A 72,089-nucleotide genomic window follows, 5' to 3' on the forward strand; every position below is an offset into this window, starting at 1 on the left:
AAGCCGAACGAGTTACTTTCCGACGTTGTTTTAGATGTGCAAGTGCCAGTCAAAACTCGCGGTGTCGGCACTCTGCCGACCATTTCGCTAGTTAACACCGGTCTTGCTGTGTGTGTTTCAAGCTCAAGAGCATCTCCAAGCAAAAAATGGTCAACAGCAACATTCAGACGGTTTCGTACTGCTCAATTGCTACATTAAAACGGTATGTTTCTTTTTCAGAACTGGAAAAACACGAGCGTGACAGCATTCGAACCTGTAATCTTCAGAGCCGAAGTCCGACGCCTTATCCATTAGGCCACACGGTCACTGACGACCAACATTTACATGTATACGACTCATCTCGAAACGCTCACACCCCTGAGGATTTGTGTTTTCGTTCTACACAGCCGCTGCCCCTTGCTCTTTCCCACCCATTCGTTACATTCAACCTCTGACGAGACCGACCAAATATAGACTGAGAAACAAGACCACACACTTTGTGCATTCGGAATCGAAGGCAGGGCGTCCCTCGCCGCATTTGCTACGATGGCCATTTGCTACTTCTGCAGAAGCGGCGGCGGCGGCGACGACGACGACGACGACGACGACGACGACGACGAAGATCGCGAGAGGCTCTGAGATATGTGACAAATACATCTATAAAATGTAATTCAGACTGCCTCGTCCCACCTTATGCTGTACCGCTTTGGCAAATGCTTTATCTGCGCCATTCGCCTTAATCACATCTGAGAGTAAATCTTAAAAAAACGCCTGTCGCTAATTGTTCGTCATCACAGGTACTGTTTGCTATACGGCCACGACGCGCAACTGATTTCCAAAATTCATCTTTCTCCTGTGAGGATGGAACTTACGACCCCCGGTTTATTAGACCAGTGCTCTACCACTGAGCTAAAGAGGCGCGGCCTAGCGGTACTCTTGGTTACTTCGTCTTTACGGTCGTCTGCATCATCAGACTTTAGCTGACAACAATTCATATTATCGGCTAATATTTGCAGCTATGGCGACAAATTACTGCTTGGCTACACATCTGACACGTAACCGATGTGCTCTCCAAACCACAACACTTGCATTTCAGAACATGTCTTTTACACATGTCTACAAAATCACCTTCACCTTCAAATACAGTTTCCTTGCGACTGACAGAGACGTAGGCAAAGTTTAAAGTTGCTATTTCCATTAAATCTCGTTAATAAGAAAAACGGTAATTTACACCTGCAGCGGAACAAAATTCCGCTTCGCCCAGCGTCTGGCTCGAACCCACAACCCTGGGATTAAGTGTCTGACGCTCTACCGACTGAGATAGCCGGCTACCTCGGTGAATACTTGCCGGGTAGCACGTCACACAGTACTCGTTTGGGTTGGGTGGTCCCATACAGCATCTCTCCATGCTGCCTAATGTTTTCCTAACGTCACACTCGTCACGTACTTCACTTTTATGTCATAATCATTTCTGAGAGGCAAAGAAATTGCATGACAACAAGCAGAGCTAGTGGCGTCAAAATTAACACACATACTTTATGTGACTCAAAAGCCGAACGAGTTACTTTCCGACGTTGTTTTAGATGTGCAAGTGCCAGTCAAAACTCGCGGTGTCGGCACTCTGCCGACCATTTCGCTAGTTAACACCGGTCTTGCTGTGTGTGTTTCAAGCTCAAGAGCATCTCCAAGCAAAAAATGGTCAACAGCAACATTCAGACGGTTTCGTACTGCTCAATTGCTACATTAAAACGGTATGTTTCTTTTTCAGAACTGGAAAAACACAAGCGTGACAGCATTCGAACCTGTAATCTTCAGAGCCGAAGTCCGACGCCTTATCCATTAGGCCACACGGTCACTGACGACCAACATTTACATGTATACGACTCATCTCGAAACGCTCACACCCCTGAGGATTTGTGTTTTCGTTCTACACAGCCGCTGCCCCTTGCTCTTTCCCACCCATTCGTTACATTCAACCTCTGACGTGACCGACCAAATATAGACTGAGAAACAAGACCACACACTTTGTGCATTCGGAATCGAAGGCAGGGCGTCCCTCGCCGCATTTGCTACGATGGCCATTTGCTACTTCTGCAGAAGCGGCGACGACGACGACGACGACGACGACGACGACGACGAAGATCGCGAGAGGCTCTGAGATATGTGAGAAATACATCTATAAAATGTAATTCAGACTGCCTCGTCCCACCTTATGCTGTACCGCTTTGGCAAATGCTTTATCTGCGCCATTCGCCTTAATCACATCTGAGAGTAAATCTTAAAAAAACGCCTGTCGCTAATTGTTCGTCATCACAGGTACTGTTTGCTATACGGCCACGACGCGCAACTGATTTCCAAAATTCATCTTTCTCCTGTGAGGATGGAACTTACGACCCCTGGTTTATTAGACCAGTGCTCTACCACTGAGCTAAAGAGGCGCGGCCTAGCGGTACTCTTGGTTACTTCGTCTTTACGGTCGTCTGCATCATCAGACTTTAGCTGACAACAATTCATATTATCGGCTAATATTTGCAGCTATGGCGACAAATTACTGCTTGGCTACACATCTGACACGTAACCGATGTGCTCTCCAAACCACAACACTTGCATTTCAGAACATGTCTTTTACACATGTCTACAAAATCACCTTCACCTTCAAATACAGTTTCCTTGCGACTGACAGAGACGTAGGCAAAGTTTAAAGTTGCTATTTCCATTAAATCTCGTTAATAAGAAAAACGGTAATTTACACCTGCAGCGGAACAAAATTCCGCTTCGCCCAGCGTCTGGCTCGAACCCACAACCCTGGGATTAAGTGTCTGACGCTCTACCGACTGAGATAGCCGGCTACCTCGGTGAATACTTGCCGGGTAGCACGTCACACAGTACTCGTTTGGGTTGGGTGGTCCCATACAGCATCTCTCCATGCTGCCTAATGTTTTCCTAACGTCACACTCGTCACGTACTTCACTTTTATGTCATAATCATTTCTGAGAGGCAAAGAAATTGCATGACAACAAGCAGAGCTAGTGGCGTCAAAATTAACACACATACTTTATGTGACTCAAAAGCCGAACGAGTTACTTTCCGACGTTGTTTTAGATGTGCAAGTGCCAGTCAAAACTCGCGGTGTCGGCACTCTGCCGACCATTTCGCTAGTTAACACCGGTCTTGCTGTGTGTGTTTCAAGCTCAAGAGCATCTCCAAGCAAAAAATGGTCAACAGCAACATTCAGACGGTTTCGTACTGCTCAATTGCTACATTAAAACGGTATGTTTCTTTTTCAGAACTGGAAAAACACAAGCGTGACAGCATTCGAACCTGTAATCTTCAGAGCCGAAGTCCGACGCCTTATCCATTAGGCCACACGGTCACTGACGACCAACATTTACATGTATACGACTCATCTCGAAACGCTCACACCCCTGAGGATTTGTGTTTTCGTTCTACACAGCCGCTGCCCCTTGCTCTTTCCCACCCATTCGTTACATTCAACCTCTGACGTGACCGACCAAATATAGACTGAGAAACAAGACCACACACTTTGTGCATTCGGAATCGAAGGCAGGGCGTCCCTCGCCGCATTTGCTACGATGGCCATTTGCTACTTCTGCAGAAGCGGCGACGACGACGACGACGACGACGACGACGACGACGAAGATCGCGAGAGGCTCTGAGATATGTGAGAAATACATCTATAAAATGTAATTCAGACTGCCTCGTCCCACCTTATGCTGTACCGCTTTGGCAAATGCTTTATCTGCGCCATTCGCCTTAATCACATCTGAGAGTAAATCTTAAAAAAACGCCTGTCGCTAATTGTTCGTCATCACAGGTACTGTTTGCTATACGGCCACGACGCGCAACTGATTTCCAAAATTCATCTTTCTCCTGTGAGGATGGAACTTACGACCCCCGGTTTATTAGACCAGTGCTTTACCACTGAGCTAAAGAGGCGCGGCCTAGCGGTGCTCTTGGGTACTTCGTCTTTACGGTCGTCTGCATCATCAGACTTTAGCTGACAACAATTCATATTATCGGCTAATATTTGCAGCTATGGCGACAAATTACTGCTTGGCTACACATCTGACACGTAACCGATGTGCTCTCCAAACCACAACACTTGCATTTCAGAACATGTCTTTTACACATGTCTACAAAATCACCTTCACCTTCAAATACAGTTTCCTTGCGACTGACAGAGACGTAGGCAAAGTTTAAAGTTGCTATTTCCATTAAATCTCGTTAATCAGAAAAACGGTAATTTACACCTGCAGCGGAACAAAATTCCGTTTCGCCTAGCGTCTGGCTCGAACCCACAACCCTGGGATTAAGTGTTGATGCTCTACCGACTGAGATAGCCGGCTACCTCGTTGAATACTTGCCGGGTAGCACGTCACACAGTACTCGTTTGGGTTGGGTGGTCCCATACAGCATCTCTCCATGCTGCCTAATGTTTTCCTAACGTCACACTCGTCACGTACTTCACTTTTATGTCATAATCATTTCTGAGAGGCAAAGAAATTGCATGACAACAAGCAGAGCTAGTGGCGTCAAAATTAACACACATACTTTATGTGACTCAAAAGCCGAACGAGTTACTTTCCGACGTTGTTTTAGATGTGCAAGTGCCAGTCAAAACTCGCGGTGTCGGCACTCTGCCGACCATTTCGCTAGTTAACACCGGTCTTGCTGTGTGTGTTTCAAGCTCAAGAGCATCTCCAAGCAAAAAATGGTCAACAGCAACATTCAGACGGTTTCGTACTGCTCAATTGCTACACTAAAACGGTATGTTTCTTTTTCAGAACTGGAAAAACACAAGCGTGACAGCATTCGAACCTGTAATCTTCAGAGCCGAAGTCCGACGCCTTATCCATTAGGCCACACGGTCACTGACGACCAACATTTACATGTATACGACTCATCTCGAAACGCTCACACCCCTGAGGATTTGTGTTTTCGTTCTACACAGCCGCTGCCCCTTGCTCTTTCCCACCCATTCGTTACATTCAACCTCTGACGTGACCGACCAAATATAGACTGAGAAACAAGACCACACACTTTGTGCATTCGGAATCGAAGACAGGGCGTCCCTCGCCGCATTTGCTACGATGGCCATTTGCTACTTCTGCAGAAGCGGCGGCGGCGACGACGACGACGACGACGACGACGACGACGAAGATCGCGAGAGGCTCTGAGATATGTGAGAAATACATCTATAAAATGTAATTCAGACTGCCTCGTCCCACCTTATGCTGTACCGCTTTGGCAAATGCTTTATCTGCGCCATTCGCCTTAATCACATCTGAGTAAATCTTAAAAAAACGCCTGTCGCTAATTGTTCGTCATCACAGGTACTGTTTGCTATACGGCCACGGCGCGCAACTGATTTCCAAAATTCATCTTTCTCCTGTGAGGATGGAACATACGACCCCCGGTTTATTAGACCAGTGCTCTACCACTGAGCTAAAGAGGCGCGGCCTAGCGGTACTCTAGGGTACTTCGTCTTTACGGTCGTCTGCATCATCAGACTTTAGCTGACAACAATTCATATTATCGGCTAATATTTGCAGCTATGGCGACAAATTACTGCTTGGCTACACATCTGACACGTAACCGATGTGCTCTCCAGACCACAACACTTGCATTTCAGAACATGTCTTTTACACATGTCTACAAAATCACCTTCACCTTCAAATACAGTTTCCTTGCGACTGACAGAGACGTAGGCAAAGTTTAAAGTTGCTATTTCCATTAAATCTCGTTAATCAGAAAAACGGTAATTTACACCTGCAGCGGAACAAAATTCCGTTTCGCCCAGCGTCTGGCTCGAACCCACAACCCTGGGATTAAGTGTTGACGCTCTACCGACTGAGATAGCCGGCTACCTCGGTGAATACTTGCCGGGTAGCACGTCACACAGTACTCGTTTGGGTTGGGTGGTCCCATACAGCATCTCTCCATGCTGCCTAATGTTTTCCTAACGTCACACTCGTCACGTACTTCACTTTTATGTCATAATCATTTCTGAGAGGCAAAGAAATTGCATGACAACAAGCAGAGCTAGTGGCGTCAAAATTAACACACATACTTTATGTGACTCAAAAGCCGAACGAGTTACTTTCCGACGTTGTTTTAGATGTGCAAGTGCCAGTCAAAACTAGCGGTGTCGGCACTTTGCCGACCATTTCGCTAGTTAACACCGGTCTTGCTGTGTGTGTTTCAAGCTCAAGAGCATCTCCAAGCAAAAAATGGTCAACAGCAACATTCAGACGGTTTCGTACTGCTCAATTGCTACATTAAAACGGTATATTTCTTTTTCAGAACTGGAAAAACACAAGCGTGACAGCATTCGAACCTGTAATCTTCAGAGCCGAAGTCCGACGCCTTATCCATTAGGCCACACGGTCACTGACGACCAACATTTACATGTATACGACTCATCTCGAAACGCTCACACCCCTGAGGATTTGTGTTTTCGTTCTACACAGCCGCTGCCCCTTGCTCTTTCCCACCCATTCGTTACATTCAACCTCTGACGTGACCGACCAAATATAGACTGAGAAACAAGACCACACACTTTGTGCATTCGGAATCGAAGGCAGGGCGTCCCTCGCCGCATTTGCTACGATGGCCATTTGCTACTTCTGCAGAAGCGGCGGCGGCGACGACGACGACGACGACGACGACGACGACGACGACGACGAAGATCGCGAGAGGCTCTGAGATATGTGAGAAATACATCTATAAAATGTAATTCAGACTGCCTCGTCCCACCTTATGCGGTACCGCTTTGGCAAATGCTTTATCTGCGCCATTCGCCTTAATCACATCTGAGAGTAAATCTTAAAAAAACGCCTGTCGCTAATTGTTCGTCATCACAGGTACTGTTTGCTATACGGCCACGACGCGCAACTGATTTCCAAAATTCATCTTTCTCCTGTGAGGATGGAACTTACGACCCCCGGTTTATTAGACCAGTGCTCTACCACTGAGCTAAAGAGGCGCGGCCTAGCGGTACTCTTGGTTACTTCGTCTTTACGGTCGTCTGCATCATCAGACTTTAGCTGACAACAATTCATATTATCGGCTAATATTTGCAGCTATGGCGACAAATTACTGCTTGGCTACACATCTGACACGTAACCGATGTGCTCTCCAAACCACAACACTTGCATTTCAGAACATGTCTTTTACACATGTCTACAAAATCACCTTCACCTTCAAATACAGTTTCCTTGCGACTGACAGAGACGTAGGCAAAGTTTAAAGTTGCTATTTCCATTAAATCTCGTTAATCAGAAAAACGGTAATTTACACCTGCAGCGGAACAAAATTCCGTTTCGCCCAGCGTCTGGCTCGAACCCACAACCCTGGGATTAAGTGTTGACGCTCTACCGACTGAGATAGCCGGCTACCTCGGTGAATACTTGCCGGGTAGCACGTCACACAGTACTCGTTTGGGTTGGGTGGTCCCATACAGCATCTCTCCATGCTGCCTAATGTTTTCCTAACGTCACACTCGTCACGTACTTCACTTTTATGTCATAATCATTTCTGAGAGGCAAAGAAATTGCATGACAACAAGCAGAGCTAGTGGCGTCAAAATTAACACACATACTTTATGTGACTCAAAAGCCGAACGAGTTACTTTCCGACGTTGTTTTAGATGTGCAAGTGCCAGTCAAAACTCGCGGTGTCGGCACTCTGCCGACCATTTCGCTAGTTAACACCGGTCTTGCTGTGTGTGTTTCAAGCTCAAGAGCATCTCCAAGCAAAAAATGGTCAACAGCAACATTCAGACGGTTTCGTACTGCTCAATTGCTACATTAAAACGGTATGTTTCTTTTTCAGAACTGGAAAAACACAAGCGTGACAGCATTCGAACCTGTAATCTTCAGATACGAAGTCCGACGCCTTATCCATTAGGCCACACGGTCACTGACGACCAACATTTACATGTATACGACTCATCTCGAAACGCTCACACCCCTGAGGATTTGTGTTTTCGTTCTACACAGCCGCTGCCCCTTGCTCTTTCCCACCCATTCGTTACATTCAACCTCTGACGTGACCGACCAAATATAGACTGAGAAACAAGACCACACACTTTGTGCATTCGGAATCGAAGACAGGGCGTCCCTCGCCGCATTTGCTACGATGGCCATTTGCTACTTCTGCAGAAGCGGCGGCGGCGACGACGACGACGACGACGAAGATCGCGAGAGGCTCTGAGATATGTGAGAAATACATCTATAAAATGTAATTCAGACTGCCTCGTCCCACCTTATGCTGTACCGCTTTGGCAAATGCTTTATCTGCGCCATTCGCCTTAATCACATCTGAGAGTAAATCTTAAAAAAACGCCTGTCGCTAATTGTTCGTCATCACAGGTACTGTTTGCTATACGGCCACGACGCGCAACTGATTTCCAAAATTCATCTTTCTCCTGTGAGGATGGAACTTACGACGCCCGGTTTATTAGACCAGTGCTTTACCACTGAGCTAAAGAGGCCCGGCCTAGCGGTACTCTTGGGTACTTCGTCTTTACGGTCGTCTGCATCATCAGACTTTAGCTGACAACAATTCATATTATCGGCTAATATTTGCAGCTATGGCGACAAATTACTGCTTGGCTACACATCTGACACGTAACCGATGTGCTCTCCAAACCACAACACTTGCATTTCAGAACATGTCTTTTACACATGTCTACAAAATCACCTTCACCTTCAAATACAGTTTCCTTGCGACTGACAGAGACGTAGGCAAAGTTTAAAGTTGCTATTTCCATTAAATCTCGTTAATCAGAAAAACGGTAATTTACACCTGCAGCGGAACAAAATTCCGTTTCGCCTAGTGTCTGGCTCGAACCCACAACCCTGGGATTAAGTGTTGACGCTCTACCGACTGAGATAGCCGGCTACCTCGTTGAATATTTGCCGGGTAGCACGTCACACAGTACTCGTTTGGGTTGGGTGGTCCCATACAGCATCTCTCCATGCTGCCTAATGTTTTCCTAACGTCACACTCGTCACGTACTTCACTTTTATGTCATAATCATTTCTGAGAGGCAAAGAAATTGTATGACAACAAGCAGAGCTAGTGGCGTCAAAATTAACACACATACTTTATGTGACTCAAAAGCCGAACGAGTTACTTTCCGACGTTGTTTTAGATGTGCAAGTGCCAGTCAAAACTCGCGGTGTCGGCACTCTGCCGACCATTTCGCTAGTTAACACCGGTCTTGCTGTGTGTGTTTCAAGCTCAAGAGCATCTCCAAGCACAAAATGGTCAACAGCAACATTCAGACGGTTTCGTACTGCTCAATTGCTACACTAAAACGGTATGTTTCTTTTTCAGAACTGGAAAAACACAAGCGTGACAGCATTCGAACCTGTAATCTTCAGAGCCGAAGTCCGACGCCTTATCCATTAGGCCACACGGTCACTGACGACCAACATTTACATGTATACGACTCATCTCGAAACGCTCACACCCCTGAGGATTTGTGTTTTCGTTCTACACAGCCGCTGCCCCTTGCTCTTTCCCACCCATTCGTTACATTCAACCTCTGACGTGACCGACCAAATATAGACTGAGAAACAAGACCACACACTTTGTGCATTCGGAATCGAAGACAGGGCGTCCCTCGCCGCATTTGCTACGATGGCCATTTGCTACTTCTGCAGAAGCGGCGGCGGCGACGACGACGACGACGACGAAGATCGCGAGAGGCTCTGAGATATGTGAGAAATACATCTATAAAATGTAATTCAGACTGCCTCGTCCCACCTTATGCTGTACCGCTTTGGCAAATGCTTTATCTGCGCCATTCGCCTTAATCACATCTGAGAGTAAATCTTAAAAAAACGCCTGTCGCTAATTGTTCGTCATCACAGGTACTGTTTGCTATACGGCCACGACGCGCAACTGATTTCCAAAATTCATCTTTCTCCTGTGAGGATGGAACATACGACCCCCGGTTTATTAGACCAGTGCTCTACCACTGAGCTAAAGAGGCGCGGCCTAGCGGTACTCTTGGGTACTTCGTCTTTACGGTCGTCTGCATCATCAGACTTTAGCTGACAACAATTCATATTATCGGCTAATATTTGCAGCTATGGCGACAAATTACTGCTTGGCTACACATCTGACACGTAACCGATGTGCTCTCCAAACCACAACACTTGCATTTCAGAACATGTCTTTTACACATGTCTACAAAATCACCTTCACCTTCAAATACAGTTTCCTTGCGACTGACAGAGACGTAGGCAAAGTTTAAAGTTGCTATTTCCATTAAATCTCGTTAATCAGAAAAACGGTAATTTACACCTGCAGCGGAACAAAATTCCGTTTCGCCCAGCGTCTGGCTCGAACCCACAACCCTGGGATTAAGTGTTGACGCTCTACCGACTGAGATAGCCGGCTACCTCGGTGAATACTTGCCGGGTAGCACGTCACACAGTACTCGTTTGGGTTGTGTGGTCCCATACAGCATCTCTCCATGCTGCCTAATGTTTTCCTAACGTCACACTCGTCACGTACTTCACTTTTATGTCATAATCATTTCTGAGAGGCAAAGAAATTGCATGACAACAAGCAGAGCTAGTGGCGTCAAAATTAACACACATACTTTATGTGACTCAAAAGCCGGACGAGTTACTTTCCGACGTTGTTTTAGATGTGCAAGTGCCAGTCAAAACTCGCGGTGTCGGCACTCTGCCGACCATTTCGCTAGTTAACACCGGTCTTGCTGTGTGTGTTTCAAGCTCAAGAGCATCTCCAAGCAAAAAATGGTCAACAGCAACATTCAGACGGTTTCGTACTGCTCAATTGCTACATTAAAACGGTATGTTTCTTTTTCAGAACTGGAAAAACACAAGCGTGACAGCATTCGAACCTGTAATCTTCAGATCCGAAGTAGGACGCCTTATCCATTAGGCCACACGGACACTGACGACCAACATTTACATGTATACGACTCATCTCGAAACGCTCACACCCCTGAGGATTTGTGTTTTCGTTCTACACAGCCGCTGCCCCTTGCTCTTTCCCACCCATTCGTTACATTCAACCTCTGACGAGACCGACCAAATATAGACTGAGAAACAAGACCACACACTTTGTGCATTCGGAATCGAAGGCAGGGCGTCCCTCGCCGCATTTGCTACGATGGCCATTTGCTACTTCTGCAGAAGCGGCGGCGGCGACGACGACGACGACGACGACGACGACGACGACGACGACGAAGATCGCGAGAGGCTCTGAGATATGTGAGAAATACATCTATAAAATGTAATTCAGACTGCCTCGTCCCACCTTATGCTGTACCGCTTTGGCAAATGCTTTATCTGCGCCATTCGCCTTAATCACATCTGAGAGTAAATCTTAAAAAAACGCCTGTCGCTAATTGTTCGTCATCACAGGTACTGTTTGCTATACGGCCACGACGCGCAACTGATTTCCAAAATTCATCTTTCTCCTGTGAGGATGGAACATACGACCCCCGGTTTATTAGACCAGTGCTCTACCACTGAGCTAAAGAGGCGCGGCCTAGCGGTACTCTTGGGTACTTCGTCTTTACGGTCGTCTGCATCATCAGACTTTAGCTGACAACAATTCATATTATCGGCTAATATTTGCAGCTATGGCGACAAATTACTGCTTGGCTACACATCTGACACGTAACCGATGTGCTCTCCAAACCACAACACTTGCATTTCAGAACATGTCTTTTACACATGTCTACAAAATCACCTTCACCTTCAAATACAGTTTCCTTGCGACTGACAGAGACGTAGGCAAAGTTTAAAGTTGCTATTTCCATTAAATCTCGTTAATCAGAAAAACGGTAATTTACACCTGCAGCGGAACAAAATTCCGTTTCGCCCAGCGTCTGGCTCGAACCCACAACCCTGGGATTAAGTGTTGACGCTCTACCGACTGAGATAGCCGGCTACCTCGGTGAATACTTGCCGGGTAGCACGTCACACAGTACTCGTTTGGGTTGTGTGGTCCCATACAGCATCTCTCCATGCTGCCTAATGTTTTCCTAACGTCACACTCGTCACGTACTTCACTTTTATGTCATAATCATTTCTGAGAGGCAAAGAAATTGCATGACAACAAGCAGAGCTAGTGGCGTCAAAATTAACACACATACTTTATGTGACTCAAAAGCCGGACGAGTTACTTTCCGACGTTGTTTTAGATGTGCAAGTGCCAGTCAAAACTCGCGGTGTCGGCACTCTGCCGACCATTTCGCTAGTTAACACCGGTCTTGCTGTGTGTGTTTCAAGCTCAAGAGCATCTCCAAGCAAAAAATGGTCAACAGCAACATTCAGACGGTTTCGTACTGCTCAATTGCTACATTAAAACGGTATGTTTCTTTTTCAGAACTGGAAAAACACAAGCGTGACAGCATTCGAACCTGTAATCTTCAGATCCGAAGTAGGACGCCTTATCCATTAGGCCACACGGACACTGACGACCAACATTTACATGTATACGACTCATCTCGAAACGCTCACACCCCTGAGGATTTGTGTTTTCGTTCTACACAGCCGCTGCCCCTTGCTCTTTCCCACCCATTCGTTACATTCAACCTCTGACGAGACCGACCAAATATAGACTGAGAAACAAGACCACACACTTTGTGCATTCGGAATCGAAGGCAGGGCGTCCCTCGCCGCATTTGCTACGATGGCCATTTGCTACTTCTGCAGAAGCGGCGGCGGCGACGACGACGACGACGACGACGACGACGACGACGACGACGACGACGACGACGACGACGACGACGAAGATCGCGAGAGGCTCTGAGATATGTGAGAAATACATCTATAAAATGTAATTCAGACTGCCTCGTCCCACCTTATGCTGTACCGCTTTGGCAAATGCTTTATCTGCGCCATTCGCCTTAATCACATCTGAGAGTAAATCTTAAAAAAACGCCTGTCGCTAATTGTTCGTCATCACAGGTACTGTTTGCTATACGGCCACGACGCGCAACTGATTTCCAAAATTCATCTTTCTCCTGTGAGGATGAAACTTACGACCCCTGGTTTATTAGACCAGTGCTCTACCACTGAGCTAAAGAGGCGCGGCCTAGCGGTACTCTTGGGTACTTCGTCTTTACGGTCGTCTGCATCATCAGTCTTTAGCTGACAACAATTCATATTATCGGCTAATATTTGCAGCTATGGCGACAAATTACTGCTTGGCTACACATCTGACACGTAACCGATGTGCTCCCCAAACCACAACACTTGCATTTCAGAACATGTCTTTTACACATGTCTACAAAATCACCTTCACCTTCAAATACAGTTTCCTTGCGACTGACAGAGACGTAGGCAAAGTTTAAAGTTGCTATTTCCATTAAATCTCGTTAATCAGAAAAACGGTAATTTACACCTGCAGCGGAACAAAATTCCGTTTCGCCCAGCGTCTGACTCGAACCCACAACCCTGGGATTAAGTGTCTGACGCTCTACCGACTGAGATAGCCGGCTACCTCGGTGAATACTTGCCGGGTAGCACGTCACACAGTACTCGTTTGGGTTGGGTGGTCCCATACAGCATCTCTCCATGCTGCCTAATGTTTTCCTAACGTCACACTCGTCACGTACTTCACTTTTATGTCATAATCATTTCTGAGAGGCAAAGAAATTGCATGACAACAAGCAGAGCTAGTGGCGTCAAAATTAACACACATACTTTATGTGACTCAAAAGCCGAACGAGTTACTTTCCGACGTTGTTTTAGATGTGCAAGTGCCAGTCAAAACTCGCGGTGTCGGCACTCTGCCGACCATTTCGCTAGTTAACACCGGTCTTGCTGTGTGTGTTTCAAGCTCAAGAGCATCTCCAAGCAAAAAATGGTCAACAGCAACATTCAGACGGTTTCGTACTGCTCAATTGCTACATTAAAACGGTATGTTTCTTTTTCAGAACTGGAAAAACACAAGCGTGACAGCATTCGAACCTGTAATCTTCAGAGCCGAAGTCCGACGCCTTATCCATTGGGCCACACGGTCACTGACGACCAACGTTTACATGTATACGACTCATCTCGAAACGCTCACACCCCTGAGGATTTGTGTTTTCGTTCTACACAGCCGCTGCCCCTTGCTCTTTCCCACCCATTCGTTACATTCAACCTCTGACGTGACCGACCAAATATAGACTGAGAAACAAGACCACACACTTTGTGCATTCGGAATCGAAGACAGGGCGTCCCTCGCCGCATTTGCTACGATGGCCATTTGCTACTTCTGCAGAAGCGGCGGCGGCGACGACGACGACGACGACGACGACGACGAAGATCGCGAGAGGCTCTGAGATATGTGATAAATACATCTATAAAATGTAATTCAGACTGCCTCGTCCCACCTTATGCGGTACCGCTTTGGCAAATGCTTTATCTGCGCCATTCGCCTTAATCACATCTGAGAGTAAATCTTAAAAAAACGCCTGTCGCTAATTGTTCGTCATCACAGGTACTGTTTGCTATACGGCCACGACGCGCAACTGATTTCCAAAATTCATCTTTCGCCTGTGAGGATAGAACTTACGACCCCCGGTTTATTAGACCAGTGCTCTACCACTGAGCTAAAGAGGCGCGGCCTAGCGGTACTCTTGGGTACTTCGTCTTTACGGTCGGCTGCATCATCAGACTTTAGCTGACAACAATTCATATTATCGGCTAATATTTGCAGCTATGGCGACAAATTACTGCTTGGCTACACATCTGACACGTAACCGATGTGCTCTCCAAACCACAACACTTGCATTTCAGAACATGTCTTTTACACATGTCTACAAAATCACCTTCACCTTCAAATACAGTTTCCTTGCGACTGACAGAGACGTAGGCAAAGTTTAAAGTTGCTATTTCCATTAAATCTCGTTAATCAGAAAAACGGTAATTTACACCTGCAGCGGAACAAAATTCCGTTTCGCCCAGCGTCTGGCTCGAACCAACAACCCTGGGATTAAGTGTTGACGCTCTACCGACTGAGATAGCCGGCTACCTCGGTGAATACTTGCCGGGTAGCACGTCACACAGTACTCGTTTGGGTTGGGTGGTCCCATACAGCATCTCTCCATGCTGCCTAATGTTTTCCTAACGTCACACTCGTCACGTACTTCACTTTTATGTCATAATCATTTCTGAGAGGCAAAGAAATTGCATGACAACAAGCAGAGCTATTGGCGTCAAAATTAACACACATACTTTATGTGACTCAAAAGCCGAACGAGTTACTTTCCGACGTTGTTTTAGATGTGCAAGTGCCAGTCAAAACTCGCGGTGTCGGCACTCTGCCGACCATTTCGCTAGTTAACACCGGTCTTGCTGTGTGTGTTTCAAGCTCAAGAGCATCTCCAAGCAAAAAATGGTCAACAGCAACATTCAGACGGTTTCGTACTGCTCAATTGCTACATTAAAACGGTATGTTTCTTTTTCAGAACTGGAAAAACACAAGCGTGACAGCATTCGAACCTGTAATCTTCAGATCCGAAGTAGGACGCCTTATCCATTAGGCCACACGGACACTGACGACCAACATTTACATGTATACGACTCATCTCGAAACGCTCACACCCCTGAGGATTTGTGTTTTCGTTCTACACAGCCGCTGCCCCTTGCTCTTTCCCACCCATTCGTTACATTCAACCTCTGACGAGACCGACCAAATATAGACTGAGAAACAAGACCACACACTTTGTGCATTCGGAATCGAAGGCAGGGCGTCCCTCGCCGCATTTGCTACGATGGCCATTTGCTACTTCTGCAGAAGCGGCGGCGGCGACGACGACGACGACGACGACGACGACGACGACGAAGATCGCGAGAGGCTCTGAGATATGTGAGAAATACATCTATAAAATGTAATTCAGACTGCCTCGTCCCACCTTATGCTGTACCGCTTTGGCAAATGCTTTATCTGCGCCATTCGCCTTAATCACATCTGAGAGTAAATCTTAAAAAAACGCCTGTCGCTAATTGTTCGTCATCACAGGTACTGTTTGCTATACGGCCACGACGCGCAACTGATTTCCAAAATTCATCTTTCTCCTGTGAGGATGGAACTTACGACCCCTGGTTTATTAGACCAGTGCTCTACCACTGAGCTAAAGAGGCGCGGCCTAGCGGTACTCTTGGGTACTTCGTCTTTACGGTCGTCTGCATCATCAGTCTTTAGCTGACAACAATTCATATTATCGGCTAATATTTGCAGCTATGGCGACAAATTACTGCTTGGCTACACATCTGACACGTAACCGATGTGCTCCCCAAACCACAACACTTGCATTTCAGAACATGTCTTTTACACATGTCTACAAAATCACCTTCACCTTCAAATACAGTTTCCTTGCGACTGACAGAGACGTAGGCAAAGTTTAAAGTTGCTATTTCCATTAAATCTCGTTAATCAGAAAAACGGTAATTTACACCTGCAGCGGAACAAAATTCCGTTTCGCCCAGCGTCTGACTCGAACCCACAACCCTGGGATTAAGTGTCTGACGCTCTACCGACTGAGATAGCCGGCTACCTCGGTGAATACTTGCCGGGTAGCACGTCACACAGTACTCGTTTGGGTTGGGTGGTCCCATACAGCATCTCTCCATGCTGCCTAATGTTTTCCTAACGTCACACTCGTCACGTACTTCACTTTTATGTCATAATCATTTCTGAGAGGCAAAGAAATTGCATGACAACAAGCAGAGCTAGTGGCGTCAAAATTAACACACATACTTTATGTGACTCAAAAGCCGAACGAGTTACTTTCCGACGTTGTTTTAGATGTGCAAGTGCCAGTCAAAACTCGCGGTGTCGGCACTCTGCCGACCATTTCGCTAGTTAACACCGGTCTTGCTGTGTGTGTTTCAAGCTCAAGAGCATCTCCAAGCAAAAAATGGTCAACAGCAACATTCAGACGGTTTCGTACTGCTCAATTGCTACATTAAAACGGTATGTTTCTTTTTCAGAACTGGAAAAACACAAGCGTGACATCATTCGAACCTGTAATCTTCTGAGCCGAAGTCCGACGCCTTATCCATTGGGCCACACGGTCACTGACGACCAACGTTTACATGTATACGACTCATCTCGAAACGCTCACACCCCTGAGGATTTGTGTTTTCGTTCTACACAGCCGCTGCCCCTTGCTCTTTCCCACCCATTCGTTACATTCAACCTCTGACGTGACCGACCAAATATAGACTGAGAAACAAGACCACACACTTTGTGCATTCGGAATCGAAGACAGGGCGTCCCTCGCCGCATTTGCTACGATGGCCATTTGCTACTTCTGCAGAAGCGGCGGCGGCGACGACGACGACGACGACGACGAAGATCGCGAGAGGCTCTGAGATATGTGAGAAATACATCTATAAAATGTAATTCAGACTGCCTCGTCCCACCTTATGCGGTACCGCTTTGGCAAATGCTTTATCTGCGCCATTCGCCTTAATCACATCTGAGAGTAAATCTTAAAAAAACGCCTGTCGCTAATTGTTCGTCATCACAGGTACTGTTTGCTATACGGCCACGACGCGCAACTGATTTCCAAAATTCATCTTTCGCCTGTGAGGATAGAACTTACGACCCCCGGTTTATTAGACCAGTGCTCTACCACTAAGCTAAAGAGGCGCGGCCTAGCGGTACTCTTGGGTACTTCGTCTTAACGGTCGGCTGCATCATCAGACTTTAGCTGACAACAATTCATATTATCGGCTAATATTTGCAGCTATGGCGACAAATTACTGCTTGGCTACACATCTGACACGTAACCGATGTGCTCTCCAAACCACAACACTTGCATTTCAGAACATGTCTTTTACACATGTCTACAAAATCACCTTCACCTTCAAATACAGTTTCCTTGCGACTGACAGAGACGTAGGCAAAGTTTAAAGTTGCTATTTCCATTAAATCTCGTTAATCAGAAAAACGGTAATTTACACCTGCAGCGGAACAAAATTCCGTTTCGCCCAGCGTCTGGCTCGAACCCACAACCCTGGGATTAAGTGTTGACGCTCTACCGACTGAGATAGCCGGCTACCTCGGTGAATACTTGCCGGGTAGCACGTCACACAGTACTCGTTTGGGTTGGGTGGTCCCATACAGCATCTCTCCATGCTGCCTAATGTTTTCCTAACGTCACACTCGTCACGTACTTCACTTTTATGTCATAATCATTTCTGAGAGGCAAAGAAATTGTATGACAACAAGCAGAGCTAGTGGCGTCAAAATTAACACACATACTTTATGTGACTCAAAAGCCGAACGAGTTACTTTCCGACGTTGTTTTAGATGTGCAAGTGCCAGTCAAAACTCGCGGTGTCGGCACTCTGCCGACCATTTCGCTAGTTAACACCGGTCTTGCTGTGTGTGTTTCAAGCTCAAGAGCATCTCCAAGCAAAAAATGGTCAACAGCAACATTCAGACGGTTTTGTACTGCTCAATTGCTACATTAAAACGGTATGTTTCTTTTTCAGAACTGGAAAAACACAAGCGTGACAGCATTCGAACCTGTAATCTTCAGATCCGAAGTCCGACGCCTTATCCATTAGGCCACACGGACACTGACGACCAACATTTACATGTATACGACTCATCTCGAAACGCTCACACCCCTGAGGATTTGTGTTTTCGTTCTACACAGCCGCTGCCCCTTGCTCTTTCCCACCCATTCGTTACATTCAACCTCTGACGAGACCGACCAAATATAGACTGAGAAACAAGACCACACACTTTGTGCATTCGGAATCGAAGACAGGGCGTCCCTCGCCGCATTTGCTACGATGGCCATTTGCTACTTCTGCAGAAGCGACGGCGGCGACGACGACGACGATGACGACGACGACGACGACGAAGATCGCGAGAGGCTCTGAGATATGTGAGAAATACATCTATAAAATGTAATTCAGACTGCCTCGTCCCACCTTATGCTGTACCGCTTTGGCAAATGCTTTATCTGCGCCATTCGCCTTAATCACATCTGAGAGTAAATCTTAAAAAAACGCCTGTCGCTAATTGTTCGTCATCACAGGTACTGTTTGCTATACGGCCACGACGCGCAACTGATTTCCAAAATTCATCTTCCTCCTGTGAGGATGGAACTTACGACCCCTGGTTTATTAGACCAGTGCTCTACCACTGAGCTAAAGAGGCGCGGCCTAGCGGTACTCTTGGGTACTTCGTCTTTACGGTCGTCTGCATCATCAGACTTTAGCTGACAACAATTCATATTATCGGCTAATATTTGCAGCTATGGCGACAAATTACTGCTTGGCTACACATCTGACACGTAACCGATGTGCTCTCCAAACCACAACACTTGCATTTCAGAACATGTCTTTTACACATGTCTACAAAATCACCTTCACCTTCAAATACAGTTTCCTTGCGACTGACAGAGACGTAGGCAAAGTTTAAAGTTGCTATTTCCATTAAATCTCGTTAATCAGAAAAACGGTAATTTACACCTGCAGCGGAACAAAATTCCGTTTCGCCCAGCGTCTGGCTCGAAACCACAACCCTGGGATTAAGTGTCTGACGCTCTACCGACTGAGATAGCCGGCTACCTCGGTGAATACTTGCCGGGTAGCACGTCACACAGTACTCGTTTGGGTTGGGTGGTCCCATACAGCATCTCTCCATGCTGCCTAATGTTTTCCTAACGTCACACTCGTCACGTACTTAACTTTTATGTCATTATCATTTCTGAGAGGCAAAGAAATTGCATGACAACAAGCAGAGCTAGTGGCGTCAAAATTAACACACATACTTTATGTGACTCAAAAGCCGAACGAGTTACTTTCCGACGTTGTTTTAGATGTGCAAGTGCCAGTCAAAACTCGCGGTGTCGGCACTCTGCCGACCATTTCGCTAGTTAACACCGGTCTTGCTGTGTGTGTTTCAAGCTCAAGAGCATCTCCAAGCAAAAAATGGTCAACAGCAACATTCAGACGGTTTTGTACTGCTCAATTGCTACATTAAAACGGTATGTTTCTTTTTCAGAACTGGAAAAACACAAGCGTGACAGCATTCGAACCTGTAATCTTCAGATCCGAAGTCCGACGCCTTATCCATTTTTTTTTTTTTTTTTTTTTTGCCTACTGCGCTACCTTTTTTTTTTTTTTTTTTTTTTTTTTTTTTTTTTTTTTTTTTTTTTTTTCGCCTTAACCACTTTTTTTTTTTTTTTTTTTTTTTTTTTAAGTCCGACGCCTTTTCCATTTTTTTTTTTTTTTTTTTTTTTTTTTTTTTTTTTTTTTTTTTTTTTTTAATGAAGTAGTGGCAGGCAGGCGGCGGCAAAGAGGGCAGGGGTCAAGAATCCTGAGGCCTGGCCTCGATGTCGCCCCCATACCAGTCACCCATTTGTATATGTGAAATTTTTTTAATTTTTTTATTTTTTATTTATAATTTTGTTTGAACCACTTTTTTTCCTCTTTTTTTTTTTTTTTTTTTTTTTGTTTTATGAGGATCTTCCAGAAGGGATCCATTCTTCCACCAGAACTCAATCCATTTCTTCTAGGTGAGTGAGGCGTTAACGGCAAAAAAAAAAAAAATGATGACACTATCAACTATGTTAAGCAGTGTCGAACTAAAGTACCTTTTCTGGTTAGGATTAATAAATAAATAAATAAGAAATAAGTGATTAAAAAGGAATCTTCTCCTTTGTTGGTGCAAAATATAAGAAAACGAAAAGTGTTTGTTTTTTTCTCTAGTGTTGTCTTCACATCTTTCGTCTGTTATTGTCCTCTGCTTCTCCTCAATGATGTAGCGAATAGTCGGTTTCGCCTTACTTCGAAAGAAGGTTAAACATGCATTCATGTCTCGTGGTATAGTTTCGGGCGTTCTTTAAATATTACGTTCCCCGTCATGGCAAGGCTGACGGGTCGAGTGTCAAATCGCATATCACACAATGGTCTTGCTTAAAAAGTTGGCAAAGGTCGCCTTGTAGTTACGTTCGCGTGCGATCATGCTGTGCTGCAGGGTCAGGTATAGAACGAAATCGTCTTTGTTCTTATCGCCAGGACTAAAAATATAGTGCACTGTGTGACCTATTATCCAGTTGACAGCATTCCGCTTTGTCCTGGGAAATGGGATTGCATCAGGGTTGAGAAAGTCAGCTGGCGTTATCGCAGATGGTGAGGTCCTCTTGATGCTCGACAGTTTCTGTCGGGCGTAACCCCATATATCTTTCGTGGTACCACAGACGAAACGGTGTTCTTCGCTGTCTATGAGATTACACGTGACACACATTGGCGAGTCCTGCAAATGAATTGCATGAAGCCTGGACTGCGTCGGGATTTTTCTATTGACGGCAGCGTACCACGTCGCCTTTACTTGCGAAGGTAAGTAGGGGCTGTGGATGTTTTGCCACGTCGCGTCCCAGTTGTAGTTTGGAAATTTTTGTTCGATAACATTCCGTGATTTAGTTGCCACAAAGGAGTTGTAGATTGCCTTAACTGTCGTCAAATTCTTTTCAGAGACTGTTGTATGGACATAACTATACTCTAAGAGAAAACTCTTGAAGTGGTAGAGCGCAGTCGGTATATGGTGCACATCAATTGGCGGTTGAAGATCAGTCGGTGCGATTTCATTCAGGACAAGAGCGGTCAGACTGGTCGGTGACTGTTTCCATAGCTTGTAAGTTTTGCAGAAATAAAGAGCTTTCGCTTTCTTGTGTACATCGATGAGACTGAGTCCGCCATCTCGCGTTGGGAGTGTCAAGGTGTCATATCGAACTTTAAAGATCTGGCCACGACATACAAAGTGTCCAAGCGCGGACAGCATGCATTTGGCTATATCGGTGGGGATGGGCAAAACTTGAGCCACATAATTGATTTTGGCAGTGATATAAATATTGGCCAATTCAACCTTTTGAAGCTCGTCCAATTTCCTGACGCTATGTAACTTCGCACAAGCACGAATTTTGTTGAGCAATTGCTTATAATTGGCGGCGATGGTGTGGCGGATGGTGTTCCGAAAATCGACACCGAGACACGTCATCCTAGTGATCTCTTTAAGCTGGCCATTGCCGATCGCGCCTATGCCTTGCCCAACGTTCATGATCCCTGATTTCGTCCAATGCAGTTTCGCACCAGATGCCTTTTCATATTGTGAGATGATCAGGAGACCCCTCTCGACCTCATTGACATTCATAGCTAGGAAGGTAACATCATCAGCGTAAGCTCGGCACACTATCTTCTGCCCGTGTATGTGGAGTCCTTGTAAACGTTCCGTCAAGGTGACTAGCAGCGGTTCGATCGCAATGGCAAACAGCGCCATCGACATAGGGCAGCCCTGCCTAACAGAACTGTTTATCGGGACGGCGCGACTTGGCTGACCGTTAACGACAAGTTTGGATGTACTATTCCGTAACAATTTCTGTATGATGCTGATGAACTGCGGAGGAAAACCCAGAGTCTGCATTATCTGGAAAAGGTAAGGATGGTTCACTCTGTCGAAAGCCTGTGCGAAATCTAAAGTTACGATAGCACATCGGATTTTGCAAGCGTCCGCAACAGAAATCACATCTCGATAGTCTGATAATGTCTGATATATAGCTCTGTCCTTTCCAACACTCGTTTGATGTGATCCAATGACGGTATGCATCACAGTTTTCATTCTCGTTGCGAGAATGCGAGCAAAAATTTTGTAGTCGCTGTTGAGCAACGTAATGGGTCGCAAAGTTGCGACGGTGTTATTGCTCGTCCGTTTCGGGAGTAAGACCACAAGTCCTTCACTGAATGGCGGAGGAATGGGCATGTCCGGTTGGAGAAGTTCGTTGCAGAGCACCGTCAGCTTTGTCTTCAGTTGTGGCCAGAAGACTTGATAAAGTTCCACCGGGAGACCGTCACATCCGGGAGATTTGTTTTTTGGACTGTGGAACACCACATCTTCCAGTTCATCTTCCGTTACATCGGTGACGAGTTCGGCTACATCCGCAGGGCTAAGCCTGTGCGTTAAGCTGCTCCGGAACTCTGCAAGGGCTTCGTCGTCGGTAGGTTTATTGGACATCAAGTCAGTGTAATAAGTTTGAACGGCGTCTCTGATATCGTGTTGCCGAGTTAGAATCGTGCCGTCTTCGGATTGTAGTTCAGTTAAGATCTTTGTCCGTGCTCGTTTAGTTTCACGTATCAGGTGATAAATGGATGGCTGTTCGCCTTTTGCCATAGTCGAAACCCGACCTCTAATTTTGTAACCTTCCATCTGTTTTCGTTTCAAAAGTAATATTTTTGCTTGCAGTCTTTTAATGCGGGGGTAGTTGTCAATCACAGTGGCATCAAGAGTATATAAGTCTCGAAGACATTGATAATAAAACTCCATCGTTCTCTTAAACCACCAGTTCTTATTCCGGGAATATTGTATCATGGATTTACGAATTTTCGGTTTAGCGCATTCGAGCCACCATTGCAATGCCGAGCCGTACGTACTGAATTTGGCTTCACTTTCATTCCACGCTCGAGTGAAGGCTTCTCTGCATTCAGGATCGTCTAAATGTGCAACATTTAGTTTCCATAGTCCTTTGCCTCGGTAGGTTTCCTGTTTCCCCAAATTCAGCGTGCAAATATAAGCCGCATGGTCGGAGAAACTGGTTGGCCAGACCTCAGTTTGTAAAATTCGCTGTTGAGAGTGTCCGATACGTAAATGCGGTCCAATCTACTCGCTGAATGATTCGTGACGTGAGTAAAACCAGGTGTTGTACCAAACTTGTGCTCCCACGTATCGACTAAACGTAAATCCTTGACGATCTGTTCTAATTCAATCGATTGATTGAAATGCGGCGTCTGATCTTTGGCGTTAAGTACACAGTTAAAATCTCCCGCCAATATTAGGTGGTCATATTGTGTTGCAAAAAGCGGAAGTATTTCTTCCTTGAAAAAGTCCGCTCGGCGTCGCCTATTAGTTGAGCCGGATGGTGCATACAGATTTAGGAGTCTAACATTATTGATAGTCACGCCAATTCCCCTACAACTTATGAGTCGTTCTACATTCTGGACGATAATTCCTTCTTTCGTGAGAATAGCGGTGCCTAAATCGGAACCGTGTCCCGGATTGGCCGTCACATTATAACCGGGAATGTGGTCCAAAGCAATGTCGGCGACCTCCTGAAGCAAGAGGATATCAATGTCGGCGGCGTATAAGAGGTCTACGATGTTGTCGAGTTTGAGGGAACTGCGGATTTTATTTATATTTAATGTACCAATTTTATACGCCTGCTGATCAGTCATTCACGCTCTTACGAGAGTAAGAAGGAATCGGCGCCGTTTTAAAAGAAATCAGAGTCCTCTTCTTTGTGTGCCTGCCGTGGATCCAGTAACTTATCATCATGTGCCGGTTCTATTGCCGTAGAAGGCTGTTCGGGAAATCGGGAAGTGACTGGAATATCAGTTGCATCAGCGTCCATGTGTTCGACCTCTGGTTCCGCCGCCCAGTCTATAGTGCTGGGGTTCTTGGACGCAAGAGGATGATGTTGTCGTTGTTCTTTTAAACAATGATCAACATCGTCACTGCACATGGGAGACACCTGGCCGGTAGCATCGCGAGAGGGCTCAGTTAGCGTGATTGCACGATCTTCATCCCGCAGGTGTGCAGAAGTTAGCGCCTGTTGTCGGGAGGATTCTGGTAATTTTGCACTGACTTTGTCCATGATTTGCTGCACCTTTCCCCGCAACGACGCCGCCGCCTCTTCCGCACCCTGGCGGGCGATTCTGCGTTTCTTGTTCTTCCGCGGGGATTTAGCAGGTGGACAACGCTCATCGGAATCCGAGATTTCATGGTGGGGTTGTGGGGAACGACATTCAGCAGTCACAGTCCTGACCTGCGTCTCTGAGGAGGTGGAATTTTGTTCTGTTGACAGAGGCGGGGACTGCGCTACGGAATCAACCACGTCACTCACACTCAGGTGTTGCTCTTGTCGCTCAGAAATGTCAACAAGTTGCTCGGCCGTTGGAGGAAGGGTTGGTTGGGGGCGAATGTCTACTTCGGTATCCATGGGCAGTTGGTCGGTCGGTTGGTCGCGAGCCACCGAAGCGTAAGTGGTGGACAAGATAGTCATCTCCGCGGACTTCACCGGTTCACCTGTCGGCAGCTGCACAACACGTCTTTGAATACATTCAGAACGAATATGACCTGGAGAATTGCAAGCTGCACACGTTCGTGGTTGACCATCATAAATGACGATACCTCGATAACCGCAAACGTTAATGTAAGACGGAATATGTCGTAATAAGTCCACCTTCAACTGCCTGACACCGTTCAAAACCGGATATTTGTGAGCACCGGACCATTTTTCTGCAAAATTACTGAGGACCTTCCCAAAGGGTGCAATAACAAGATTGATCGCATCTGTAGGAACTTCAAAGGGTAGCTCAAAAATTCGAATTGTTCGAATACCAAGTCCCACATGATCGACAGTAACTTCGCCAATATTTCCATCACTGTGTTTAAACTTAAGTTTACCACCGGTATTATTGACAACTCGTTCGCATAACTCAGGGTTTTTCAGCTTCAAGTACATCACACTACTCACAATTGACAAGTGAAAACCAACAGTATCTTCAAACGGAACTTGAACAACTTCCTCTAACCAATCCTCAATTTCGAAAGATTTAGGTCGAGCAAAACGTCGATCAAAGGTAAATTTCAGAGTGTCCTTTCTACTAAGTTGAGCCATTACTGCATTTTCGAAAGTTGACAGAATATCTAACTACTGCGAAGCGCCGGCGAAAACGCACAGACTTACACAGCGGATGTAAACAAAGCCAGCCGCAGAGCGAAGCACAGCACGACGAACCGCTCGCCACCGCCGCTGCAGGCAGACTATCCATTAGGCCACACGGACACTGACGACCAACATTTACATGTATACGACTCATCTCGAAACGCTCACACCCCTGAGGATTTGTGTTTTCGTTCTACACAGCCGCTGCCCCTTGCTCTTTCCCACCCATTCGTTACATTCAACCTCTGACGAGACCGACCAAATATAGACTGAGAAACAAGACCACACACTTTGTGCATTCGGAATCGAAGGCAGGGCGTCCCTCGCCGCATTTGCTACGATGGCCATTTGCTACTTCTGCAGAAGCGGCGGCGGCGACGACGACGACGACGACGACGACGACGACGACGACGACGACGAAGATCGCGAGAGGCTCTGAGATATGTGAGAAATACATCTATAAAATGTAATTCAGACTGCCTCGTCCCACCTTATGCTGTACCGCTTTGGCAAATGCTTTATCTGCGCCATTCGCCTTAATCACATCTGAGAGTAAATCTTAAAAAAACGCCTGTCGCTAATTGTTCGTCATCACAGGTACTGTTTGCTATACGGCCACGACGCGCAACTGATTTCCAAAATTCATCTTTCTCCTGTGAGGATGGAACTTACGACCCCTGGTTTATTAGACCAGTGCTCTACCACTGAGCTAAAGAGGCGCGGCCTAGCGGTACTCTTGGGTACTTCGTCTTTACGGTCGTCTGCATCATCAGTCTTTAGCTGACAACAATTCATATTATCGGCTAATATTTGCAGCTATGGCGACAAATTACTGCTTGGCTACACATCTGACACGTAACCGATGTGCTCCCCAAACCACAACACTTGCATTTCAGAACATGTCTTTTACACATGTCTACAAAATCACCTTCACCTTCAAATACAGTTTCCTTGCGACTGACAGAGACGTAGGCAAAGTTTAAAGTTGCTATTTCCATTAAATCTCGTTAATCAGAAAAACGGTAATTTACACCTGCAGCGGAACAAAATTCCGTTTCGCCCAGCGTCTGACTCGAACCCACAACCCTGGGATTAAGTGTCTGACGCTCTACCGACTGAGATAGCCGGCTACCTCGGTGAATACTTGCCGGGTAGCACGTCACACAGTACTCGTTTGGGTTGGGTGGTCCCATACAGCATCTCTCCATGCTGCCTAATGTTTTCCTAACGTCACACTCGTCACGTACTTCACTTTTATGTCATAATCATTTCTGAGAGGCAAAGAAATTGCATGACAACAAGCAGAGCTAGTGGCGTCAAAATTAACACACATACTTTATGTGACTCAAAAGCCGAACGAGTTACTTTCCGACGTTGTTTTAGATGTGCAAGTGCCAGTCAAAACTCGCGGTGTCGGCACTCTGCCGACCATTTCGCTAGTTAACACCGGTCTTGCTGTGTGTGTTTCAAGCTCAAGAGCATCTCCAAGCAAAAAATGGTCAACAGCAACATTCAGACGGTTTCGTACTGCTCAATTGCTACATTAAAACGGTATGTTTCTTTTTCAGAACTGGAAAAACACAAGCGTGACAGCATTCGAACCTGTAATCTTCTGAGCCGAAGTCCGACGCCTTATCCATTGGGCCACACGGTCACTGACGACCAACATTTACATGTATACGACTCATCTCGAAACGCTCACACCCCTGAGGATTTGTGTTTTCGTTCTACACAGCCGCTGCCCCTTGCTCTTTCCCACCCATTCGTTACATTCAACCTCTGACGTGACCGACCAAATATAGACTGAGAAACAAGACCACACACTTTGTGCATTCGGAATCGAAGACAGGGCGTCCCTCGCCGCATTTGCTACGATGGCCATTTGCTACTTCTGCAGAAGCGGCGGCGGCGACGACGACGACGACGACGAAGATCGCGAGAGGCTCTGAGATATGTGAGAAATACATCTATAAAATGTAATTCAGACTGCCTCGTCCCACCTTATGCGGTACCGCTTTGGCAAATGCTTTATCTGCGCCATTCGCCTTAATCACATCTGAGAGTAAATCTTAAAAAAACGCCTGTCGCTAATTGTTCGTCATCACAGGTACTGTTTGCTATACGGCCACGACGCGCAACTGATTTCCAAAATTCATCTTTCGCCTGTGAGGATAGAACTTACGACCCCCGGTTTATTAGACCAGTGCTCTACCACTAAGCTAAAGAGGCGCGGCCTAGCGGTACTCTTGGGTACTTCGTCTTTACGGTCGGCTGCATCATCAGACTTTAGCTGACAACAATTCATATTATCGGCTAATATTTGCAGCTATGGCGACAAATTACTGCTTGGCTACACATCTGACACGTAACCGATGTGCTCTCCAAACCACAACACTTGCATTTCAGAACATGTCTTTTACACATGTCTACAAAATCACCTTCACCTTCAAATACAGTTTCCTTGCGACTGACAGAGACGTAGGCAAAGTTTAAAGTTGCTATTTCCATTAAATCTCGTTAATCAGAAAAACGGTAATTTACACCTGCAGCGGAACAAAATTCCGTTTCGCCCAGCGTCTGGCTCGAACCCACAACCCTGGGATTAAGTGTTGACGCTCTACCGACTGAGATAGCCGGCTACCTCGGTGAATATTTGCCGGGTAGCACGTCACACAGTACTCGTTTGGGTTGGGTGGTCCCATACAGCATCTCTCCATGCTGCCTAATGTTTTCCTAACGTCACACTCGTCACGTACTTCACTTTTATGTCATAATCATTTCTGAGAGGCAAAGAAATTGTATGACAACAAGCAGAGCTAGTGGCGTCAAAATTAACACACATACTTTATGTGACTCAAAAGCCGAACGAGTTACTTTCCGACGTTGTTTTAGATGTGCAAGTGCCAGTCAAAACTCGCGGTGTCGGCACTCTGCCGACCATTTCGCTAGTTAACACCGGTCTTGCTGTGTGTGTTTCAAGCTCAAGAGCATCTCCAAGCAAAAAATGGTCAACAGCAACATTCAGACGGTTTTGTACTGCTCAATTGCTACATTAAAACGGTATGTTTCTTTTTCAGAACTGGAAAAACACAAGCGTGACAGCATTCGAACCTGTAATCTTCAGATCCGAAGTCCGACGCCTTATCCATTAGGCCACACGGACACTGACGACCAACATTTACATGTATACGACTCATCTCGAAACGCTCACACCCCTGAGGATTTGTGTTTTCGTTCTACACAGCCGCTGCCCCTTGCTCTTTCCCACCCATTCGTTACATTCAACCTCTGACGAGACCGACCAAATATAGACTGAGAAACAAGACCACACACTTTGTGCATTCGGAATCGAAGACAGGGCGTCCCTCGCCGCATTTGCTACGATGGCCATTTGCTACTTCTGCAGAAGCGACGGCGGCGACGACGACGACGATGACGACGACGACGACGACGAAGATCGCGAGAGGCTCTGAGATATGTGAGAAATACATCTATAAAATGTAATTCAGACTGCCTCGTCCCACCTTATGCTGTACCGCTTTGGCAAATGCTTTATCTGCGCCATTCGCCTTAATCACATCTGAGAGTAAATCTTAAAAAAACGCCTGTCGCTAATTGTTCGTCATCACAGGTACTGTTTGCTATACGGCCACGACGCGCAACTGATTTCCAAAATTCATCTTCCTCCTGTGAGGATGGAACTTACGACCCCTGGTTTATTAGACCAGTGCTCTACCACTGAGCTAAAGAGGCGCGGCCTAGCGGTACTCTTGGGTACTTCGTCTTTACGGTCGTCTGCATCATCAGACTTTAGCTGACAACAATTCATATTATCGGCTAATATTTGCAGCTATGGCGACAAATTACTGCTTGGCTACACATCTGACACGTAACCGATGTGCTCTCCAAACCACAACACTTGCATTTCAGAACATGTCTTTTACACATGTCTACAAAATCACCTTCACCTTCAAATACAGTTTCCTTGCGACTGACAGAGACGTAGGCAAAGTTTAAAGTTGCTATTTCCATTAAATCTCGTTAATCAGAAAAACGGTAATTTACACCTGCAGCGGAACAAAATTCCGTTTCGCCCAGCGTCTGGCTCGAAACCACAACCCTGGGATTAAGTGTCTGACGCTCTACCGACTGAGATAGCCGGCTACCTCGGTGAATACTTGCCGGGTAGCACGTCACACAGTACTCGTTTGGGTTGGGTGGTCCCATACAGCATCTCTCCATGCTGCCTAATGTTTTCCTAACGTCACACTCGTCACGTACTTAACTTTTATGTCATTATCATTTCTGAGAGGCAAAGAAATTGCATGACAACAAGCAGAGCTAGTGGCGTCAAAATTAACACACATACTTTATGTGACTCAAAAGCCGAACGAGTTACTTTCCGACGTTGTTTTAGATGTGCAAGTGCCAGTCAAAACTCGCGGTGTCGGCACTCTGCCGACCATTTCGCTAGTTAACACCGGTCTTGCTGTGTGTGTTTCAAGCTCAAGAGCATCTCCAAGCAAAAAATGGTCAACAGCAACATTCAGACGGTTTTGTACTGCTCAATTGCTACATTAAAACGGTATGTTTCTTTTTCAGAACTGGAAAAACACAAGCGTGACAGCATTCGAACCTGTAATCTTCAGATCCGAAGTCCGACGCCTTATCCATTAGGCCACACGGACACTGACGACCAACATTTACATGTATACGACTCATCTCGAAACGCTCACACCCCTGAGGATTTGTGTTTTCGTTCTACACAGCCGCTGCCCCTTGCTCTTTCCCACCCATTCGTTACATTCAACCTCTGACGAGACCGACCAAATATAGACTGAGAAACAAGACCACACACTTTGTGCATTCGGAATCGAAGACAGGGCGTCCCTCGCCGCATTTGCTACGATGGCCATTTGCTACTTCTGCAGAAGCGACGGCGGCGACGACGACGACGATGACGACGACGACGACGAAGATCGCGAGAGGCTCTGAGATATGTGAGAAATACATCTATAAAATGTAATTCAGACTGCCTCGTCCCACCTTATGCTGTACCGCTTTGGCAAATGCTTTATCTGCGCCATTCGCCTTAATCACATCTGAGAGTAAATCTTAAAAAAACGCCTGTCGCTAATTGTTCGTCATCACAGGTACTGTTTGCTATACGGCCACGACGCGCAACTGATTTCCAAAATTCATCTTCCTCCTGTGAGGTTGGAACTTACGACCCCTGGTTTATTAGACCAGTGCTCTACCACTGAGCTAAAGAGGCGCGGCCTAGCGGTACTCTTGGGTACTTCGTCTTTACGGTCGTCTGCATCATCAGACTTTAGCTGACAACAATTCATATTATCGGCTAATATTTGCAGCTATGGCGACAAATTACTGCTTGGCTACACATCTGACACGTAACCGATGTGCTCTCCAAACCACAACACTTGCATTTCAGAACATGTCTTTTACACATGTCTACAAAATCACCTTCACCTTCAAATACAGTTTCCTTGCGACTGACAGAGACGTAGGCAAAGTTTAAAGTTGCTATTTCCATTAAATCTCGTTAATCAGAAAAACGGTAATTTACACCTGCAGCGGAACAAAATTCCGTTTCGCCCAGCGTCTGGCTCGAAACCACAACCCTGGGATTAAGTGTCTGACGCTCTACCGACTGAGATAGCCGGCTACCTCGGTGAATACTTGCCGGGTAGCACGTCACACAGTACTCGTTTGGGTTGGGTGGTCCCATACAGCATCTCTCCATGCTGCCTAATGTTTTCCTAACGTCACACTCGTCACGTACTTAACTTTTATGTCATTATCATTTCTGAGAGGCAAAGAAATTGCATGACAACAAGCAGAGCTAGTGGCGTCAAAATTAACACACATACTTTATGTGACTCAAAAGCCGAACGAGTTACTTTCCGACGTTGTTTTAGATGTGCAAGTGCCAGTCAAAACTCGCGGTGTCGGCACTCTGCCGACCATTTCGCTAGTTAACACCGGTCTTGCTGTGTGTGTTTCAAGCTCAAGAGCATCTCCAAGCAAAAAATGGTCAACAGCAACATTCAGACGGTTTCGTACTGCTCAATTGCTACATTAAAACGGTATGTTTCTTTTTCAGAACTGGAAAAACACAAGCGTGACAGCATTCGAACCTGTAATCTTCAGAGCCGAAGTCCGACGCCTTATCCATTAGGCCACACGGACACTGACGACCAACATTTACATGTATACGACTCATCTCGAAACGCTCACACCCCTGAGGATTTGTGTTTTCGTTCTACACAGCCGCTGCCCCTTGCTCTTTCCCACCCATTCGTTACATTCAACCTCTGACGTGACCGACCAAATATAGACTGAGAAACAAGACCACACACTTTGTGCATTCGGAATCGAAGGCAGGGCGTCCCTCGCCGCATTTGCTACGATGGCCATTTGCTACTTCTGCAGAAGCGGCGGCGGCGACGACGACGACGACGACGACGACGACGAAGATCGCGAGAGGCTCTGAGATATGTGAGAAATACATCTATAAAATGTAATTCAGACTGCCTCGTCCCACCTTATGCGGTACCGCTTTGGCAAATGCTTTATCTGCGCCATTCGCCTTAATCACATCTGAGAGTAAATCTTAAAAAAACGCCTGTCGCTAATTGTTCGTCATCACAGGTACTGTTTGCTATACGGCCACGACGCGCAACTGATTTCCAAAATTCATCTTTCGCCTGTGAGGATAGAACTTACGACCCCCGGTTTATTAGACCAGTGCTCTACCACTGAGCTAAAGAGGCGCGGCCTAGCGGTACTCTTGGGTACTTCGTCTTTACGGTCGGCTGCATCATCAGACTTTAGCTGACAACAATTCATATTATCGGCTAATATTTGCAGCTATGGCGACAAATTACTGCTTGGCTACACATCTGACACGTAACCGATGTGCTCTCCAAACCACAACACTTGCATTTCAGAACATGTCTTTTACACATGTCTACAAAATCACCTTCACCTTCAAATACAGTTTCCTTGCGACTGACAGAGACGTAGGCAAAGTTTAAAGTTGCTATTTCCATTAAATCTCGTTAATCAGAAAAACGGTAATTTACACCTGCAGCGGAACAAAATTCCGTTTCGCCCAGCGTCTGGCTCGAACCCACAACCCTGGGATTAAGTGTTGACGCTCTACCGACTGAGATAGCCGGCTACCTCGGTGAATACTTGCCGGGTAGCACGTCACACAGTACTCGTTTGGGTTGGGTGGTCCCATACAGCATCTCTCCATGCTGCCTAATGTTTTCCTAACGTCACACTCGTCACGTACTTCACTTTTATGTCATAATCATTTCTGAGAGGCAAAGAAATTGTATGACAACAAGCAGAGCTAGTGGCGTCAAAATTAACACACATACTTTATGTGACTCAAAAGCCGAACGAGTTACTTTCCGACGTTGTTTTAGATGTGCAAGTGCCAGTCAAAACTCGCGGTGTCGGCACTCTGCCGACCATTTCGCTAGTTAACACCGGTCTTGCTGTGTGTGTTTCAAGCTCAAGAGCATCTCCAAGCAAAAAATGGTCAACAGCAACATTCAGACGGTTTCGTACTGCTCAATTGCTACATTAAAACGGTATGTTTCTTTTTCAGAACTGGAAAAACACAAGCGTGACAGCATTCGAACCTGTAATCTTCAGAGCCGAAGTCCGACGCCTTATCCATTAGGCCACACGGTCACTAACGACCAACATTTACATGTATACGACTCATCTCGAAACGCTCACACCCCTGAGGATTTGTGTTTTCGTTCTACACAGCCGCTGCCCCTTGCTCTTTCCCACCCATTCGTTACATTCAACCTCTGACGTGACCGACCAAATATAGACTGAGAAACAAGACCACACACTTTGTGCATTCGGAATCGAAGGCAGGGCGTCCCTCGCCGCATTTGCTACGATGGCCATTTGCTACTTCTGCAGAAGCGGCGGCGGCGACGACGACGACGACGACGACGAAGATCGCGAGAGGCTCTGAGATATGTGAGAAATACATCTATAAAATGTAATTCAGACTGCCTCGTCCCACCTTATGCTGTACCGCTTTGGCAAATGCTTTATCTGCGCCATTCGCCTTAATCACATCTGAGAGTAAATCTTAAAAAAACGCCTGTCGCTAATTGTTCGTCATCACAGGTACTGTTTGCTATACGGCCTCGACGCGCAACTGATTTCCAAAATTCATCTTCCTCCTGTGAGGATGGAACTTACGACCCCTGGTTTATTAGACCAGTGCTCTACCACTGAGCTAAAGAGGCGCGGCCTAGCGGTACTCTTGGGTACTTCGTCTTTACGGTCGTCTGCATCATCAGACTTTAGCTGACAACAATTCATATTATCGGCTAATATTTGCAGCTATGGCGACAAATTACTGCTTGGCTACACATCTGACACGTAACCGATGTGCTCTCCAAACCACAACACTTGCATTTCAGAACATGTCTTTTACACATGTCTACAAAATCACCTTCACCTTCAAATACAGTTTCCTTGCGACTGACAGAGACGTAGGCAAAGTTTAAAGTTGCTATTTCCATTAAATCTCGTTAATCAGAAAAACGGTAATTTACACCTGCAGCGGAACAAAATTCCGTTTCGCCCAGCGTCTGGCTCGAAACCACAACCCTGGGATTAAGTGTCTGACGCTCTACCGACTGAGATAGCCGGCTACCTCGGTGAATACTTGCCGGGTAGCACGTCACACAGTACTCGTTTGGGTTGGGTGGTCCCATACAGCATCTCTCCATGCTGCCTAATGTTTTCCTAACGTCACACTCGTCACGTACTTAACTTTTATGTCATTATCATTTCTGAGAGGCAAAGAAATTGCATGACAACAAGCAGAGCTAGTGGCGTCAAAATTAACACACATACTTTATGTGACTCAAAAGCCGAACGAGTTACTTTCCGACGTTGTTTTAGATGTGCAAGTGCCAGTCAAAACTCGCGGTGTCGGCACTCTGCCGACCATTTCGCTAGTTAACACCGGTCTTGCTGTGTGTGTTTCAAGCTCAAGAGCATCTCCAAGCAAAAAATGGTCAACAGCAACATTCAGACGGTTTCGTACTGCTCAATTGCTACATTAAAACGGTATGTTTCTTTTTCAGAACTGGAAAAACACAAGCGTGACAGCATTCGAACCTGTAATCTTCAGAGCCGAAGTCCGACGCCTTATCCATTAGGCCACACGGTCACTGACGACCAACATTTACATGTATACGACTCATCTCGAAACGCTCACACCCCTGAGGATTTGTGTTTTCGTTCTACACAGCCGCTGCCCCTTGCTCTTTCCCACCCATTCGTTACATTCAACCTCTGACGTGACCGACCAAATATAGACTGAGAAACAAGACCACACACTTTGTGCATTCGGAATCGAAGGCAGGGCGTCCCTCGCCGCATTTGCTACGATGGCCATTTGCTACTTCTGCAGAAGCGGCGGCGACGACGACGACGACGACGACGACGACGACGAAGATCGCGAGAGGCTCTGAGATATGTGAGAAATACATCTATAAAATGTAATTCAGACTGCCTCGTCCCACCTTATGCGGTACCGCTTTGGCAAATGCTTTATCTGCGCCATTCGCCTTAATCACATCTGAGAGTAAATCTTAAAAAAACGCCTGTCGCTAATTGTTCGTCATCACAGGTACTGTTTGCTATACGGCCACGACGCGCAACTGATTTCCAAAATTCATCTTTCGCCTGTGAGGATAGAACTTACGACCCCCGGTTTATTAGACCAGTGCTCTACCACTGAGCTAAAGAGGCGCGGCCTAGCGGTACTCTTGGGTACTTCGTCTTTACGGTCGGCTGCATCATCAGACTTTAGCTGACAACAATTCATATTATCGGCTAATATTTGCAGCTATGGCGACAAATTACTGCTTGGCTACACATCTGACACGTAACCGATGTGCTCTCCAAACCACAACACTTGCATTTCAGAACATGTCTTTTACACATGTCTACAAAATCACCTTCACCTTCAAATACAGTTTCCTTGCGACTGACAGAGACGTAGGCAAAGTTTAAAGTTGCTATTTCCATTAAATCTCGTTAATCAGAAAAACGGTAATTTACACCTGCAGCGGAACAAAATTCCGTTTCGCCCAGCGTCTGGCTCGAACCCACAACCCTGGGATTAAGTGTTGACGCTCTACCGACTGAGATAGCCGGCTACCTCGGTGAATACTTGCCGGGTAGCACGTCACACAGTACTCGTTTGGGTTGGGTGGTCCCATACAGCATCTCTCCATGCTGCCTAATGTTTTCCTAACGTCACACTCGTCACGTACTTCACTTTTATGTCATAATCATTTCTGAGAGGCAAAGAAATTGTATGACAACAAGCAGAGCTAGTGGCGTCAAAATTAACACACATACTTTATGTGACTCAAAAGCCGAACGAGTTACTTTCCGACGTTGTTTTAGATGTGCAAGTGCCAGTCAAAACTCGCGGTGTCGGCACTCTGCCGAGCATTTCGCTAGTTAACACCGGTCTTGCTGTGTGTGTTTCAAGCTCAAGAGCATCTCCAAGCAAAAAATGGTCAACAGCAACATTCAGACGGTTTCGTACTGCTCAATTGCTACATTAAAACGGTATGTTTCTTTTTCAGAACTGGAAAAACACAAGCGTGACAGCATTCGAACCTGTAATCTTCAGAGCCGAAGTCCGACGCCTTATCCATTAGGCCACACGGTCACTGACGACCAACATTTACATGTATACGACTCATCTCGAAACGCTCACACCCCTGAGGATTTGTGTTTTCGTTCTACACAGCCGCTGCCCCTTGCTCTTTCCCACCCATTCGTTACATTCAACCTCTGACGTGACCGACCAAATATAGACTGAGAAACAAGACCACACACTTTGTGCATTCGGAATCGAAGGCAGGGCGTCCCTCGCCGCATTTGCTACGATGGCCATTTGCTACTTCTGCAGAAGCGGCGGCGGCGACGACGACGACGACGACGACGAAGATCGCGAGAGGCTCTGAGATATGTGAGAAATACATCTATAAAATGTAATTCAGACTGCCTCGTCCCACCTTATGCTGTACCGCTTTGGCAAATGCTTTATCTGCGCCATTCGCCTTAATCACATCTGAGAGTAAATCTTAAAAAAACGCCTGTCGCTAATTGTTCGTCATCACAGGTACTGTTTGCTATACGGCCTCGACGCGCAACTGATTTCCAAAATTCATCTTCCTCCTGTGAGGATGGAACTTACGACCCCTGGTTTATTAGACCAGTGCTCTACCACTGAGCTAAAGAGGCGCGGCCTAGCGGTACTCTTGGGTACTTCGTCTTTACGGTCGTCTGCATCATCAGACTTTAGCTGACAACAATTCATATTATCGGCTAATATTTGCAGCTATGGCGACAAATTACTGCTTGGCTACACATCTGACACGTAACCGATGTGCTCTCCAAACCACAACACTTGCATTTCAGAACATGTCTTTTACACATGTCTACAAAATCACCTTCACCTTCAAATACAGTTTCCTTGCGACTGACAGAGACGTAGGCAAAGTTTAAAGTTGCTATTTCCATTAAATCTCGTTAATCAGAAAAACGGTAATTTACACCTGCAGCGGAACAAAATTCCGTTTCGCCCAGCGTCTGGCTCGAAACCACAACCCTGGGATTAAGTGTCTGACGCTCTACCGACTGAGATAGCCGGCTACCTCGGTGAATACTTGCCGGGTAGCACGTCACACAGTACTCGTTTGGGTTGGGTGGTCCCATACAGCATCTCTCCATGCTGCCTAATGTTTTCCTAACGTCACACTCGTCACGTACTTCACTTTTATGTCATTATCATTTCTGAGAGGCAAAGAAATTGCATGACAACAAGCAGAGCTAGTGGCGTCAAAATTAACACACATACTTTATGTGACTCAAAAGCCGAACGAGTTACTTTCCGACGTTGTTTTAGATGTGCAAGTGCCAGTCAAAACTCGCGGTGTCGGCACTCTGCCGACCATTTCGCTAGTTAACACCGGTCTTGCTGTGTGTGTTTCAAGCTCAAGAGCATCTCCAAGCAAAAAATGGTCAACAGCAACATTCAGACGGTTTCGTACTGCTCAATTGCTACATTAAAACGGTATGTTTCTTTTTCAGAACTGGAAAAACACAAGCGTGACAGCATTCGAACCTGTAATCTTCAGAGCCGAAGTCCGACGCCTTATCCATTAGGCCACACGGTCACTGACGACCAACATTTACATGTATACGACTCATCTCGAAACGCTCACACCCCTGAGGATTTGTGTTTTCGTTCTACACAGCCGCTGCCCCTTGCTCTTTCCCACCCATTCGTTACATTCAACCTCTGACGTGACCGACCAAATATAGACTGAGAAACAAGACCACACACTTTGTGCATTCGGAATCGAAGGCAGGCCGTCCCTCGCCGCATTTGCTACGATGGCCATTTGCTACTTCTGCAGAAGCGGCGGCGGCGACGACGACGACGACGACGACGACGACGACGACGACGACGACGAAGATCGCGAGAGGCTCTGAGATATGTGAGAAATACATCTATAAAATGTAATTCAGACTGCCTCGTCCCACCTTATGCTGTATCGCTTTGGCAAATGCTTTATCTGCGCCATTCGCCTTAATCACATCTGAGAGTAAATCTTAAAAAAACGCCTGTCGCTAATTGTTCGTCATCACAGGTACTGTTTGCTATACGGCCACGACGCGCAACTGATTTCCAAAATTCATCTTTCTCCTGTGAGGATGGAACTTACGACCCCTGGTTTATTAGACCCGTGCTCTACCACTGAGCTAAAGAGGCGCGGCCTAGCGGTACTCTTGGGTACTTCGTCTTTACGGTCGTCTGCATCATCAGACTTTAGCTGACAACAATTCATATTATCGGCTAATATTTGCAGCTATGGCGACAAATTACTGCTTGGCTACACATCTGACACGTAACCGATGTGCTCTCCAAACCACAACACTTGCATTTCAGAACATGTCTTTTACACATGTCTACAAAATCACCTTCACCTTCAAATACAGTTTCCTTGCGACTGACAGAGACGTAGGCAAAGTTTAAAGTTGCTATTTCCATTAAATCTCGTTAATAAGAAAAACGGTAATTTACACCTGCAGCGGAACAAAATTCCGTTTCGCCAAGCGTCTGGCTCGAACCCACAACCCTGGGATTAAGTGTCTGACGCTCTACCGACTGAGATAGCCGGCTACCTCGGTGAATACTTGAAGGGTAGCACGTCACACAGTACTCGTTTGGGTTGGGTGGTCCCATACAGCATCTCTCCATGCTGCCTAATGTTTTCCTAACGTCACACTCGTCACGTACTTCACTTTTATGTCATAATCATTTCTGAGAGGCAAAGAAATTGCATGACAACAAGCAGAGCTAGTGGCGTCAAAATTAACACACATACTTTATGTGACTCAAAAGCCGAACGAGTTACTTTCCGACGTTGTTTTAGATGTGCAAGTGCCAGTCAAAACTCGCGGTGTCGGCACTCTGCCGACCATTTCGCTAGTTAACACCGGTCTTGCTGTGTGTGTTTCAAGCTCAAGAGCATCTCCAAGCAAAAAATGGTCAACAGCAACATTCAGACGGTTTCGTACTGCCCAATAGCTACATTAAAACGGTATGTTTCTTTTTCAGAACTGGAAAAACACAAGCGTGACAGCATTCGAACCTGTAATCTTCAGATCCGAAGTCCGACGCCTTATCCATTAGGCCACACGGACACTGACGACCAACATTTACATGTATACGACTCATCTCGAAACGCTCACACCCCTGAGGATTTGTGTTTTCGTTCTACACAGCCGCTGCCCCTTGCTCTTTCCCACCCATTCGTTACATTCAACCTCTGACGAGACCGACCAAATATAGACTGAGAAACAAGACCACACACTTTGTGCATTCGGAATCGAAGGCAGGGCGTCCCTCGCCGCATTTGCTACGATGGCCATTTGCTACTTCTGCAGAAGCGACGGCGGCGACGACGACGACGATGACGACGACGACGACGACGAAGATCGCGAGAGGCTCTGAGATATGTGAGAAATACATCTATAAAATGTAATTCAGACTGCCTCGTCCCACCTTATGCTGTACCGCTTTGGCAAATGCTTTATCTGCGCCATTCGCCTTAATCACATCTGAGAGTAAATCTTAAAAAAACGCCTGTCGCTAATTGTTCGTCATCACAGGTACTGTTTGCTATACGGCCACGACGCGCAACTGATTTCCAAAATTCATCTTCCTCCTGTGAGGATGGAACTTACGACCCCTGGTTTATTAGACCAGTGCTCTACCACTGAGCTAAAGAGGCGCGGCCTAGCGGTACTCTTGGGTACTTCGTCTTTACGGTCGTCTGCATCATCAGACTTTAGCTGACAACAATTCATATTATCGGCTAATATTTGCAGCTATGGCGACAAATTACTGCTTGGCTACACATCTGACACGTAACCGATGTGCTCTCCAAACCACAACACTTGCATTTCAGAACATGTCTTTTACACATGTCTACAAAATCACCTTCACCTTCAAATACAGTTTCCTTGCGACTGGCAGAGACGTAGGCAAAGTTTAAAGTTGCTATTTCCATTAAATCTCGTTAATCAGAAAAACGGTAATTTACACCTGCAGCGGAACAAAATTCCGTTTCGCCCAGCGTCTGGCTCGAAACCACAACCCTGGGATTAAGTGTCTGACGCTCTACCGACTGAGATAGCCGGCTACCTCGGTGAATACTTGCCGGGTAGCACGTCACACAGTACTCGTTTGGGTTGGGTGGTCCCATACAGCATCTCTCCATGCTGCCTAATGTTTTCCTAACGTCACACTCGTCACGTACTTAACTTTTATGTCATTATCATTTCTGAGAGGCAAAGAAATTGCATGACAACAAGCAGAGCTAGTGGCGTCAAAATTAACACACATACTTTATGTGACTCAAAAGCCGAACGAGTTACTTTCCGACGTTGTTTTAGATGTGCAAGTGCCAGTCAAAACTCGCGGTGTCGGCACTCTGCCGACCATTTCGCTAGTTAACACCGGTCTTGCTGTGTGTGTTTCAAGCTCAAGAGCATCTCCAAGCAAAAAATGGTCAACAGCAACATTCAGACGGTTTCGTACTGCTCAATTGCTACATTAAAACGGTATGTTTCTTTTTCAGAACTGGAAAAACACAAGCGTGACAGCATTCGAACCTGTAATCTTCAGAGCCGAAGTCCGACGCCTTATCCATTAGGCCACACGGTCACTGACGACCAACATTTACATGTATACGACTCATCTCGAAACGCTCACACCCCTGAGGATTTGTGTTTTCGTTCTACACAGCCGCTGCCCCTTGCTCTTTCCCACCCATTCGTTACATTCAACCTCTGACGTGACCGACCAAATATAGACTGAGAAACAAGACCACACACTTTGTGCATTCGGAATCGAAGGCAGGGCGTCCCTCGCCGCATTTGCTACGATGGCCATTTGCTACTTCTGCAGAAGCGGCGGCGGCGACGACGACGACGACGACGACGAAGATCGCGAGAGGCTCTGAGATATGTGAGAAATACATCTATAAAATGTAATTCAGACTGCCTCGTCCCACCTTATGCTGTACCGCTTTGGCAAATGCTTTATCTGCGCCATTCGCCTTAATCACATCTGAGAGTAAATCTTAAAAAAACGCCTGTCGCTAATTGTTCGTCATCACAGGTACTGTTTGCTATACGGCCACGACGCGCAACTGATTTCCAAAATTCATCTTCCTCCTGTGAGGATGGAAGTTACGACCCCTGGTTTATTAGACCAGTGCTCTACCACTGAGCTAAAGAGGCGCGGCCTAGCGGTACTCTTGGGTACTTCGTCTTTACGGTCGTCTGCATCATCAGACTTTAGCTGACAACAATTCATATTATCGGCTAATATTTGCAGCTATGGCGACAAATTACTGCTTGGCTACACATCTGACACGTAACCGATGTGCTCTCCAAACCACAACACTTGCATTTCAGAACATGTCTTTTACACATGTCTACAAAATCACCTTCACCTTCAAATACAGTTTCCTTGCGACTGACAGAGACGTAGGCAAAGTTTAAAGTTGCTATTTCCATTAAATCTCGTTAATCAGAAAAACGGTAATTTACACCTGCAGCGGAACAAAATTCCGTTTCGCCCAGCGTCTGGCTCGAAACCACAACCCTGGGATTAAGTGTCTGACGCTCTACCGACTGAGATAGCCGGCTACCTCGGTGAATACTTGCCGGGTAGCACGTTACACAGTACTCGTTTGGGTTGGGTGGTCCCATACAGCATCTCTCCATGCTGCCTAATGTTTTCCTAACGTCACACTCGTCACGTACTTCACTTTTATGTCATTATCATTTCTGAGAGGCAAAGAAATTGCATGACAACAAGCAGAGCTAGTGGCGTCAAAATTAACACACATACTTTATGTGACTCAAAAGCCGAACGAGTTACTTTCCGACGTTGTTTTAGATGTGCAAGTGCCAGTCAAAACTCGCGGTGTCGGCACTCTGCCGACCATTTCGCTAGTTAACACCGGTCTTGCTGTGTGTGTTTCAAGCTCAAGAGCATCTCCAAGCAAAAAATGGTCAACAGCAACATTCAGACGGTTTCGTACTGCTCAATTGCTACATTAAAACGGTATGTTTCTTTTTCAGAACTGGAAAAACACAAGCGTGACAGCATTCGAACCTGTAATCTTCAGAGCCGAAGTCCGACGCCTTATCCATTAGGCCACACGGTCACTGACGACCAACATTTACATGTATACGACTCATCTCGAAACGCTCACACCCCTGAGGATTTGTGTTTTCGTTCTACACAGCCGCTGCCCCTTGCTCTTTCCCACCCATTCGTTACATTCAACCTCTGACGTGACCGACCAAATATAGACTGAGAAACAAGACCACACACTTTGTGCATTCGGAATCGAAGGCAGGGCGTCCCTCGCCGCATTTGCTACGATGGCCATTTGCTACTTCTGCAGAAGCGGCGGCGGCGACGACGACGACGACGACGACGACGACGACGACGACGACGAAGATCGCGAGAGGCTCTGAGATATGTGAGAAATACATCTATAAAATGTAATTCAGACTGCCTCGTCCCACCTTATGCTGTATCGCTTTGGCAAATGCTTTATCTGCGCCATTCGCCTTAATCACATCTGAGAGTAAATCTTAAAAAAACGCCTGTCGCTAATTGTTCGTCATCACAGGTACTGTTTGCTATACGGCCACGACGCGCAACTGATTTCCAAAATTCATCTTTCTCCTGTGAGGATGGAACTTACGACCCCTGGTTTATTAGACCCGTGCTCTACCACTGAGCTAAAGAGGCGCGGCCTAGCGGTACTCTTGGGTACTTCGTCTTTACGGTCGTCTGCATCATCAGACTTTAGCTGACAACAATTCATATTATCGGCTAATATTTGCAGCTATGGCGACAAATTACTGCTTGGCTACACATCTGACACGTAACCGATGTGCTCTCCAAACCACAACACTTGCATTTCAGAACATGTCTTTTACACATGTCTACAAAATCACCTTCACCTTCAAATACAGTTTCCTTGCGACTGACAGAGACGTAGGCAAAGTTTAAAGTTGCTATTTCCATTAAATCTCGTTAATAAGAAAAACGGTAATTTACACCTGCAGCGGAACAAAATTCCGTTTCGCCCAGCGTCTGGCTCGAACCCACAACCCTGGGATTAAGTGTCTGACGCTCTACCGACTGAGATAGCCGGCTACCTCGGTGAATACTTGAAGGGTAGCACGTCACACAGTACTCGTTTGGGTTGGGTGGTCCCATACAGCATCTCTCCATGCTGCCTAATGTTTTCCTAACGTCACACTCGTCACGTACTTCACTTTTATGTCATAATCATTTCTGAGAGGCAAAGAAATTGCATGACAACAAGCAGAGCTAGTGGCGTCAAAATTAACACACATACTTTATGTGACTCAAAAGCCGAACGAGTTACTTTCCGACGTTGTTTTAGATGTGCAAGTGCCAGTCAAAACTCGCGGTGTCGGCACTCTGCCGACCATTTCGCTAGTTAACACCGGTCTTGCTGTGTGTGTTTCAAGCTCAAGAGCATCTCCAAGCAAAAAATGGTCAACAGCAACATTCAGACGGTTTCGTACTGCTCAATAGCTACATTAAAACGGTATGTTTCTTTTTCAGAACTGGAAAAACACAAGCGTGACAGCATTCGAACCTGTTATCTTCAGAGCCGAAGTCCGACGCCTTATCCATTAGGCCACACGGTCACTGACGACCAACATTTACATGTATACGACTCATCTCGAAACGCTCACACCCCTGAGGATTTGTGTTTTCGTTCTACACAGCCGCTGCCCCTTGCTCTTTCCCACCCATTCGTTACATTCAACCTCTGACGTGACCGACCAAATATAGACTGAGAAACAAGACCACACACTTTGTGCATTCGGAATCGAAGGCAGGGCGTCCCTCGCCGCATTTGCTACGATGGCCATTTGCTACTTCTGCAGAAGCGGCGGCGGCGACGACGACGACGACGACGACGACGACGACGAAGATCGCGAGAGGCTCTGAGATATGTGAGAAATACATCTATAAAATGTAATTCAGACTGCCTCGTCCCACCTTATGCTGTATCGCTTTGGCAAATGCTTTATCTGCGCCATTCGCCTTAATCACATCTGAGAGTAAATCTTAAAAAAACGCCTGTCGCTAATTGTTCGTCATCACAGGTACTGTTTGCTATACGGCCACGACGCGCAACTGATTTCCAAAATTCATCTTTCTCCTGTGAGGATGGAACTTACGACCCCTGGTTTATTAGACCCGTGCTCTACCACTGAGCTAAAGAGGCGCGGGCTAGCGGTACTCTTGGGTACTTCGTCTTTACGGTCGTCTGCATCATCAGACTTTAGCTGACAACAATTCATATTATCGGCTAATATTTGCAGCTATGGCGACAAATTACTGCTTGGCTACACATCTGACACGTAACCGATGTGCTCTCCAAACCACAACACTTGCATTTCAGAACATGTCTTTTACACATGTCTACAAAATCACCTTCACCTTCAAATACAGTTTCCTTGCGACTGACAGAGACGTAGGCAAAGTTTAAAGTTGCTATTTCCATTAAATCTCGTTAATAAGAAAAACGGTAATTTACACCTGCAGCGGAACAAAATTCCGTTTCGCCCAGCGTCTGGCTCGAACCCACAACCCTGGGATTAAGTGTCTGAAGCTCTACCGACTGAGATAGCCGGCTACCTCGGTGAATACTTGAAGGGTAGCACGTCACACAGTACTCGTTTGGGTTGGGTGGTCCCATACAGCATCTCTCCATGCTGCCTAATGTTTTCCTAACGTCACACTCGTCACGTACTTCACTTTTATGTCATAATCATTTCTGAGAGGCAAAGAAATTGCATGACAACAAGCAGAGCTAGTGGCGTCAAAATTAACACACATACTTTATGTGACTCAAAAGCCGAACGAGTTACTTTCCGACGTTGTTTTAGATGTGCAAGTGCCAGTCAAAACTCGCGGTGTCGGCACTCTGCCGACCATTTCGCTAGTTAACACCGGTCTTGCTGTGTGTGTTTCAAGCTCAAGAGCATCTCCAAGCAAAAAATGGTCAACAGCAACATTCAGACGGTTTCGTACTGCTCAATAGCTACATTAAAACGGTATGTTTCTTTTTCAGAACTGGAAAAACACAAGCGTGACAGCATTCGAACCTGTTATCTTCAGAGCCGAAGTCCGACGCCTTATCCATTAGGCCACACGGTCACTGACGACCAACATTTACATGTATACGACTCATCTCGAAACGCTCACACCCCTGAGGATTTGTGTTTTCGTTCTACACAGCCGCTGCCCCTTGCTCTTTCCCACCCATTCGTTACATTCAACCTCTGACGTGACCGACCAAATATAGACTGAGAAACAAGACCACACACTTTGTGCATTCGGAATCGAAGGCAGGGCGTCCCTCGCCGCATTTGCTACGATGGCCATTTGCTACTTCTGCAGAAGCGGCGGCGGCGACGACGACGACGACGACGACGACGACGACGACGACGACGAAGATCGCGAGAGGCTCTGAGATATGTGAGAAATACATCTATAAAATGTAATTCAGACTGCCTCGTCCCACCTTATGCTGTACCGCTTTGGCAAATGCTTTATCTGCGCCATTCGCCTTAATCACATCTGAGAGTAAATCTTAAAAAAACGCCTGTCGCTAATTGTTCGTCATCACAGGTACTGTTTGCTATACGGCCACGACGCGCAACTGATTTCCAAAATTCATCTTTCTCCTGTGAGGATGGAACTTACGACCCCTGGTTTATTAGACCAGTGCTCTTCCACTGAGCTAAAGAGGCGCGGCCTAGCGGCACTCTTGGGTACTTCGTCTTTACGGTCGTCTGCATCATCAGACTTTAGCTGACAACAATTCATATTATCGGCTAATATTTGCAGCTATGGCGACAAATTACTGCTTGGCTACACATCTGACACGTAACCGATGTGCTCTCCAAACCACAACACTTGCATTTCAGAACATGTCTTTTACACATGTCTACAAAATCACCTTCACCTTCAAATACAGTTTCCTTGCGACTGACAGAGACGTAGGCAAAGTTTAAAGTTGCTATTTCCATTAAATCTCGTTAATAAGAAAAACGGTAATTTACACCTGCAGCGGAACAAAATTCCGTTTCGCCCAGCGTCTGGCTCGAACCCACAACCCTGGGATTAAGTGTCTGACGCTCTACCGACTGAGATAGCCGGCTACCTCGGTGAATACTTGCCGGGTAGCACGTCACACAGTACTCGTTTGGGTTGGGTGGTCCCATACAGCATCTCTCCATGCTGCCTAATGTTTTCCTAACGTCACACTCGTCACGTACTTCACTTTTATGTCATAATCATTTCTGAGAGGCAAAGAAATTGCATGACAACAAGCAGAGCTAGTGGCGTCAAAATTAACACACATACTTTATGTGACTCAAAAGCCGAACGAGTTACTTTCCGACGTTGTTTTAGATGTGCAAGTGCCAGTCAAAACTCGCGGTGTCGGCACTCTGCCGACCATTTCGCTAGTTAACACCGGTCTTGCTGTGTGTGTTTCAAGCTCAAGAGCATCTCCAAGCAAAAAATGGTCAACAGCAACATTCAGACGGTTTCGTACTGCTCAATTGCTACATTAAAACGGTATGTTTCTTTTTCAGAACTGGAAAAACACAAGCGTGACAGCATTCGAACCTGTAATCTTCAGAGCCGAAGTCCGACGCCTTATCCATTAGGCCACACGGTCACTGACGACCAACATTTACATGTATACGACTCATCTCGAAACGCTCACACCCCTGAGGATTTGTGTTTTCGTTCTACACAGCCGCTGCCCCTTGCTCTTTCCCACCCATTCGTTACATTCAACCTCTGACGTGACCGACCAAATATAGACTGAGAAACAAGACCACACACTTTGTGCATTCGGAATCGAAGGCAGGGCGTCCGTCGCCGCATTTGCTACGATGGCCATTTGCTACTTCTGCAGAAGCGGCGGCGGCGACGACGACGACGACGACGACGACGACGACGACCGCGAGAGGCTCTGAGATATGTGAGAAATACATCTATAAAATGTAATTCAGACTGCCTCGTCCCACCTTATGCTGTACCGCTTTGGCAAATGCTTTATCTGCGCCATTCGCCTTAATCACAGCTGAGAGTAAATCTTAAAAAAACGCCTGTCGCTAATTGTTCGTCATCACAGGTACTGTTTGCTATACGGCCACGACGCGCAACTGATTTCCAAAATTCATCTTTCTCCTGTGAGGATGGAACTTACGACCCCTGGTTTATTAGACCCGTGCTCTACCACTGAGCTAAAGAGGCGCGGCCTAGCGGTACTCTTGGGTACTTCGTCTTTACGGTCGTCTGCATCATCAGACTTTAGCTGACAACAATTCATATTATCGGCTAATATTTGCAGCTATGGCGACAAATTACTGCTTGGCTACACATCTGACACGTAACCGATGTGCTCTCCAAACCACAACACTTGCATTTCAGAACATGTCTTTTACACATGTCTACAAAATCACCTTCACCTTCAAATACAGTTTCCTTGCGACTGACAGAGACGTAGGCAAAGTTTAAAGTTGCTATTTCCATTAAATCTCGTTAATAAGAAAAACGGTAATTTACACCTGCAGCGGAACAAAATTCCGTTTCGCCCAGCGTCTGGCTCGAACCCACAACCCTGGGATTAAGTGTCTGACGCTCTACCGACTGAGATAGCCGGCTACCTCGGTGAATACTTGAAGGGTAGCACGTCACACAGTACTCGTTTGGGTTGGGTGGTCCCATACAGCATCTCTCCATGCTGCCTAATGTTTTCCTAACGTCACACTCGTCACGTACTTCACTTTTATGTCATAATCATTTCTGAGAGGCAAAGAAATTGCATGACAACAAGCAGAGCTAGTGGCGTCAAAATTAACACACATACTTTATGTGACTCAAAAGCCGAACGAGTTACTTTCCGACGTTGTTTTAGATGTGCAAGTGCCAGTCAAAACTCGCGGTGTCGGCACTCTGCCGACCATTTCGCTAGTTAACACCGGTCTTGCTGTGTGTGTTTCAAGCTCAAGAGCATCTCCAAGCAAAAAATGGTCAACAGCAACATTCAGACGGTTTCGTACTGCTCAATAGCTACATTAAAACGGTATGTTTCTTTTTCAGAACTGGAAAAACACAAGCGTGACAGCATTCGAACCTGTTATCTTCAGAGCCGAAGTCCGACGCCTTATCCATTAGGCCACACGGTCACTGACGACCAACATTTACATGTATACGACTCATCTCGAAACGCTCACACCCCTGAGGATTTGTGTTTTCGTTCTACACAGCCGCTGCCCCTTGCTCTTTCCCACCCATTCGTTACATTCAACCTCTGACGTGACCGACCAAATATAGACTGAGAAACAAGACCACACACTTTGTGCATTCGGAATCGAAGGCAGGGCGTCCCTCGCCGCATTTGCTACGATGGCCATTTGCTACTTCTGCAGAAGCGGCGGCGGCGACGACGACGACGACGACGACGACGACGACGAAGATCGCGAGAGGCTCTGAGATATGTGAGAAATACATCTATAAAATGTAATTCAGACTGCCTCGTCCCACCTTATGCTGTACCGCTTTGGCAAATGCTTTATCTGCGCCATTCGCCTTAATCACATCTGAGAGTAAATCTTAAAAAAACGCCTGTCGCTAATTGTTCGTCATCACAGGTACTGTTTGCTATACGGCCACGACGCGCAACTGATTTCCAAAATTCATCTTTCTCCTGTGAGGATGGAACTTACGACCCCTGGTTTATTAGACCAGTGCTCTTCCACTGAGCTAAAGAGGCGCGGCCTAGCGGCACTCTTGGGTACTTCGTCTTTACGGTCGTCTGCATCATCAGACTTTAGCTGACAACAATTCATATTATCGGCTAATATTTGCAGCTATGGCGACAAATTACTGCTTGGCTACACATCTGACACGTAACCGATGTGCTCTCCAAACCACAACACTTGCATTTCAGAACATGTCTTTTACACATGTCTACAAAATCACCTTCACCTTCAAATACAGTTTCCTTGCGACTGACAGAGACGTAGGCAAAGTTTAAAGTTGCTATTTCCATTAAATCTCGTTAATAAGAAAAACGGTAATTTACACCTGCAGCGGAACAAAATTCCGTTTCGCCCAGCGTCTGGCTCGAACCCACAACCCTGGGATTAAGTGTCTGACGCTCTACCGACTGAGATAGCCGGCTACCTCGGTGAATACTTGCCGGGTAGCACGTCACACAGTACTCGTTTGGGTTGGGTGGTCCCATACAGCATCTCTCCATGCTGCCTAATGTTTTCCTAACGTCACACTCGTCACGTACTTCACTTTTATGTCATAATCATTTCTGAGAGGCAAAGAAATTGCATGACAACAAGCAGAGCTAGTGGCGTCAAAATTAACACACATACTTTATGTGACTCAAAAGCCGAACGAGTTACTTTCCGACGTTGTTTTAGATGTGCAAGTGCCAGTCAAAACTCGCGGTGTCGGCACTCTGCCGACCATTTCGCTAGTTAACACCGGTCTTGCTGTGTGTGTTTCAAGCTCAAGAGCATCTCCAAGCAAAAAATGGTCAACAGCAACATTCAGACGGTTTCGTACTGCTCAATTGCTACATTAAAACGGTATGTTTCTTTTTCAGAACTGGAAAAACACAAGCGTGACAGCATTCGAACCTGTAATCTTCAGAGCCGAAGTCCGACGCCTTATCCATTAGGCCACACGGTCACTGACGACCAACATTTACATGTATACGACTCATCTCGAAACGCTCACACCCCTGAGGATTTGTGTTTTCGTTCTACACAGCCGCTGCCCCTTGCTCTTTCCCACCCATTCGTTACATTCAACCTCTGACGTGACCGACCAAATATAGACTGAGAAACAAGACCACACACTTTGTGCATTCGGAATCGAAGGCAGGGCGTCCGTCGCCGCATTTGCTACGATGGCCATTTGCTACTTCTGCAGAAGCGGCGGCGGCGACGACGACGACGACGACGACGACGACGACGACCGCGAGAGGCTCTGAGATATGTGAGAAATACATCTATAAAATGTAATTCAGACTGCCTCGTCCCACCTTATGCTGTACCGCTTTGGCAAATGCTTTATCTGCGCCATTCGCCTTAATCACAGCTGAGAGTAAATCTTAAAAAAACGCCTGTCGCTAATTGTTCGTCATCACAGGTACTGTTTGCTATACGGCCACGACGCGCAACTGATTTCCAAAATTCATCTTTCTCCTGTGAGGATGGAACTTACGACCCCTGGTTTATTAGACCCGTGCTCTACCACTGAGCTAAAGAGGCGCGGCCTAGCGGTACTCTTGGGTACTTCGTCTTTACGGTCGTCTGCATCATCAGACTTTAGCTGACAACAATTCATATTATCGGCTAATATTTGCAGCTATGGCGACAAATTACTGCTTGGCTACACATCTGACACGTAACCGATGTGCTCTCCAAACCACAACACTTGCATTTCAGAACATGTCTTTTACACATGTCTACAAAATCACCTTCACCTTCAAATACAGTTTCCTTGCGACTGACAGAGACGTAGGCAAAGTTTAAAGTTGCTATTTCCATTAAATCTCGTTAATAAGAAAAACGGTAATTTACACCTGCAGCGGAACAAAATTCCGTTTCGCCCAGCGTCTGGCTCGAACCCACAACCCTGGGATTAAGTGTCTGACGCTCTACCGACTGAGATAGCCGGCTACCTCGGTGAATACTTGAAGGGTAGCACGTCACACAGTACTCGTTTGGGTTGGGTGGTCCCATACAGCATCTCTCCATGCTGCCTAATGTTTTCCTAACGTCACACTCGTCACGTACTTCACTTTTATGTCATAATCATTTCTGAGAGGCAAAGAAATTGCATGACAACAAGCAGAGCTAGTGGCGTCAAAATTAACACACATACTTTATGTGACTCAAAAGCCGAACGAGTTACTTTCCGACGTTGTTTTAGATGTGCAAGTGCCAGTCAAAACTCGCGGTGTCGGCACTCTGCCGACCATTTCGCTAGTTAACACCGGTCTTGCTGTGTGTGTTTCAAGCTCAAGAGCATCTCCAAGCAAAAAATGGTCAACAGCAACATTCAGACGGTTTCGTACTGCTCAATAGCTACATTAAAACGGTATGTTTCTTTTTCAGAACTGGAAAAACACAAGCGTGACAGCATTCGAACCTGTTATCTTCAGAGCCGAAGTCCGACGCCTTATCCATTAGGCCACACGGTCACTGACGACCAACATTTACATGTATACGACTCATCTCGAAACGCTCACACCCCTGAGGATTTGTGTTTTCGTTCTACACAGCCGCTGCCCCTTGCTCTTTCCCACCCATTCGTTACATTCAACCTCTGACGTGACCGACCAAATATAGACTGAGAAACAAGACCACACACTTTGTGCATTCGGAATCGAAGGCAGGGCGTCCCTCGCCGCATTTGCTACGATGGCCATTTGCTACTTCTGCAGAAGCGGCGGCGGCGACGACGACGACGACGACGACGACGACGACGAAGATCGCGAGAGGCTCTGAGATATGTGAGAAATACATCTATAAAATGTAATTCAGACTGCCTCGTCCCACCTTATGCTGTACCGCTTTGGCAAATGCTTTATCTGCGCCATTCGCCTTAATCACATCTGAGAGTAAATCTTAAAAAAACGCCTGTCGCTAATTGTTCGTCATCACAGGTACTGTTTGCTATACGGCCACGACGCGCAACTGATTTCCAAAATTCATCTTTCTCCTGTGAGGATGGAACTTACGACCCCTGGTTTATTAGACCAGTGCTCTTCCACTGAGCTAAAGAGGCGCGGCCTAGCGGCACTCTTGGGTACTTCGTCTTTACGGTTGTCTGCATCATCAGACTTTAGCTGACAACAATTCATATTATCGGCTAATATTTGCAGCTATGGCGACAAATTACTGCTTGGCTACACATCTGACACGTAACCGATGTGCTCTCCAAACCACAACACTTGCATTTCAGAACATGTCTTTTACACATGTCTACAAAATCACCTTCACCTTCAAATACAGTTTCCTTGCGACTGACAGAGACGTAGGCAAAGTTTAAAGTTGCTATTTCCATTAAATCTCGTTAATCAGAAAAACGGTAATTTACACCTGCAGCGGAACAAAACTCCGTTTCGCCCAGCGTCTGGCTCGAACCCACAACCCTGGGATTAAGTGTCTGACGCTCTACCGACTGAGATAGCCGGCTACCTCGGTGAATACTTGCCGGGTAGCACGTCACACAGTACTCGTTTGGGTTGGGTGGTCCCATACAGCATCTCTCCATGCTGCCTAATGTTTTCCTAACGTCACACTCGTCACGTACTTCACTTTTATGTCATAATCATTTCTGAGAGGCAAAGAAATTGCATGACAACAAGCAGAGCTAGTGGCGTCAAAATTAACACACATACTTTATGTGACTCAAAAGCCGAACGAGTTACTTTCCGACGTTGTTTTAGATGTGCAAGTGCCAGTCAAAACTCGCGGTGTCGGCACTCTGCCGACCATTTCGCTAGTTAACACCGGTCTTGCTGTGTGTGTTTCAAGCTCAAGAGCATCTCCAAGCAAAAAATGGTCAACAGCAACATTCAGACGGTTTCGTACTGCTCAATTGCTACATTAAAACGGTATGTTTCTTTTTCAGAACTGGAAAAACACAAGCGTGACAGCATTCGAACCTGTAATCTTCAGAGCCGAAGTCCGACGCCTTATCCATTAGGCCACACGGTCACTGACGACCAACATTTACATGTATACGACTCATCTCGAAACGCTCACACCCCTGAGGATTTGTGTTTTCGTTCTACACAGCCGCTGCCCCTTGCTCTTTCCCACCCATTCGTTACATTCAACCTCTGACGTGACCGACCAAATATAGACTGAGAAACAAGACCACACACTTTGTGCATTCGGAATCGAAGGCAGGGCGTCCCTCGCCGCATTTGCTACGATGGCCATTTGCTACTTCTGCAGAAGCGGCGGCGGCGACGACGACGACGACGACGACGACGACGACGACGACCGCGAGAGGCTCTGAGATATGTGAGAAATACATCTATAAAATGTAATTCAGACTGCCTCGTCCCACCTTATGCTGTACCGCTTTGGCAAATGCTTTATCTGCGCCATTCGCCTTAATCACAGCTGAGAGTAAATCTTAAAAAAACGCCTGTCGCTAATTGTTCGTCATCACAGGTACTGTTTGCTATACGGCCACGACGCGCAACTGATTTCCAAAATTCATCTTTCTCCTGTGAGGATGGAACTTACGACCCCTGGTTTATTAGACCCGTGCTCTACCACTGAGCTAAAGAGGCGCGGCCTAGCGGTACTCTTGGGTACTTCGTCTTTACGGTCGTCTGCATCATCAGACTTTAGCTGACAACAATTCATATTATCGGCTAATATTTGCAGCTATGGCGACAAATTACTGCTTGGCTACACATCTGACACGTAACCGATGTGCTCTCCAAACCACAACACTTGCATTTCAGAACATGTCTTTTACACATGTCTACAAAATCACCTTCACCTTCAAATACAGTTTCCTTGCGACTGACAGAGACGTAGGCAAAGTTTAAAGTTGCTATTTCCATTAAATCTCGTTAATAAGAAAAACGGTAATTTACACCTGCAGCGGAACAAAATTCCGTTTCGCCCAGCGTCTGGCTCGAACCCACAACCCTGGGATTAAGTGTCTGACGCTCTACCGACTGAGATAGCCGGCTACCTCGGTGAATACTTGAAGGGTAGCACGTCACACAGTACTCGTTTGGGTTGGGTGGTCCCATACAGCATCTCTCCATGCTGCCTAATGTTTTCCTAACGTCACACTCGTCACGTACTTCACTTTTATGTCATAATCATTTCTGAGAGGCAAAGAAATTGCATGACAACAAGCAGAGCTAGTGGCGTCAAAATTAACACACATACTTTATGTGACTCAAAAGCCGAACGAGTTACTTTCCGACGTTGTTTTAGATGTGCAAGTGCCAGTCAAAACTCGCGGTGTCGGCACTCTGCCGACCATTTCGCTAGTTAACACCGGTCTTGCTGTGTGTGTTTCAAGCTCAAGAGCATCTCCAAGCAAAAAATGGTCAACAGCAACATTCAGACGGTTTCGTACTGCTCAATAGCTACATTAAAACGGTATGTTTCTTTTTCAGAACTGGAAAAACACAAGCGTGACAGCATTCGAACCTGTTATCTTCAGAGCCGAAGTCCGACGCCTTATCCATTAGGCCACACGGTCACTGACGACCAACATTTACATGTATACGACTCATCTCGAAACGCTCACACCCCTGAGGATTTGTGTTTTCGTTCTACACAGCCGCTGCCCCTTGCTCTTTCCCACCCATTCGTTACATTCAACCTCTGACGTGACCGACCAAATATAGACTGAGAAACAAGACCACACACTTTGTGCATTCGGAATCGAAGGCAGGGCGTCCCTCGCCGCATTTGCTACGATGGCCATTTGCTACTTCTGCAGAAGCGGCGGCGGCGACGACGACGACGACGACGACGACGACGACGACGAAGATCGCGAGAGGCTCTGAGATATGTGAGAAATACATCTATAAAATGTAATTCAGACTGCCTCGTCCCACCTTATGCTGTACCGCTTTGGCAAATGCTTTATCTGCGCCATTCGCCTTAATCACATCTGAGAGTAAATCTTAAAAAAACGCCTGTCGCTAATTGTTCGTCATCACAGGTACTGTTTGCTATACGGCCACGACGCGCAACTGATTTCCAAAATTCATCTTTCTCCTGTGAGGATGGAACTTACGACCCCTGGTTTATTAGACCAGTGCTCTTCCACTGAGCTAAAGAGGCGCGGCCTAGCGGCACTCTTGGGTACTTCGTCTTTACGGTTGTCTGCATCATCAGACTTTAGCTGACAACAATTCATATTATCGGCTAATATTTGCAGCTATGGCGACAAATTACTGCTTGGCTACACATCTGACACGTAACCGATGTGCTCTCCAAACCACAACACTTGCATTTCAGAACATGTCTTTTACACATGTCTACAAAATCACCTTCACCTTCAAATACAGTTTCCTTGCGACTGACAGAGACGTAGGCAAAGTTTAAAGTTGCTATTTCCATTAAATCTCGTTAATCAGAAAAACGGTAATTTACACCTGCAGCGGAACAAAACTCCGTTTCGCCCAGCGTCTGGCTCGAACCCACAACCCTGGGATTAAGTGTCTGACGCTCTACCGACTGAGATAGCCGGCTACCTCGGTGAATACTTGCCGGGTAGCACGTCACACAGTACTCGTTTGGGTTGGGTGGTCCCATACAGCATCTCTCCATGCTGCCTAATGTTTTCCTAACGTCACACTCGTCACGTACTTCACTTTTATGTCATAATCATTTCTGAGAGGCAAAGAAATTGCATGACAACAAGCAGAGCTAGTGGCGTCAAAATTAACACACATACTTTATGTGACTCAAAAGCCGAACGAGTTACTTTCCGACGTTGTTTTAGATGTGCAAGTGCCAGTCAAAACTCGCGGTGTCGGCACTCTGCCGACCATTTCGCTAGTTAACACCGGTCTTGCTGTGTGTGTTTCAAGCTCAAGAGCATCTCCAAGCAAAAAATGGTCAACAGCAACATTCAGACGGTTTCGTACTGCTCAATTGCTACATTAAAACGGTATGTTTCTTTTTCAGAACTGGAAAAACACAAGCGTGACAGCATTCGAACCTGTAATCTTCAGAGCCGAAGTCCGACGCCTTATCCATTAGGCCACACGGTCACTGACGACCAACATTTACATGTATACGACTCATCTCGAAACGCTCACACCCCTGAGGATTTGTGTTTTCGTTCTACACAGCCGCTGCCCCTTGCTCTTTCCCACCCATTCGTTACATTCAACCTCTGACGTGACCGACCAAATATAGACTGAGAAACAAGACCACACACTTTGTGCATTCGGAATCGAAGGCAGGGCGTCCCTCGCCGCATTTGCTACGATGGCCATTTGCTACTTCTGCAGAAGCGGCGGCGACGACGACGACGACGACGACGACGACGACGACGAAGATCGCGAGAGGCTCTGAGATATGTGAGAAATACATCTATAAAATGTAATTCAGACTGCCTCGTCCCACCTTATGCTGTACCGCTTTGGCAAATGCTTTATCTGCGCCATTCGCCTTAATCACAGCTGAGAGTAAATCTTAAAAAAACGCCTGTCGCTAATTGTTCGTCATCACAGGTACTGTTTGCTATACGGCCACGACGCGCAACTGATTTCCAAAATTCATCTTTCTCCTGTGAGGATGGAACTTACGACCCCTGGTTTATTAGACCCGTGCTCTACCACTGAGCTAAAGAGGCGCGGCCTAGCGGTACTCTTGGGTACTTCGTCTTTACGGTCGTCTGCATCATCAGACTTTAGCTGACAACAATTCATATTATCGGCTAATATTTGCAGCTATGGCGACAAATTACTGCTTGGCTACACATCTGACACGTAACCGATGTGCTCTCCAAACCACAACACTTGCATTTCAGAACATGTCTTTTACACATGTCTACAAAATCACCTTCACCTTCAAATACAGTTTCCTTGCGACTGACAGAGACGTAGGCAAAGTTTAAAGTTGCTATTTCCATTAAATCTCGTTAATCAGAAAAACGGTAATTTACACCTGCAGCGGAACAAAATTCCGTTTCGCCCAGCGTCTGGCTCGAACCCACAACCCTGGGATTAAGTGTCTGACGCTCTACCGACTGAGATAGCCGGCTACCTCGGTGAATACTTGCCGGGTAGCACGTCACACAGTACTCGTTTGGGTTGGGTGGTCCCATACAGCATCTCTCCATGCTGCCTAATGTTTTCCTAACGTCACACTCGTCACGTACTTCACTTTTATGTCATAATCATTTCTGAGAGGCAAAGAAATTGCATGACAACAAGCAGAGCTAGTGGCGTCAAAATTAACACACATACTTTATGTGACTCAAAAGCCGAACGAGTTACTTTCCGACGTTGTTTTAGATGTGCAAGTGCCAGTCAAAACTCGCGGTGTCGGCACTCTGCCGACCATTTCGCTAGTTAACACCGGTCTTGCTGTGTGTGTTTCAAGCTCAAGAGCATCTCCAAGCAAAAAATGGTCAACAGCAACATTCAGACGGTTTCGTACTGCTCAATTGCTACATTAAAACGGTATGTTTCTTTTTCAGAACTGGAAAAACACAAGCGTGACAGCATTCGAACCTGTAATCTTCAGAGCCGAAGTCCGACGCCTTATCCATTAGGCCACACGGTCACTGACGACCAACATTTACATGTATACGACTCATCTCGAAACGCTCACACCCCTGAGGATTTGTGTTTTCGTTCTACACAGCCGCTGCCCCTTGCTCTTTCCCACCCATTCGTTACATTCAACCTCTGACGTGACCGACCAAATATAGACTGAGAAACAAGACCACACACTTTGTGCATTCGGAATCGAAGGCAGGGCGTCCCTCGCCGCATTTGCTACGATGGCCATTTGCTACTTCTGCAGAAGCGGCGGCGGCGACGACGACGACGACGACGACGACGACGACAACGACGACGACGAAGATCGCGAGAGGCTCTGAGATATGTGAGAAATACATCTATAAAATGTAATTCAGACTGCCTCGTCCCACCTTATGCTGTACCGCTTTGGCAAATGCTTTATCTGCGCCATTCGCCTTAATCACATCTGAGAGTAAATCTTAAAAAAACGCCTGTCGCTAATTGTTCGTCATCACAGGTACTGTTTGCTATACGGCCACGACGCGCAACTGATTTCCAAAATTCATCTTTCTCCTGTGAGGATGGAACTTACGACCCCTGGTTTATTAGACCAGTGCTCTACCACTGAGCTAAAGAGGCGCGGCCTAGCGGTACTCTTGGGTACTTCGTCTTTACGGTCGTCTGCATCATCAGACTTTAGCTGACAACAATTCATATTATCGGCTAATATTTGCAGCTATGGCGACAAATTACTGCTTGGCTACACAACTGACACGTAACCGATGTGCTCTCCAAACCACAACACTTGCATTTCAGAACATGTCTTTTACACATGTCTACAAAATCACCTTCACCTTCAAATACAGTTTCCTTGCGACTGACAGAGACGTAGGCAAAGTTTAAAGTTGCTATTTCCATTAAATCTCGTTAATCAGAAAAACGGTAATTTACAACTGCAGCGGAACAAAATTCCGTTTCGCCCAGCGTCTGGCTCGAACCCACAACCCTGGGATTAAGTGTCTGACGCTCTACCGACTGAGATAGCCGGCTACCTCGGTGAATACTTGCCGGGTAGCACGTCACACAGTACTCGTTTGGGTTGGGTGGTCCCATACAGCATCTCTGCATGCTGCCTAATGTTTTCCTAACGTCACACTCGTCACGTACTTCACTTTTATGTCATAATCATTTCTGAGAGGCAAAGAAATTGCATGACAACAAGCAGAGCTAGTGGCGTCAAAATTAACACACATACTTTATGTGACTCAAAAGCCGAACGAGTTACTTTCCGACGTTGTTTTAGATGTGCAAGTGCCAGTCAAAACTCGCGGTGTCGGCACTCTGCCGACCATTTCGCTAGTTAACACCGGTCTTGCTGTGTGTGTTTCAAGCTCAAGAGCATCTCCAAGCAAAAAATGGTCAACAGCAACATTCAGACGGTTTCGTACTGCTCAATTGCTACATTAAAACGGTATGTTTCTTTTTCAGAACTGGAAAAACACAAGCGTGACAGCATTCGAACCTGTAATCTTCAGAGCCGAAGTCCGACGCCTTATCCATTAGGCCACACGGTCACTGACGACCAACATTTACATGTATACGACTCATCTCGAAACGCTCACACCCCTGAGGATTTGTGTTTTCGTTCTGCACAGCCGCTGCCCCTTGCTCTTTCCCACCCATTCGTTACATTCAACCTCTGACGTGACCGACCAAATATAGACTGAGAAACCAGACCACACACTTTGTGCATTCGGAATCGAAGGCATGGCGACCCTCGCCGCATTTGCTACGATGGCCATTTGCTACTTCTGCAGAAGCGGCGGCGGCGACGACGACGACGACGACGAAGATCGCGAGAGGCTCTGAGATATGTGAGAAATACATCTATAAAATGTAATTCAGACTGCCTCGTCCCACCTTATGCTGTACCGCTTTGGCAAATGCTTTATCTGCGCCATTCGCCTTAATCACATCTGAGAGTAAATCTTAAAAAAACGCCTGTCGCTAATTGTTCGTCATCACAGGTACTGTTTGCTATACGGCCACGACGCGCAACTGATTTCCAAAATTCATCTTTCTCCTGTGAGGATGGAACTTACGACCCCTGGTTTATTAGACCAGTGCTCTTCCACTGAGCTAAAGAGGCGCGGCCTAGCGGCACTCTTGGGTACTTCGTCTTTACGGTTGTCTGCATCATCAGACTTTAGCTGACAACAATTCATATTATCGGCTAATATTTGCAGCTATGGCGACAAATTACTGCTTGGCTACACATCTGACACGTAACCGATGTGCTCTCCAAACCACAACACTTGCATTTCAGAACATGTCTTTTACACATGTCTACAAAATCACCTTCACCTTCAAATACAGTTTCCTTGCGACTGACAGAGACGTAGGCAAAGTTTAAAGTTGCTATTTCCATTAAATCTCGTTAATCAGAAAAACGGTAATTTACACCTGCAGCGGAACAAAACTCCGTTTCGCCCAGCGTCTGGCTCGAACCCACAACCCTGGGATTAAGTGTCTGACGCTCTACCGACTGAGATAGCCGGCTACCTCGGTGAATACTTGCCGGGTAGCACGTCACACAGTACTCGTTTGGGTTGGGTGGTCCCATACAGCATCTCTCCATGCTGCCTAATGTTTTCCTAACGTCACACTCGTCACGTACTTCACTTTTATGTCATAATCATTTCTGAGAGGCAAAGAAATTGCATGACAACAAGCAGAGCTAGTGGCGTCAAAATTAACACACATACTTTATGTGACTCAAAAGCCGAACGAGTTACTTTCCGACGTTGTTTTAGATGTGCAAGTGCCAGTCAAAACTCGCGGTGTCGGCACTCTGCCGACCATTTCGCTAGTTAACACCGGTCTTGCTGTGTGTGTTTCAAGCTCAAGAGCATCTCCAAGCAAAAAATGGTCAACAGCAACATTCAGACGGTTTCGTACTGCTCAATTGCTACATTAAAACGGTATGTTTCTTTTTCAGAACTGGAAAAACACAAGCGTGACAGCATTCGAACCTGTAATCTTCAGAGCCGAAGTCCGACGCCTTATCCATTAGGCCACACGGTCACTGACGACCAACATTTACATGTATACGACTCATCTCGAAACGCTCACACCCCTGAGGATTTGTGTTTTCGTTCTACACAGCCGCTGCCCCTTGCTCTTTCCCACCCATTCGTTACATTCAACCTCTGACGTGACCGACCAAATATAGACTGAGAAACAAGACCACACACTTTGTGCATTCGGAATCGAAGGCAGGGCGTCCCTCGCCGCATTTGCTACGATGGCCATTTGCTACTTCTGCAGAAGCGGCGGCGACGACGACGACGACGACGACGACGACGACGACGACGAAGATCGCGAGAGGCTCTGAGATATGTGAGAAATACATCTATAAAATGTAATTCAGACTGCCTCGTCCCACCTTATGCTGTACCGCTTTGGCAAATGCTTTATCTGCGCCATTCGCCTTAATCACAGCTGAGAGTAAATCTTAAAAAAACGCCTGTCGCTAATTGTTCGTCATCACAGGTACTGTTTGCTATACGGCCACGACGCGCAACTGATTTCCAAAATTCATCTTTCTCCTGTGAGGATGGAACTTACGACCCCTGGTTTATTAGACCCGTGCTCTACCACTGAGCTAAAGAGGCGCGGCCTAGCGGTACTCTTGGGTACTTCGTCTTTACGGTCGTCTGCATCATCAGACTTTAGCTGACAACAATTCATATTATCGGCTAATATTTGCAGCTATGGCGACAAATTACTGCTTGGCTACACATCTGACACGTAACCGATGTGCTCTCCAAACCACAACACTTGCATTTCAGAACATGTCTTTTACACATGTCTACAAAATCACCTTCACCTTCAAATACAGTTTCCTTGCGACTGACAGAGACGTAGGCAAAGTTTAAAGTTGCTATTTCCATTAAATCTCGTTAATCAGAAAAACGGTAATTTACACCTGCAGCGGAACAAAATTCCGTTTCGCCCAGCGTCTGGCTCGAACCCACAACCCTGGGATTAAGTGTCTGACGCTCTACCGACTGAGATAGCCGGCTACCTCGGTGAATACTTGCCGGGTAGCACGTCACACAGTAATCGTTTGGGTTGGGTGGTCCCATACAGCATCTCTCCATGCTGCCTAATGTTTTCCTAACGTCACACTCGTCACGTACTTCACTTTTATGTCATAATCATTTCTGAGAGGCAAAGAAATTGCATGACAACAAGCAGAGCTAGTGGCGTCAAAATTAACACACATACTTTATGTGACTCAAAAGCCGAACGAGTTACTTTCCGACGTTGTTTTAGATGTGCAAGTGCCAGTCAAAACTCGCGGTGTCGGCACTCTGCCGACCATTTCGCTAGTTAACACCGGTCTTGCTGTGTGTGTTTCAAGCTCAAGAGCATCTCCAAGCAAAAAATGGTCAACAGCAACATTCAGACGGTTTCGTACTGCTCAATTGCTACATTAAAACGGTATGTTTCTTTTTCAGAACTGGAAAAACACAAGCGTGACAGCATTCGAACCTGTAATCTTCAGAGCCGAAGTCCGACGCCTTATCCATTAGGCCACACGGTCACTGACGACCAACATTTACATGTATACGACTCATCTCGAAACGCTCACACCCCTGAGGATTTGTGTTTTCGTTCTACACAGCCGCTGCCCCTTGCTCTTTCCCACCCATTCGTTACATTCAACCTCTGACGTGACCGACCAAATATAGACTGAGAAACAAGACCACACACTTTGTGCATTCGGAATCGAAGGCAGGGCGTCCCTCGCCGCATTTGCTACGATGGCCATTTGCTACTTCTGCAGAAGCGGCGGCGGCGACGACGACGACGACGACGACGACGACGACAACGACGACGACGAAGATCGCGAGAGGCTCTGAGATATGTGAGAAATACATCTATAAAATGTAATTCAGACTGCCTCGTCCCACCTTATGCTGTACCGCTTTGGCAAATGCTTTATCTGCGCCATTCGCCTTAATCACATCTGAGAGTAAATCTTAAAAAAACGCCTGTCGCTAATTGTTCGTCATCACAGGTACTGTTTGCTATACGGCCACGACGCGCAACTGATTTCCAAAATTCATCTTTCTCCTGTGAGGATGGAACTTACGACCCCTGGTTTATTAGACCAGTGCTCTACCACTGAGCTAAAGAGGCGCGGCCTAGCGGTACTCTTGGGTACTTCGTCTTTACGGTCGTCTGCATCATCAGACTTTAGCTGACAACAATTCATATTATCGGCTAATATTTGCAGCTATGGCGACAAATTACTGCTTGGCTACACAACTGACACGTAACCGATGTGCTCTCCAAACCACAACACTTGCATTTCAGAACATGTCTTTTACACATGTCTACAAAATCACCTTCACCTTCAAATACAGTTTCCTTGCGACTGACAGAGACGTAGGCAAAGTTTAAAGTTGCTATTTCCATTAAATCTCGTTAATCAGAAAAACGGTAATTTACAACTGCAGCGGAACAAAATTCCGTTTCGCCCAGCGTCTGGCTCGAACCCACAACCCTGGGATTAAGTGTCTGACGCTCTACCGACTGAGATAGCCGGCTACCTCGGTGAATACTTGCCGGGTAGCACGTCACACAGTACTCGTTTGGGTTGGGTGGTCCCATACAGCATCTCTGCATGCTGCCTAATGTTTTCCTAACGTCACACTCGTCACGTACTTCACTTTTATGTCATAATCATTTCTGAGAGGCAAAGAAATTGCATGACAACAAGCAGAGCTAGTGGCGTCAAAATTAACACACATACTTTATGTGACTCAAAAGCCGAACGAGTTACTTTCCGACGTTGTTTTAGATGTGCAAGTGCCAGTCAAAACTCGCGGTGTCGGCACTCTGCCGACCATTTCGCTAGTTAACACCGGTCTTGCTGTGTGTGTTTCAAGCTCAAGAGCATCTCCAAGCAAAAAATGGTCAACAGCAACATTCAGACGGTTTCGTACTGCTCAATTGCTACATTAAAACGGTATGTTTCTTTTTCAGAACTGGAAAAACACAAGCGTGACAGCATTCGAACCTGTAATCTTCAGAGCCGAAGTCCGACGCCTTATCCATTTTTTTTTTTTTTTTTTTTTTTTTTTTATTGACGCCTTATCCATTTTTTTTTTTTTTTTTTTTTTTGTCTCTAACCAACTTTTTTTTTTTTTTTTTTTTTTTTTTTTTTTTTTTTTTTTTTTTTTTGGGCCTCCTGGGTGAGAGCCAGGTATCCTAGCCACTTTTTTTTTTTTTTTTATAATCTAATGGCAGGCAGGCGGCGGCAAAGAGGGCAGGGGTCAAGAATCCTGAGGCCTGGCCTCGATGTCGCCCCCATACCAGTCACCCATTTGTATATGTGAAATTTTTTTTAATTTTTTATTTTTTTATTTATAATTTTGTTTGAACCACTTTTTTTTTTTTTCCTCTTTTTGTTTTTTATGAGGATCTTCCAGAAGGGATCCATTCTTCCACCAGAACTCAATCCATTTCTTCTAGGTGAGTGAGGCGTTAACGGCAAAAAAAAATGATGACACTATCAACTATGTTAAGCAGTGTCGAACTAAAGTACCTTTTCTGGTTAGGATTAATAAATAAATAAATAAGAAATAAGTGATTAAAAAGGAATCTTCTCCTTTGTTGGTGCAAAATATAAGAAAACGAAAAGTGTTTGTTTTTTTTCTCTAGTGTTGTCTTCACATCTTTCGTCTGTTATTGTCCTCTGCTGCTCCTCAATGATGTAGCGAATTAGTCGGTTTCGCCTTACTTCGAAAGAAGGTTAAACATGCATTCATGTCTCGTGGTATAGTTTCGGGCGTTCTTTAAATATTACGTTCCCCGTCATGGCAAGGCTGACGGGTCGAGTGTCGAATCGCATATCACACAATGGTCTTGCTTAAAAAGTTGGCAAAGGTCGCCTTGTAGTTACGTTCGCGTGCGATCATGCTGTGCTGCAGGGTCAGGTATAGAACGAAATCGTCTTTGTTCTTATCGCCAGTACTAAAAATATAGTGCACTGTGTGACCTATTATCCAGTTGACAGCATTCCGCTTTGTCCTGGGAAATGGGATTGCATCAGGGTTGAGAAAGTCAGCTGGCGTTATCGCAGATGGTGAGGTCCTCTTGATGCTCGACAGTTTCTGTCGGGCGTAACCCCATATATCTTTCGTGGTACCACAGACGAAACGGTGTTCTTCGCTGTCTATGAGATTACACGTGACACACATTGGCGAGTCCTGCAAATGAATTGCATGAAGCCTGGACTGCGTCGGGATTTTTCTATTGACGGCAGCGTACCACGTCGCCTTTACTTGCGAAGGTAAGTAGGGGCTGTGGATGTTTTGCCACGTCGCGTCCCAGTTGTAGTTTGGAAATTTTTGTTCGATAACATTCCGTGATTTAGTTGCCACAAAGGAGTTGTAGATTGCCTTAACTGTCGTCAAATTCTTTTCAGAGACTGTTGTATGGACATAACTATACTCTAAGAGAAAACTCTTGAAGTGGTAGAGCGCAGTCGGTATATGGTGCACATCAATTGGCGGTTGAAGATCAGTCGGTGCGATTTCATTCAGGACAAGAGCGGTCAGACTGGTCGGTGACTGTTTCCATAGCTTGTAAGTTTTGCAGAAATAAAGAGCTTTCGCTTTCTTGTGTACATCGATGAGACTGAGTCCGCCATCTCGCGTTGGGAGTGTCAAGGTGTCATATCGAACTTTAAAGATCTGGCCACGACATACAAAGTGTCCAAGCGCGGACAGCATGCATTTGGCTATATCGGTGGGGATGGGCAAAACTTGAGCCACATAATTGATTTTGGCAGTGATATAAATATTGGCCAATTCAACCTTTTGAAGCTCGTCCAATTTCCTGACGCTATGTAACTTCGCACAAGCACGAATTTTGTTGAGCAATTGCTTATAATTGGCGGCAATGGTGTGGCGGATGGTGTTCCGAAAATCGACACCGAGACACGTCATCCTAGTGATCTCTTTAAGCTGGCCATGACCGATCGCGCCTATGCCTTGCCCAACGTTCATGATCCCTGATTTCGTCCAATGCAGTTTCGCACCAGATGCCTTTTCATATTGTGAGATGATCTGGAGACCCCTCTCGACCTCATTGACATTCATAGCTAGGAAGGTAACATCATCAGCGTAAGCTCGGCACACTATCTTCTGCCCGTGTATGTGGAGTCCTTGTAAACGTTCCGTCAAGGTGACTAGCAGCGGTTCGATCGCAATGGCAAACAGCGCCATCGACATAGGGCAGCCCTGCCTAACAGAACTGTTTATCGGGACGGCGCGACTTGGCTGACCGTTAACGACAAGTTTGGATGTACTATTCCGTAACAATTTCTGTATGATGCTGATGAACTGCGGAGGAAAACCCAGAGTCTGCATTATCTGGAAAAGGTAAGGATGGTTCACTCTGTCGAAAGCCTGTGCGAAATCTAAAGTTACGATAGCACATCGGATTTTGCAAGCGTCCGCAACAGAAATCACATCTCGATAGTCTGATAATGTCTGATATATAGCTCTGTCCTTTCCAACACTCGTTTGATGTGATCCAATGACGGTATGCATCACAGTTTTCATTCTCGTTGCGAGAATGCGAGCAAAAATTTTGTAGTCGCTGTTGAGCAACGTAATGGGTCGCAAAGTTGCGACGGTGTTATTGCTCGTCCGTTTCGGGAGTAAGACCACAAGTCCTTCACTGAATGGCGGAGGAATGGGCATGTCCGGTTTGAGAAGTTCGTTGCAGAGCACCGTCAGCTTTGTCTTCAGTTGTGGCCAGAAGACTTGATAAAGTTCCACCGGGAGACCGTCACATCCGGGAGATTTGTTTTTTGGACTGTGGAACACCACATCTTCCAGTTCATCTTCCGTTACATCGGTGACGAGTTCGGCTACATCCGCAGGGCTAAGCCTGTGCGTTAAGCTGCTCCGGAACTCTGCAAGGGCTTCGTCGTCGGTAGGTTTATTGGACATCAAGTCAGTGTAATAAGTTTGAACGGCGTCTCTGATATCGTGTTGCCGAGTTAGAATCGTGCCGTCTTCGGATTGTAGTTCAGTTAAGATCTTTGTCCGTGCTCGTTTAGTTTCACGTATCAGGTGATAAATGGATGGCTGTTCGCCTTTTGCCATAGTCGAAACCCGACCTCTAATTTTGTAACCTTCCATCTGTTTTCGTTTCAAAAGTAATATTTTTGCTTGCAGTCTTTTAATGCGGGGGTAGTTGTCAATCACAGTGGCATCAAGAGTATATAAGTCTCGAAGACATTGATAATAAAACTCCATCGTTCTCTTAAACCACCAGTTCTTATTCCGGGAATATTGTATCATGGATTTACGAATTTTCGGTTTAGCGCATTCGAGCCACCATTGCAATGCCGAGCCGTACGTATTGAATTTGGCTTCACTTTCATTCCACGCTCGAGTGAAAGCTTCTCTGCATTCAGGATCGTCCAAATGTGCAACATTTAGTTTCCATAGTCCTTTGCCTCGGTAGGTTTCCTGTTTCCCCAAATTCAGCGTGCAAATATAAGCCGCATGGTCGGAGAAACTGGTTGGCCAGACCTCAGTTTGTAAAATTCGCTGTCTGAGAGTGTCCGATACGTAAATGCGGTCCAATCTACTCGCTGAATGATTCGTGACGTGAGTAAAACCGGGTGTTGTACCAAACTTGTGCTCCCACGTATCGACTAAACGTAAATCCTTGACGATCTGTTCTAATTCAATCGATTTATTGAAATGCGGCGTCTGATCTTTGGCGTTAAGTACACAGTTAAAATCTCCCGCCAATATTAGGTGGTCATATTGTGTTGCAAAAAGCGGAAGTATTTCTGCCTTGAAAAAGTCCGCTCGGCGTCGCCTATTAGTTGAGCCGGATGGTGCATACAGATTTAGGAGTCTAACATTATTGATAGTCACGCCAATTCCCCTACAACTTATGAGTCGTTCTACATTCTGGACGATAATTCCTTCTTTCGTGAGAATAGCGGTGCCTAAATCGGAACCGTGTCCCGGATTGGCCGTCACATTATAACCGGGAATGTGGTCCAAAGCAATGTCGGCGACCTCCTGAAGCAAGAGGATATCAATGTCGGCGGCGTATAAGAGGTCTACGATGTTGTCGAGTTTGAGGGAACTGCGGATTTTATTTATATTTAATGTACCAATTTTATACGCCTGCTGATCAGTCATTCACGCTCTTACGAGAGTAAGAAGGAATCGGCGCCGTTTTAAAAGAAGTCAGAGTCCTCTTCTTTGTTTGCCTGCCGTGGATCCAGTAACTTATCATCATGTGCCGGTTCTATTGCCGTAGAAGGCTGTTCGGGAAATCGGGAAGTGACTGGAATATCGGTTGCATCATCGTCCATGTGTTCGACCTCTGGTTCCGCCGCCCAGTCTATAGTGCTGGGGTTCTTGGACGCAAGAGGATGATGTTGTCGTTGTTCTTTTAAACAATGATCAACACCGTCACTGCACATGGGAGACACCTGGCCGGTAGCATCGCGAGAGGGCTCAGTTAGCGTGATTGCACGATCTTCATCCCGCAGGTGTGCAGAAGTTAGCGCCTGTTGGCGGGAGGATTCTGGTGATTTTGCACTGACTTTGTCCATGATTTGCTGCACCTTTCCTCGCAACGACGCCGCCGCCTCTTCCGCACCCTGGCGGGCGATTCTGCGTTTCTTGTTCTTCCGCGGGGATTTAGCAGGTGGACAACGCTCATCGGAATCCGAGATTTCATGGTGGGGTTGTGGGGAACGACATTCAGCAGTCACAGTCCTGACCTGCGTCTCTGAGGAGGTGGAATTTTGTTCTGTTGACAGAGTCGGGGACTGCGCTACGGAATCAACCACGTCACTCACACTCAGGTGTTGCTCTTGTCGCTCAGAAATGTCAACAAGTTGCTCGGCCGTTGGAGGAAGGGTTGGTTGGGGGCGAATGTCTACTTCGGTATCCATGGGCAGTTGGTCGGTCGGTTGGTCGCGAGCCACCGAAGCGTAAGTGGTGGACAAAATAGTCATCTCCGCGGACTTCACCGGTTCACCTGTCGGCAGCTGCACAACACGTCGTTGAATACATTCAGAACGAATATGACCTGGAGAATTGCAAGCTGCACACGTTCGTGGTTGACCATCATAAATGACGATACCTCGATAACCGCAAACGTTAATGTAAGACGGAATATGTCGTAATAAGTCCACCTTCAACTGCCTGACACCGTTCAAAACCGGATATTTGTGAGCACCGGACCATTTTTCTGCAAAATTACTGAGGACCTTCCCAAAGGGTGCAATAACAAGATTGATCGCATCTGTAGGAACTTCAAAGGGTAGCTCAAAAATTCGAATTGTTCGAATACCAAGTCCCACATGATCGACAGTAACTTCGCCAATATTTCCATCACTGTGTTTAAACTTAAGCTTACCACCGGTATTATTGACAACTCGTTCGCATAACTCAGGGTTTTTCAGCTTCAAGTACATCACACTACTCACAATTGACAAGTGAAAACCAACAGTATCTTCAAACGGAACTTGAACAACTTCCTCTAACCAATCCTCAATTTCGAAAGATTTAGGTCGAGCAAAACGTCGATCAAAGGTAAATTTCAGAGTGTCCTTTCTACTAAGTTGAGCCATTACTGCATTTTCGAACGTTGACAGAATATCTAACTACTGCGAAGCGCCGGCGAAAACGCACAGACTTACACAGCGGATGTAAACAAAGCCAGCCGCAGAGCGAAGCACAGCACGACGAACCGCTCGCCACCGCCGCTGCAGGCAGACTATCCATTAGGCCACACGGTCACTGACGACCAACATTTACATGTATACGACTCATCTCGAAACGCTCACACCCCTGAGGATTTGTGTTTTCGTTCTACACAGCCGCTGCCCCTTGCTCTTTCCCACCCATTCGTTACATTCAACCTCTGACGTGACCGACCAAATATAGACTGAGAAACAAGACCACACACTTTGTGCATTCGGAATCGAAGGCAGGGCGTCCCTCGCCGCATTTGCTACGATGGCCATTTGCTACTTCTGCAGAAGCGGCGACGACGACGACGACGACGACGACGACGACGACGAAGATCGCGAGAGGCTCTGAGATATGTGAGAAATACATCTATAAAATGTAATTCAGACTGCCTCGTCCCACCTTATGCTGTACCGCTTTGGCAAATGCTTTATCTGCGCCATTCGCCTTAATCACATCTGAGAGTAAATCTTAAAAAAACGCCTGTCGCTAATTGTTCGTCATCACAGGTACTGTTTGCTATACGGCCACGACGCGCAACTGATTTCCAAAATTCATCTTTCTCCTGTGAGGATGGAACTTACGACCCCTGGTTTATTAGACCAGTGCTCTACCACTGAGCTAAAGAGGCGCGGCCTAGCGGTACTCTTGGGTACTTCGTCTTTACGGTCGTCTGCATCATCAGACTTTAGCTGACAACAATTCATATTATCGGCTAATATTTGCAGCTATGGCGACAAATTACTGCTTGGCTACACATCTGACACGTAACCGATGTGCTCTCCAAACCACAACACTTGCATTTCAGAACATGTCTTTTACACATGTCTACAAAATCACCTTCACCTTCAAATACAGTTTCCTTGCGACTGACAGAGACGTAGGCAAAGTTTAAAGTTGCTATTTCCATTAAATCTCGTTAATCAGAAAAACGGTAATTTACAACTGCAGCGGAACAAAATTCCGTTTCGCCCAGCGTCTGGCTCGAACCCACAACCCTGGGATTAAGTGTCTGACGCTCTACCGACTGAGATAGCCGGCTACCTCGGTGAATACTTGCCGGGTAGCACGTCACACAGTACTCGTTTGGGTTGGGTGGTCCCATACAGCATCTCTGCATGCTGCCTAATGTTTTCCTAACGTCACACTCGTCACGTACTTCACTTTTATGTCATAATCATTTCTGAGAGGCAAAGAAATTGCATGACAACAAGCAGAGCTAGTGGCGTCAAAATTAACACACATACTTTATGTGACTCAAAAGCCGAACGAGTTACTTTCCGACGTTGTTTTAGATGTGCAAGTGCCAGTCAAAACTCGCGGTGTCGGCACTCTGCCGACCATTTCGCTAGTTAACACCGGTCTTGCTGTGTGTGTTTCAAGCTCAAGAGCATCTCCAAGCAAAAAATGGTCAACAGCAACATTCAGACGGTTTCGTACTGCTCAATTGCTACATTAAAACGGTATGTTTCTTTTTCAGAACTGGAAAAACACAAGCGTGACAGCATTCGAACCTGTAATCTTCAGAGCCGAAGTCCGACGCCTTATCCATTGGGCCACACGGTCACTGACGACCAACATTTACATGTATACGACTCATCTCGAAACGCTCACACCCCTGAGGATTTGTGTTTTCGTTCTACACAGCCGCTGCCCCTTGCTCTTTCCCACCCATTCGTTACATTCAACCTCTGACGTGACCGACCAAATATAGACTGAGAAACAAGACCACACACTTTGTGCATTCGGAATCGAAGGCAGGGCGTCCCTCGCCGCATTTGCTACGATGGCCATTTGCTACTTCTGCAGAAGCGGCGACGACGACGACGACGACGACGACGACGACGACGAAGATCGCGAGAGGCTCTGAGATATGTGAGAAATACATCTATAAAATGTAATTCAGACTGCCTCGTCCCACCTTATGCTGTACCGCTTTGGCAAATGCTTTATCTGCGCCATTCGCCTTAATCACATCTGAGAGTAAATCTTAAAAAAACGCCTGTCGCTAATTGTTCGTCATCACAGGTACTGTTTGCTATACGGCCACGACGCGCAACTGATTTCCAAAATTCATCTTTCTCCTGTGAGGATGGAACTTACGACCCCTGGTTTATTAGACCAGTGCTCTACCACTGAGCTAAAGAGGCGCGGCCTCGCGGTACTCTTGGGTACTTCGTCTTTACGGTCGTCTGCATCATCAGACTTTAGCTGACAACAATTCATATTATCGGCTAATATTTGCAGCTATGGCGACAAATTACTGCTTGGCTACACATCTGACACGTAACCGATGTGCTCTCCAAACCACAACACTTGCATTTCAGAACATGTCTTTTACACATGTCTACAAAATCACCTTCACCTTCAAATACAGTTTCCTTGCGTCTGACAGAGACGTAGGCAAAGTTTAAAGTTGCTATTTCCATTAAATCTCGTTAATAAGAAAAACGGTAATTTACACCTGCAGCGGAACAAAATTCCGTTTCGCCCAGCGTCTGGCTC

At 46.3% G+C, this 72,089-nt stretch overlaps 6 non-coding genes across 6 annotated transcripts; all 6 read right to left on the reverse strand.

Annotated features, from left to right (window-relative positions):
* Positions 1 to 19,095: 19,095 nt before the first annotated feature.
* Positions 19,096 to 19,167, reverse strand: Trnai-aau (transfer RNA isoleucine (anticodon AAU)). Its single transcript has one exon. It is a non-coding gene; the product is annotated as a tRNA-Ile (tRNA).
* Positions 19,168 to 29,410: 10,243 nt separating this feature from the next.
* Trnai-aau (transfer RNA isoleucine (anticodon AAU)) lies at positions 29,411 to 29,482 on the reverse strand. Its single transcript has one exon. It is a non-coding gene; the product is annotated as a tRNA-Ile (tRNA).
* Positions 29,483 to 30,932: 1,450 nt separating this feature from the next.
* Positions 30,933 to 31,004, reverse strand: Trnai-aau (transfer RNA isoleucine (anticodon AAU)). The gene has a single exon. It is a non-coding gene; the product is annotated as a tRNA-Ile (tRNA).
* Positions 31,005 to 33,963: 2,959 nt separating this feature from the next.
* Positions 33,964 to 34,035, reverse strand: Trnai-aau (transfer RNA isoleucine (anticodon AAU)). The gene has a single exon. It is a non-coding gene; the product is annotated as a tRNA-Ile (tRNA).
* Positions 34,036 to 36,994: 2,959 nt separating this feature from the next.
* Trnai-aau (transfer RNA isoleucine (anticodon AAU)) lies at positions 36,995 to 37,066 on the reverse strand. The gene has a single exon. It is a non-coding gene; the product is annotated as a tRNA-Ile (tRNA).
* A 2,987-nt stretch (positions 37,067 to 40,053) lies between these two features.
* On the reverse strand, positions 40,054 to 40,125 carry Trnai-aau (transfer RNA isoleucine (anticodon AAU)). Its single transcript has one exon. It is a non-coding gene; the product is annotated as a tRNA-Ile (tRNA).
* Between the last annotated feature and the right edge of the window lie 31,964 nt (positions 40,126 to 72,089).

The sequence above is a fragment of the Schistocerca gregaria genome, unplaced genomic scaffold (genome assembly GCF_023897955.1).
Source record: "Schistocerca gregaria isolate iqSchGreg1 unplaced genomic scaffold, iqSchGreg1.2 ptg000350l, whole genome shotgun sequence".
NCBI lineage: Eukaryota > Metazoa > Arthropoda > Insecta > Orthoptera > Acrididae > Schistocerca > Schistocerca gregaria.